The sequence below is a fragment of the Zea mays genome, chromosome 5 (assembly GCF_902167145.1).
Source record: "Zea mays cultivar B73 chromosome 5, Zm-B73-REFERENCE-NAM-5.0, whole genome shotgun sequence".
Classification (NCBI taxonomy): domain Eukaryota; kingdom Viridiplantae; phylum Streptophyta; class Magnoliopsida; order Poales; family Poaceae; genus Zea; species Zea mays.
This window is the reverse complement of record NC_050100.1, coordinates 98,089,055-98,161,143: the sequence shown is the minus strand read 5'-3', so window position 1 is coordinate 98,161,143 and position 72,089 is coordinate 98,089,055. Positions and strand designations below refer to the sequence as shown.

Sequence of the window (72,089 nt, the reverse complement as noted above, 5' to 3'; positions counted from 1 at the left end):
AATCCTTAATTCATTTTTCCCCGTCTCATGGACAAGGCATCCTCCCTGGATCCAAATCCATAGACCAACATAGATCCCGTTATCAAGATGAATACAATCAATTCCTGACCTCGCGTGAGTGCTAGAAAAATCACTCGACTTCTACCGAGATCCTGATTAGCAAGCAGCTACTCGACCTAGCATACTAGTATTCATCTCAAAAAGGAATCCTAAGTTCATGCAACTAGAGGTTTCAAGCAACTCCTACACTTAAGTGCACATTGCAAACCTACAAGCATTAAGTGTAGTAAAGTAGCATATAATAATACGGTTATGCATAAAACCGGGGCTTGCCTTCAATTGCTGGGGCTGCGGGGAGATCCTCAATAGCAGCCTCTGGAGCCTGCTCCTGGTCCTCCTCTTGGACAGGTCCTTGCTCGGGGATGAGCACGTACTCTCCGTCGGCAAGATTACAATCTAATGAATGCAAGGCGTAAGATATATGCATGATATGATATGTGCTTTTAAAATTTACCACTTTAAAGGTGTATGATCTTTTGAGTTGAAACAAGTTAACTTTACTTATGTAAAACCCTTAGTGGTATACTTGGTAAATTGGGTTAAACTTAGCTAAGGTAAGTAGTAGGTTTATTTTTGGGGTTCCACTGAATTCTTTTTAAGTCTTAGTGATAAGTGATAAGTTCTCAAGTTAGACTTATTGAGATGGGGTTTATTGCTTCTTTCCTTTTCTTTTATTCTTTTAATGTTTTGGAGTAGGTTTGAACTACAAGTTGCTTTTATAAAATTCCAAAAATTCTGCAAAAATTACAGTGGCTTGTTACTGGTGTATGATCCTCTGTCTCAAAATTTGGGGGTCAGAAAGTGAATGGTTTTCTCTGGACAAAATTACCAAATTTTTGGGCAGAAGGGGTACTTTGAACTACAACTATTATTTAACAGTGGGTAACTCTCTAAAACTTATTTTTTCTGGCTTTTAGGTGTTATAACATGACTTGATACAAATTTCTAGTCATTAATACCTTTTAATTCTTTTCCTATGGTTTTCTTAAGGTTTCTAGCCAAAGGGGTGCTTTCTACTACCACTATATTTGAAAAACATCAAACAACAGAGTTCTTATTTTCTTAGTTAGTATTTTGTGCAAGAGCAATCATTCTGAAGTTTGGCTTCTTTTTGCTTAAGGGAAAGGGTGGTTTGCATTATTTGAACTAAATGGTCTTTCTCTTTAATCACTAGCAAAAGGTATGAGTTTACTTCTTCTTCATGGGTTTGCATTTTTCTCTGGTAGATTGTCTCATCATGGACTTAGCTAATTTTTGGTTGCCCAATATCACATTATTTGTGGTTGTTCATGATTTAATTGGAAAATGCCTTATTATTACTTTGCATTTAATTTCCTTACTTAAAGAGTTGGGCTGGGGTGCTCTGTATTTTTGTAGTGGGGCTCTAGTGGTTATAAGTTCACTGGATTTTTGTTAACCATTTTGGTTATAGTTTTGCAATTCTAATAATTGATTTTCAGTCGATATAAGGCTAATTAAGGCATCTTAATTAAAAACTGGTTTAAATTAATGGTCTCTGTATTTTTCCTAGGTTCTCTGTTGCATAAGTAAACTAGGAAAAATATCATTAATCACTGCTCAACATTTTCTAATGCCTTTCTGATTTTCTCTAAGTTTTGGACAAAATAGCTTTAAATGAATAACTACATCATAATTTCCAATGTTGGGGTTCCTATTATTTTTAAACAGTGTCTAAATAAGGTATAAACATCTACAAATTTTCTTAAGCTCATCACAAAAGAAAAACTAATTTTCCTTAATTAAACAAGGTTTAGGGGGTTTCTATTTTTAATTTTAAACTCTAAAATTTAGAACAGAAAGCATATGGTTTATTATTTTTAAATGATAGTTCATAATATTCAGGAGTTAGCAAAATTGGTTTGACAACTTTTTATGAAGCATTCATCAAGTTATGGATTTTCTAAGTTCTCTGGTCATTTTAAAAAGAATAACAGAATTGATTAAATGGAAATCGACTTTGCACTGGGGTCCCTGGCGGTTTTTCTAAGTTTCCTTCGTGAATCCGTCCTTAGGTTACTATTCACATGAGTCGCTGACATTACAGAAAACCCCTCGGGTTCTACAGAACCTAACCCGAGGTCCTTCTTCTACCTTAAACAGTAGCCGCGGCGAAGAAAAGGGCGGAGGGGCTTACCGGCGGCGAGACTGTTCCGGTGAAGTGGTCGAGGACGAAGGGGAGGTCGCGAGGATCACAACGGTGTGCGGAACGCCGTCGGAGATGGCCGGAGTCGGTCGGTCCACGCGCGCAGGCGGGGATGCTCGTCGGCGGCGAGGAGACCGGCCTGGTCACGGCGAGATAGTTCAATCAACTAGGTCAGGGAGGTCCACGGGATGCCAGAGAAGTTATGAGCGAAAGGAATTGGGCGGAGACTCACTGGATAGCTCGGTCCACGCGCGGCGGCGGAAGACCGAAGTCCGGTGAGGTTGATCTCGGGCCTCCGGTGAAGTCCGGTCGGGTCCGAGGGCTTGGCAAGCTTCACGGGCTACTGGCGGAGCTAGCCGAAGCACTAGCTGGGCTTGAGGGTGGCTGGAGTGGGCTGGCCACGGCGGCCGAAGCTCTGGCGGCACTGGCGGGCGGAATTAAGCTCGCCGGAGCTAAGGGGAAGTGGCTGGCCGGAGAGGGTGAGTGCGGGGCGAAGAGAGGTGCGCCCGGGGAGGCTTTATAGGCGCGGGCGGGCACGGCCGAGGGCGTGGGCGCGCGGCGGACTTGACCAGACGCCGGGGTGAGCGCGCGCGCGGGTTGGGCGAGCTCTGGCGTGCCGACCAGGGTCGAACACGTGTGCCCGTGCGTTCTGCCCAAGTTCTGGCGCGTGTGGTCGCTCATCCGAGCCTGCTCTCGCCTGGGTCAGTGCACAAACCTCTTCTCCTCCCTACAAGCTACCATTCTTGTGTGGGGGTCATAGGATTTTGCCTACTGGTTGCAGAGATATGGAGCCAGGAAATCTGGTCTGTCTCCCTGCCCAAACCCGAGGCAAATCCCAGGTTTTGTCGTGTCTAGGGCTCGCGTCCCAATGCCATCTTCTGGCACACGACAGAGGGGTTAGTTAGACACAATTTTGTCAATGGGGCCATTAGGATTCGAGTTAGGGATCAAGGTGAACATCCCTGATCTTTGGCTCAAGGTCTGAATTTCAGAATTCTGAAATTCAGAATTCCCAATGAGTCCCCACAAAAGAAGTTTGATTTGGGGTTTTATTTGGATTATTTTGGCTAAGCTTTCTCAATCTTTCTTGTTGCTTAATAAATATTCTTTAACTTATATAATTGGCTCAACTCAAAATTTTAAACTTTTCATTCCCTTTTTCTTATTTTCTTGAATTTTGTTCATGGGGCTCACTTAGGGTTTTGAATTAGGGTTGCACATTCTTATCTTTCAAAAGTCTCAATTGTTTTGATCATGACACTTTTAAGTATATATATACTTGGTGAATTCTTTATTACTTAAGTTAATTTGATGCTCATGCTTACTTTGGTTCACATAAAATGATGGCTCTTGGTTTGGGTGTTTAAGAAAACCCTGAGTGACACTGGGGTGTCACAAGCAGCACCCTCAGCATCGACTCCACCTTCGGTGGAATCCGACCCGGCCTCGGACAGCAACACGGTCGGAGGATCTCCACCTCGAAGGAAGATGTTAGCACCGCACCTGGGCCATCGCCGCTAGGGTCTCCTCCAGGAACCCGGCCCGAGCGGACGGCTCGACCGGCCGCTCCGTAGCCTCATTTAGCTGACCCCTGAGGACATCAGCCCGGCTCATGGCCTCGGCAGCCCGACTCCAGGGTTGGTCCCGCTAGTGGACGACCTGGCTAGGTTCCAGCTGCTGCTGCTACGCCTCCTCGGCCTGGGAAGTCCCCTGCTCCTGGGCCGACGAAGTTTCTTCTCCAGCCGACTCCGCCTCTTTCAACGCTCACACCGCTGCCTCCGGCTCCGGCTCATCGTAGAGCGGCCGAGGGTTTTCCTTAACTGAGCAAGAGAAGCCTCGGGCGGCAAGGTCGATCGAGCTGAGGGACTCCTACGCCTCCGGGATACGGATATCTCACTCGTCACCTTCCGCACGAGGCAACTCACAATTGGTTAAGCGGTCCAGCTAGCCGACAGGCGAGTCCTGGTGCCCGAAATGAGGAAGAAACACAGTATTGCACTCAAATACCTAGATGTTCAGGCCCTAACAGCCACAATGAACAGGCACCGGCACTCAAGGTGCCATTACAAACGGAACTCTGGTTCCACTCCCGCGGGTATGAACAACCTCCACATCGGAGAGCCTGCGGGACGACTAGCTCCGGGTGGCCCGCCGCCGACCACTGCAGCAGCGACAACGACCTCCGCTCCGGGCGGCCAAACAGCAGCAGCGATGACCTCAGGGCAGACACTGCTGCGACAAGGCCCTCGCCCGCGTCCCCACTCGAGGGGCGAGGACAAGCTATCAAAGCCAAAGAGCCAGAGGTCGGTCCGCGGGTGGCGCTGATGGTCTCGTCGGCGGGGAAGCCTTCTCCGGCTGCCACCACCTCAGCACCGACGGCGGTAGCCACCTACCCACCGGCAGATCCCCACTCGAGTCCTCCCGGACGGGCGAGCACCGACCTCCGCATGGAGGCGTCGTGCCGGAGCGAGGGCAGGACAGCCCAAGAACACGAACGCCGCCCTAGCAGCGCGCGACGTCTTGGGCGGTCCCCGGTGCGCGCGGCGCAACAGCCGCCCGAACGGCGGGCAGATAGCCACACTCCACCCAGCGGTGGGAGGTGGCACCGGAAGCTGTGCTAGAGCCAGCTATGCCAGCGAACCAGGCATGCTGGAGCTGACGACGCTTGCGGCCGATCGGCCCCGCGTTGTCGAAGTCTGCCCCCTCCGCTAGGCCGGTGAGCGTCCTCTCCCCTGATTGCTGAAGGAGGAAGTGGCCCACCGGCCCGTACGGGAGGTAGAGCTCCGGCTCAGCTCACCCCCCGCCCTAGCAAGGATGATGAAGATCCTTGAAGCTGAGGGCGGGGCAGAGGCCGCAGCCCGGCTTGCTTCTCCCCACCATCGAACTGGTGGTCACTGTCTTGGTGACCATTGGTGAGGGGATGCAGCCGGGCTGCCTGATGAAAATCCTTGAAGCCGAGTGATGGCTGAAAGGTACCAACCTCCACGAGGTTGCGCTCCTCCCACAACGAGATGAAGGCAACGCAGGCGCTCCCCATCCGGGGGCTCGGAAGGCAGAAGGGCACGGTGCATGAGGAGAGTGCGAAGGTGTGGCTACCACCCGGGGGGTCGATCCTTTTTTAAAGGCGACTCTCCTCACTCGCGTCCTCAGGCGTCACGGACTAAGTCTTCACCAACGCGCTCCAAGGTCCTCCCCCTATGACACGGGGTTGGGTCCCACACGACATGCAAACTGGCCTAGGACAGAAGAAGCCAAACCGCCGCGCGCGGAGCGTGTAACCGCCCAGCGGTTACAAGCGCTCCTCCATCTTCGCCTAAACCAGCGGGTGAAAGGGCGGACCGCCATGCAGGCGGCATGCAACTGCACCACAGAGATGTACCCTTTTGACTTCAACGCATCCAGCGTGGAGGCCCAGGCCCACACGTCATGTAACTGGCGCGCCGGTTGCTACATGCGAAAAACTGCACCGCCACTTACGCCAATGTCGCGCCTCCTCGACTATGGAACCGGTGCCGTGACTCGAGGCAACCTTGTGCATGGCCCAACAGTGCCAACCAAGCACATCGGTCACAGGTCAGTCAGCCGCGGGAAAAGGCGCGATGGTCGATATGGCCAAAAGTGGGCTGCCAGTAATGGCGGCGGCAGGCAGGCGGAAGCAGCAGTCAAATCGTCTGCAGGCTCATGTCCCCTCCTGGGGCAGCAGGGGAGCCCTCTCCCACGGCGTGAAGACGACGTGCCCGTGTTCCGTCCCTCGAACGGCTCACACAACGGCTGCCCCGCGAACCACTCGTCCCGTCGCATTGACTCCGCGGCAGGGCAGGCGACACCTTTGGCAGGCAAAGCGGGCAACGCTTCACCTCCGCCATAATGACCACGTCAAAAAAGGTGCGCCACATCGTTCAATTTCGTATCCTTTTCCTCTTCCCCTTTCTCTCTCTTGCTACAGGGACCGGGAAAGGGGATACTCCAAAAGGGATCCTTCCCCGCGAAGGAAGCGGGCCCCGAGCCCTCCTACAGATCAGAGGTTCGAAGGCTAGCCCCTCGGAAGGGTTCGATAGCCGCCTCAGAGCACTCGGGCTCCGCGCCCACTACTGGTCAGAGGTTCGAAGGCTGGCCCCTCGGAAGGGTTCGATAGCCGCCTCAGGCCACTAGGGCTCCGCGCCCACTACTGATCAGGGGTTCGAAGGCTGGCCCCCCGAAGGGTTCGACAGCCGCCTCAGAACACGCAGAGCGAGGGATGACTCTAGGTACATCCGATACATGGCCGAGGCTCGGACTACGCTCCCGAGGTACCTTAGGACATTTCCGAGACCAGCAGGAGTGATTCTGTAATGGAATCCCATAGAGGGAGGCATCGAGCCCTCGGACCCTATCAAACGGGACCGGGTCCGGCAAATCACCTGCAGGTACTTTTGGAGCGCGCCTCTGGGCCACTAGTCGACCCTTATCGAATGGGGCTGCTCTCGCAAACCCGGCTCCGGCCAAACCGTTGACAGCGTCAACATACCAGCCCGAGAACTCGGAACCTGACCATGCACCCGGGCTACGATCAGATCGCATGAGGGAACAACCAGACCGGCCGAGGCGTCACGAAAGGCACTAAGACCTCGGAGGAATCAAACCACTCCTCCGAGGCCTCGGGGGCTACACCCGACAGGTGCGCTCGCGTGCACCCACCGGAACGAAATGCAACCGAGAAAGGTCGGTCCCCTTGCAAAAACGTGCGATAAAGCCTCCAAGCGAGTACCAACACTCCCTTCGAGGCTCGGGGGCTACTGTCGGGGACCATAATTAGGGGTACCCCCCAAGACTCCTAAACTCGGCTAGTAATCACCATCAGCACAAGCTGCAAAGGCCTGATGGGCGTGATTTAGGTCAAGGCTCCGTCCACTCAAGGGACACGATCTCGCTTCGTCCGAGCCCAGCCTCGGGCAGGAACAGTAGACCCAGTCGGATTTAGGCCTCGCCCGAGGGCCTCCTCAAGCAACGGGCGCACCTCCGACTCGTCCGAGGCCCAGCTCGGGCAGTCTTCGCAGTGAAGCAACCTTGGCAGGATCGCCACGCCAACCGACCATATCGCAGGAGCATTCAATGCAAGGATCACCTGACACATTATCTTGACGCGCGTTCCTCAGTCGACAGGGCCAAAATGACCACAGTCACTTCACCCCTCCACTGACTGACCTGACAGGAAAATAGCGCCGCCTGCCCTGCTCTGACTGTTGTGCCACTCGCCAGGGTGAGGCTGACAGCAGCCAAGTCCAGCCTCAGGCGCCATAGGAAGCTCCGCCTCGCCTGACCCCAGGGCTCGGACTCAACCTCGACCTCGGAAGACGGTCTCCGCCTCGCCCGACCCTAGGGCTCGGACTCAACCTCGACCTCGGAAGACGGTCTCCGCCTCGCCCGAACCCAGGGCTCAGACTCAGCCTCAACCTCGGAAGACGGTCTCCGCCTCGTCCGACCCCCGAGGCTCGGACTCAACCTCGACCTCGGAGGAGTCACCACCTCGCCCAGCCTTGGGCTCGGACCGACCACGCTACAGGGGGGACATCATTACCCTACCCCTAGCTAGCTCAGGCTACGGGGAACAAGACCAGTGTCCCATCTGGCTCGCCCTGGTAAATATGTAATGATGGCACCCCGCGTGCTCCATGACGACGGCGGTTCTCAGCCCCCTACGGAGGCAAGGAGACGTCAGCAAGGACCCGACAGCCCCGACAACTGTGCTTCTACAGGGCTCGAGCGCTCCTCCGACGGCCATGACATCACATGAACAGGGCACCAACACCTCTCCGACAGCCACGTCGGCATGTACATAGGGCTCTGGCTCCTCTCTGCTAGACACGTTAGCACATTGCTACACTCCCCATTGTACACCTAGACCCTCTCCTTACATCTATAAAAGGAAGGTCCAGGGCCCTCGTACGAGAGGGTGGCCGCGCGGGAGGACGGGCTGACGGGCAGTCTCTCTCTCTCCCTCTCCCTCACGAACGCTTGTAACCCCCTACTGCAAGCGCATCCGCCCTGGGCGCAGGACAACACGAGCCGCGGTTCCCCCTTTTTGTTCCCCCTTGTGTTCCATCTCGCGCCGACCCATCTGGGCTGGGACACGCAGTGACAATTTACTCGTCGGTCCAGGGACCCCCCTGGGGTCGAAACGCCGACACACCCGGTTTTGGAAGGGAAACCGAATGCGAACCATTTACGTGCCAGGATCAGAAGTCACGTACATAGGGATTACATAATTGGACATCATCACACAATGCTCGAATTAAATAACGGAAAGGTACTTAATTACATCAAGATGTCTGAGACATCCACAGAGTCTAATACATATCCATAGTGTTTGACATTAACATCAAAGTGCGGAGTAACGAAACGTAGAAGATAAGCCTACACAGGCAGCTGACTAGGGGTTTGCCACTAAAGTAAACTAGAACTCGTCGTTGTCCTGGAACTCCTCAAAGTCCTCCATGTTGCCAGCTTCACCTCCTAAGCACTGAGTACAGTGGGGACAACCTAGAATGGGATTGTTTGTAAAGCAAGGGTGAGTACACATCAACGTACTCAGCAAATGTCCCGTTTGGCTAAAGTGGACTAGCTGTATGTGGAGTTAAGGTTAAGCAGTTGCTTTTAGTTGGTCAAGTTTTATTATATAAATAGAACCAAATTTTAGTAATAAGCCTAGTTATTACCCAGAAGTACTCCCTCCAAGAGGAAATACCAGAGATCAGAATTTTAATCATCATTGCTAATCATCATCATAAAAGTAGTCAAAGTTCTTCTAATCAAAGAGGATCCCAAGGCTGCTCTTAACCGTGAGCACGGCTGATATACCAATTTTCTAACACTCTGCAGAGGTCGCACACTTTACCCACAAGCCGTGATTCCCTTGCTGCCCGAAGTTCTAGCCTCCCCATTTATCACTACCAAGGTGACCTAGCAGGGTCTCACTACGTAGCCTTTACAAAGATTTCCTAGAGGTCATAGCCGCCCGTTAGGTTTCTCCAGTTTGATAAACATAGTACATCTCCCCAAAGGAAGGGTGACTAACAAAACCAAATCAAAGAACCTCTGCAACCAGCCTCGGCAGAGCAAGTACTGTGCCTAGACCCCATTGATGGGCCTACGGTGAAGCCAACTACTCCTCTGGTTCCTCTAATTAATCAGCTAAGGGCATCCCATTCCACCCTCATGGTTTCACTATTATCCCGGGTTGTCACTCCCCAAATAGGTCCTACTTGGCGGGCCCCGTCTGTCATTGATTGTCGCTATTCTAGCGAAGGGAAGGTGTTTTTTCAGACCTTCGGCTTAAGGCCTTCGTTCATGTCACAGTCTAAATCCGTTGATATTACAAATTAATACTGCGAGGGGCTACTGTTGGGGGTCTTCGTCTTCCGAATGCCCTCAAAAACACGACTAACATGTTTCCCAAGTATAATATATGTACAGGAACCTTCGGACATGGGATGAAATCGTACATGATATGAAGAGCGTGGTTCGGGAGAAGGATGAACCGGTGCCGAAGCTACCCGTGAAAAAGCTTCGGCTTAGCGATGGAAAATGAAACCGACTTAAAGAGGAAAAGGTTGTCTAGTCCTCGATAGATTATCCCTAAGTCAATAGTAAATGTCAAGGGCATGAATGTAATTCTACACAGGCTATGTCCTGTGCCTATAAATAGATGAACAATGACACCATACTGTTCATGCTGACTTGTATTCACTCGCATGTCACGCCTGGATTTTTACCTTCTGTCAAGCCGAAGGTATAAATGTAATTCGATACTGTTTATGTTTATTCATGATAAGATAATAAAAATGTTCTGATAACGTCATATAATTATTCATGTTATTTCTCATATTTCATATGCTTCTACTTACTTTATTATATACTGAGATGATGAAGGTACATCCTTCATAACCTTCATTTGAAGACCATTATATCCTATGGGAGATAATGCTTCGAAGGACGAAGGTCTTTAACCATTAACATTTTGTGTTGCCTTGTTCTTAACTCATAGCATTTGAGAACAAGTCTCCAACCCTAACCATGATTAACCCAAAAAGGTAAACAAGGGTAAGGTAAATACAGACTAGTCAATCCTTAGGTTTCAATAATGTAATGCGGGATGTAAATTATAAAGTAAAGTAGGACATGATAGGTCTGAGGACACTTGCCTTCACCAGGTTGTTGCTCAGAGGGATCTTTGGCAACACACTCAGGAATCACGAGCTGCTCGTTGTCTAAGTAAAGCGAGCATACATTCAATACATTTGGAAGGTAAAAATGAACATCACATCAAACATGTACCAACATTGGAACACAACTCAAAAAGAGGTACCACTAAAATAAAGGAGTATAAGATCAAGTTGTAAAATGGACTAATCTTAATTGGGGATTGATTACTCTCTAAGTGTTGAAACATAACTCAAAAGGGTAAAGTAGTAATTTAAACAAGAAAGAGATTAAATCATAAGATGGACTAATCTCATTTAGGAATTTGATTATTCTTTAAGTGTTATCCATAATTACATAACCTAATTTTATTCATTTCATTGAGGCCTAAAAGTCAAACCAAAAATGAATTCATGTAATGCATGACACTAATCTCACAAGATTAAATATGTTTTAACTCCTAGGGCTTTCATTTTATTTATTTCATTAAATAAATATATTAACATATACTTTAATCCTATATTCTAAGTGTAAAATTAAAGTATACATATTACAGTTGGTCATATTTTATTTGAATAGAGAATAATTTTATGGACATTTTGCAATTTGAACCACTAAATTTGGAGTTCATATGAAAAAGATATGAAATAAACAATTTTTGAAGTTTGAAATATGAAATTAGGGCTAAATTTGTGATTAAATAGAAGTACAGGGGGTTAATTAAAACAAACCAGGGGCCTGCGTGCTAAAATAGAGGACGGCGGGTTGATTTCCTAAAACCAGGGGGCTCTTAAGCAAAACTCACATGCGAAGGGGTATGGGGTAAGCTTGGCCATCGGATTAGAGATCAGCGGCCCAGATTAGATCGCTCGGGCGCGGGCGCTCGGACGCGGCTGGCAAGTGGAGCCAGGGCGGGCTGACCAACCAGGCCCAAGGGCAGAGACGCGGGGGAGGGGGAAGAGAGAGGGGGGCAGTCAGATCTAGACCAGAGGGCTGGGATTAGATCCGCTCGGGTTAAGTCTAAACCACCTGATCTCGAACGGACGCCCGAGATCTAACGGTCACGGGCGGACATGGGCGCGATGACGCCGCTCGGTCTCGTGGCGAGAGCTCGCCGGAGACAAGGGGGCTGGCCACGGCGGTGCTCCCAGGGCTTGGGGACTATCCTAGCCGCGATCAGGGCGGTCTGGCGTGTTCAGCCATGGCCTTCACGCTGGCGCATGGGCACCAGAGAGCGTAGACCATGGCAAGGCGGGCTAAAGGCGGCGCGGGATAGCTCCGGCGAGCAATCGCGCGAGCAATAGAGCAGGAACGACCAAATTAAGGGTACGAGCGGGTTGCTCACCTTGAGGGGAAGCGCTGGAATCGCGAAGCAACGACAGAGGCGCAAGGACGCGACGGGGCGACGGCGGCGGGGCTCCGGCTGCACAAGGATCGCTCCGGTGAGCGCGGATCGGACAAAACAGAGAGGGAGAGGACACACCGAAGGGTGTCCCGAGCAGCTGACAGTAAGACGGAGCTCACCGTGGCACTGGACGAAGCGCGGACGCGACGGTGGCCGCAGAACAGGCAGCGGTCGACGACGAGCGGTGGCAGAGTTCTCTGCTTGCGTGGAGAGAGCGAGAGAGAGAGGGCGAGAGAGTCTAGCAGAGGGCTCAAATGAGAGAGGGGAGGTGGGCGAGCAGGGCGCGGGGCTCAAAATGGGCGCGGGCGCAGGGACGTGTTTGGAGAACGCGCGGTCATGGGCGCGGGCGCGGCGGGGAGATCGTGGGCGAGAGGTTAGGGACGGCTGACAGGTGGGAACGGCGGGAGAGAGAGAGAGAGAGGGCACGGGGAAAAGAACGGCGCCGACAGCTCGGCCCCACAGAGCATGTCACACCCGGATTCTAGGGGTCCAAAACCCGGGCGCGAACATAAACACCAGGGTGCTGGGACCAAGTCTCACACATATGATGCATAGTGGCACAGGATCGAATGTCACATCTTTACTATATAACAGGAGTTCTGTACAAAAATTAATTAAATAATTACATCATATGAGGAAACGATCCAGCAACCCAAAGTTGACTGGGAGACGACGGCCTAGACCTCTCACGAACTCATCACAGCATCCTCCATGCGCCTCATCCTGCGGTACCTGATCTTGACCTGTGGGGGGGTGTGAGACAGCAAGAGTGAGCTCACATACGTTCATCGCTCAACAAGTTGTGGGGAATAATGTGCATGAACTCGCCAAAGGTGGGAGCTCACGTGAAGTGTAAGGCTTACCAAAGAGGATGGTTAGAGCTGAGCATTGCTTTTAAAGTTGGTCAAAATTTTATTAGCAGTTACTAAGTATAAGTAAATACCAACCCAATTAAGTAGTAGAACAAAGTAACAACATCACCTGCAATGCAATGCATATGACAAATTGAATTTAAGTTCCATAATTTAATCATCAGAGAGTCCTGAGCTGCTCATGACCGTGAGCTCGACTAGTATACCAGTTTTACACTCTGCAGAGGTGGTACCCTTTACCCACAAGTCATGTTACCCATCTGCCAAGGGATCGCGACTTCCCATACACCTCTACCGAGGAGGCGAGGCAGGGTAACACTACGAGGCCTTTACAAAGTTCCACTAGCTTCAGAAAACCCGCTACAGTTTATGGGAAGCTCCAATGCAGGAATCCCTTGCAGGACCGCCATCGCAGCAAAATCCTCCCGAGGGCCTCCCTACACTGACCACTCCCCTACTGCCCTTGCCCCTTTCGGGTAAGGTAGTCCTCCACTAGCTTTCCTAATTAGTCAGCCAAGGGCGTCCATAAACCCTTGTGGTGGCACGTGTTTCTCAAGTTAAGCTCTATGTTCCAATTAACATTTAATGATCTTGTCATGAACATAATTGAAATAACAACATAACTGGAACATAGATATAATGAAATATTAACCCAAAACCATATAAAGCAGTAGCAGAACTACCCAAGTGATTCAGGGGTAAACAAGGTATTCAGGATAAACAAACTAGGGTGACCTATTGGGTCCCATCAAGATTAACCTATGCAGATCATTATGATTAATTAGAACATGAGTGGGTAAAAGAAGTGATCAAGGGCACAACTTGCCTTCAATGAGCTCCTGCTCAGCTACTTCTATCTGCTACTCACCAGAATCCTCAGGCACGGGCTCTTCTACTCGCCACAATACAAACAAGCACAATATGCAGGGAAAAATTAACATCACACCAAGCATGTGAACAAAATACACAGAAATATTCTACATATTAAAATAAAATCCTAGGAACAGGAATCGTAATTTTTGGAGTTATAGATTTTAAGTTATGGATTTTCAAAGGTTTTATGTGTTTAAAATAGATTAAGTGAGGAATTAAATTTCTTACTGTTTTAATGTCAAAACAGAGACTCTAAGTGCTAGAGAATAAAATTACAAAATTTTAGAAACTGGAATGGACTCATTTGGACTTAAAATGGATTTTCTATGAATTTATCAAGTTCTAGCACTTATTTATATAATAAAAACATATTTTCTAATTCCTTTATTCAGTTTGTCATGGCACTGGACTGGGCGTCAAATTAATAAAAGTCCAAGGGGCTCGGGACAAGAAACCCGAGACACAGCGCACAGTGAATATGGACGGCGGGTTGATACGCTAAAAACTGAGGGGTTCTTTTGTTAAATTGACTGGCTGAAATGGTATCTTGCAATCTCGGCCGCACGATCGCCAATGGACGCTACAGATTAGATCTAGCGGCCACGAACCGGTACGCCCTAATAACCGCACAATTCTAGATCTACGGTCCCGATTTAAAACAGGGGAACATGCCCTAGACGCGCACGATCCCGATCGGACGGCCACCGCTACGCCAACCCGAATCGGTACGCAGAGCCTAAATTGGACCGTTGATCCCGCGATCGACGGCACAGAACGCCCCGCACTCTCTCTTCGTTTCCCTCCTGGTGAACAGGCACGGCGGAGCACTCCGCCCGCGGTGGAGCCATCTCCGGCGAGAGCCACCAACGGCCCGAATGCCCAAATCCGATGCCCAGGACTATGCTTCACACGATAGAGGCGGACGCGAGTACAGGGAGGGAGTCCATACCGCAAATTGTCTCTGGGAGCCTTCTGGCCGCAGGGATAGGCGGAGGTGCGACAGCGGGATGACGACGGCGAGCAATTGCTCTGGCGCAGCGATGCCCAGCGCGAAATTGGTGGTTGCCGAGGTTTTCAGGTGCCCCGCCGCAGCCCTGGAACGCCCCGCGGGTGCCCGAGCGACGCTACCTACGAGTCGGACAGCGGCGGTCCGAAGTTCTCTCTCCCTTTCTACGAACACGATATGGGTGGTGGCGGCGGCGCGTTTCTGGGCAGGGAGGAGGTAGGAGGACTCGGGGGTGTCCAGGGGAGGCTTTATCCCCAGGTCAAGGCGGATATCAATGGATTCCCAAAATCCGCGGAGGTCTTCAACGATCCGACAATGGCGACCGCGACGCCCTATTTATACCCTAGCAGCGAAGACCGAGCACGGGTACGAGGAACGAGATTCCCGGCGAGTGACCCGGAACCGAATCCGAGCGGGCGAGCTCCGATTTTTTTGTTGCGCAGATGGCGGCGGCGATTTCGTTGCCGCGGACTTGGGGAAGGGGACGAGTCCGACAGGTCGGGCCCATGTGCCAGTGAGCGTGGAGGCTGGTCGGGCGGGCCCGCGTGGCAGGCGGAAGGTGCTGGGCTACGCGGAAGGGAAGTCCAAAGTGGGCCGACGAAAGATTTGGCCCAAAGCGCAGGTAATGTTCCTTTTCTTTATTCTTTTTCTTTTCTGTTTTTATTTCCAATTGAATTCTCTTTTAAATTTGAGTTTGAACTTTCTATCTCAAATAAAATGCACAATTGAAATCCAGCATGATTAAATATTCATTATATATATATTTATATTTATATATATGTTTTTTTTATTCATTCATTTATTATTCTACATAAGCAATTGTGTTTGAATATGTAGCACACATGTAATCATTTTAAGAAAATAGTTTATATTGTATGATCTCTAAAAAATGCTCTCACATTAATACATATAATATTAAATAAAGGCTAATGTATATAAGAATTTTTTTTATAGAACTTTTATTTAAGGAGATGTGACTTCAAATGTCATGGGGTTTCCAATGAAGAAAGAAAAAAAAGTTCTAATTCAAAATCTTTGAAATTTTTTTACTATATTCTCAAAATGAGTTTTTAGGGTGTTACAAATCCTACCCCCTTAACAGAAATCTCGTCCTCGAGATTTGTAAGAAAAGGGATGTAGCCCTTTTTTTCAACACATATGCACAAACAAAATCTCAACATGATGCATAATTTATTAGCAAAACATACGGTCAAATAGACCTTATTATTCCTTCTAAAATAATATCATATCATCTAAAGTAACATCTAGATCTTACAAACGGTAGTAATTTATATATATGTTTATGTAGCTTGGTGGAGCTGGTGGTGGCGGTGGAGGTTGTTGTTGTTGTCTCTCCGACCGCGCTTGCCTTATTTCTTGGCGGACCTGACGTATTTCCTCGCGTTCTTGTCTTATCTGATTTTGCATCTCGGTCACCAGGTCTGTTAATTGTTGTATTACCAGTCTTTGGGCAGCAACCACTGCATCGATTTCAATAGGTGGAGGATTTGGAGGATTCATTTCTGTTTGCTGTTGCGTGATAATCTTTCCTTTCCTGGTATTAACCATGAAAGTTAGAAGCATATGGTAATAGTTTTGCAAAGGAAATTATTCAATAAGCGGAATGAATAAGCTAGTAGCTGGTTATAATCTGAAGATTCTTTAGTAGGGCTTAATCTTTTGAGATTAGTTAGATCTAGTACGAAAGGGTAGAATCTTTTTCGAGATAAGATGGATCTATTAATATAGGAGAGTATCTTTTAAGATAAGAGAATCTATTAAGATAGGAAAGAATCTTTCAAGATAAGATTGATCTATTAAAATAGATACACTTTAATGGAGAGTAATCTAGACTGTTTAGTTATCTTATGAATCCTATTTATGCCTATATGTATATGCAGATGTAATTGTGGACATTACTCCACAACTCATCACACTCAATCAAAGATCCAAATCAGACAAGTATCATAAGAACAAACATTGCAGCACATAGATACCTATAAAAATAGTTTTGTTTTTGGTCCTTTGAGTAGGTCTCCTATTCCTAAAGATCACTTTAGGCACAGGATTTCAAAGTGTGAAATCCACATTTGTCTTTAGAATGAAAAGGTAAGAATAATCAGAGTAAGCGAAATTAGATGAGAAAAGATTAAGAAAAGTTTAGAGAAGAATCAGAGTAGCAGAGGTAAGTAGATAATGGTTGTCCAGTTCTATCTAGGTTTCGTCCTACAGTCAACATTCCTCTGATACCACTTCTGTCACACCCGGATTCTAGGGGTCCAAAACCCGGGCGCGAACATAAACACCAGGTGTGCTGGGACCAAGTCTCACACATATGATGCATAGTGGCACAGGATCGAATGTCACATCTTTACTATATAACAGGAGTTCTGTACAAAAATTAATTAAATAATTACATCATATGAGGAAACGATCCAGCAACCCAAAGTTGACTGGGAGACGACGGCCTAGACCTCTCACGAACTCATCACAGCATCCTCCATGCGCCTCATCCTGCGGTACCTGATCTTGACCTGTGGGGGGTGTGAGACAGCAAGAGTGAGCTCACATACGTTCATCGCTCAACAAGTTGTGGGGAATAATGTGCATGAACTCGCCAAAGGTGGGAGCTCACGTGAAGTGTAAGGCTTACCAAAGAGGATGGTTAGAGCTGAGCATTGCTTTTAAAGTTGGTCAAAATTTTATTAGCAGTTACTAAGTATAAGTAAATACCAACCCAATTAAGTAGTAGAACAAAGTAACAACATCACCTGCAATGCAATGCATATGACAAATTGAATTTAAGTTCCATAATTTAATCATCAGAGAGTCCTGAGCTGCTCATGACCGTGAGCTCGGCTAGTATACCAGTTTTACACTCTGCAGAGGTGGTACCCTTTACCCACAAGTCATGTTACCCATCTGCCAAGGGATCGCGACTTCCCATACACCTCTATCGAGGAGGCGAGGCAGGGTAACACTACGAGGCCTTTACAAAGTTCCACTAGCTTCAGAAAACCCGCTACAGTTTATGGGAAGCTCCAATGCAGGAATCCCTTGCAGGACCGCCATCGCAGCAAAATCCTCCCGAGGGCCTCCCTACACTGACCACTCCCCTACTGCCCTTGCCCCTTTCGGGTAAGGTAGTCCTCCACTAGCTTTCCTAATTAGTCAGCCAAGGGCGTCCATAAACCCTTGTGGTGGCACGTGTTTCTCAAGTTAAGCTCTATGTTCCAATTAACATTTAATGATCTTGTCATGAACATAATTGAAATAACAACATAACTGGAACATAGATATAATGAAATATTAACCCAAAACCATATAAAGCAGTAGCAGAACTACCCAAGTGATTCAGGGGTAAACAAGGTATTCAGGATAAACAAACTAGGGTGACCTATTGGGTCCCATCAAGATTAACCTATGCAGATCATTATGATTAATTAGAACATGAGTGGGTAAAAGAAGTTATCAAGGGCACAACTTGCCTTCAATGAGCTCCTGCTCAGCTACTTCTATCTGCTACTCACCAGAATCCTCAGGCACGGGCTCTTCTACTCGCCACAATACAAACAAGCACAATATGCAGGGAAAAATTAACATCACACCAAGCATGTGAACAAAATACACAGAAATATTCTACATATTAAAATAAAATCCTAGGAACAGGAATCGTAATTTTTGGAGTTATAGATTTTAAGTTATGGATTTTCAAAGGTTTTATGTGTTTAAAATAGATTAAGTGAGGAATTAAATTTCTTACTGTTTTAATGTCAAAACAGAGACTCTAAGTGCTAGATAATAAAATTACAAAATTTTAGAAACTGGAATGGACTCATTTGGACTTAAAATGGATTTTCTATGAATTTATCAAGTTCTAGCACTTATTTATATAATAAAAACATATTTTCTAATTCCTTTATTCAGTTTGTCATGGCACTGGACTGGGCGTCAAATTAATAAAAGTCCAAGGGGCTCGGGACAAGAAACCCGAGACACAGCGCACAGTGAATATGGACGGCGGGTTGATACGCTAAAAACTGAGGGGTTCTTTTGTTAAATTGACTGGCTGAAATGGTATCTTGCAATCTCGGCCGCACGATCGCCAATGGACGCTACAGATTAGATCTAGCGGCCACGAACCGGTACGCCCTAATAACCGCACAATTCTAGATCTACGGTCCCGATTTAAAACAGGGGAACATGCCCTAGACGCGCACGATCCCGATCGGACGGCCACCGCTACGCCAACCCGAATCGGTACGCAGAGCCTAAATTGGACCGTTGATCCCGCGATCGACGGCACAGAACGCCCCGCACTCTCTCTTCGTTTCCCTCCTGGTGAACAGGCACGGCGGAGCACTCCGCCCGCGGTGGAGCCATCTCCGGCGAGAGCCACCAACGGCCTGAATGCCCAAATCCGATGCCCAGGACTATGCTTCACACGATAGAGGCGGACGCGAGTACAGGGAGGGAGTCCATACCGCAAATTGTCTCTGGGAGCCTTCTGGCCGCAGGGATAGGCGGAGGTGCGACAGCGCGATGACGACGGCGAGCAATTGCTCTGGCGCAGCGATGCCCAGCGCGAAATTGGTGGTTGCCGAGGTTTTCAGGTGCCCCGCCGCAGCCCTGGAACGCCCCGCGGGTGCCCGAGCGACGCTACCTACGAGTCGGACGGCGGCGGTCCGAAGTTCTCTCTCCCTTTCTGCGAACACGATATGGGTGGTGGCGGCGGCGCGTTTCTGGGCAGGGAGGAGGTAGGAGGACTCGGGGGTGTCCAGGGGAGGCTTTATCCCCAGGTCAAGGCGGATATCAATGGATTCCCAAAATCCGCGGAGGTCTTCAACGATCCGACAATGGCGACCGCGATGCCCGATTTATACCCTAGCAGCGAAGACCGAGCATGGGTACGAGGAACGAGATTCCCGGCGAGTGACCCGGAACCGAATCCGAGCGGGCGAGCTCCGATTTTTTTGTTGCGCAGATGGCGGCGGCGATTTCGTTGCCGCGGACTTGGGGAAGGGGACGAGTCCGACAGGTCGGGCCCATGTGCCAGTGAGCGTGGAGGCTGGTCGGGCGGGCCCGCGTGGCAGGCGGAAGGTGCTGGGCTACGCGGAAGGGAAGTCCAAAGTGGGCCGACGAAAGATTTGGCCCAAAGCGCAGGTAATGTTCCTTTTCTTTATTCTTTTTCTTTTCTGTTTTTATTTCCAATTGAATTCTCTTTTAAATTTGAGTTTGAACTTTCTATCTCAAATAAAATGCACAATTGAAATCCAGCATGATTAAATATTCATTATATATATATATATTTATATTTATATATATGTTTTTTTTATTCATTCATTTATTATTCTACATAAGCAATTGTGTTTGAATATGTAGCACACATGTAATCATTTTAAGAAAATAGTTTATATTGTATGATCTCTAAAAAAAATGCTCTCACATTAATACATATAATATTAAATAAAGGCTAATGTATATAAGAATTTTTTTTATAGAACTTTTATTTAAGGAGATGTGACTTCAAATGTCATGGGGTTTCCAATGAAGAAAGAAAAAAAAAGTTCTAATTCAAAATCTTTGAAATTTTTTTACTATATTCTCAAAATGAGTTTTTAGGGTGTTACAGAGCAGCGAGAGAGTGAGCGCACTCAGGTTGGCGCCGACAGGCGGGGCCTGCCTGTCAGGCACCGAGGATGAGCGGGCGCGGGCGCGCGCGCGTGCTGGGCTTATTGGGCTGGTTTGGGCCAAAATGGCCTTTTCCTTTTTCCTGGAATTTCTATTGCCTTTTCTATTTATTTTCTCTAGGGTTTTTAATTCAAATTCAAATCAAGTTTCAAATTCAAACCAAATCAAATACGTGCAAAAATTCAAAGAGTATTTAGGCTCAATATGATGCAACATTCCATGACTCATGTTTTGGGCAAAATAAAATAAATAATCCTTCACTAATTCCACTAACCCTAATTAAAAGAAAAGAGAGGGAGAAAACTAGAGAGAGTGAAACTAGAGTGAGATAGAGAAGAGTAACACCTGAATTTGGATGATCATAAGAAAGAAATTTTATACCCCCAAATTCAGGGTGTTACAACCCCTCGCCTGACCGCCATCGCAGCAAAATCAACCCAAGGGCCTCCCTAAACTGACCACTCCCCTACTGCCCTTGCCCCTTTCGGGTAAGTTAGTCCTCCATTAGCTTTCTTAATTAGTCAGCCAAGGGCGTCCCATACCACCCTTGTGGTAGCACTATTTTCCCAGGTGGTTCTCCATGTTCCCATTAACATAATGATCTTATCATGAACAGTAAATAACAACTGATAATAAAAGTATAATCAAGAATAATGTGTATCTCTATACCCAAAACCACATAAAGCAATAGCAGGTACTACCCAAAAATTCAGTGGTAAACAAAGTATAAAGATAGTCAAACTAGGGTAACCTACTGGGTCACATCAAAATTAACCTATGCATATCATTATGATTAATAAGAACATGATTGGGTAAAAAGAAGTGATCAAGGGCACAACTTGCTTGGGACTTGAGATTCCAGGTACCAACTTGCTCTTCAGGTAACTCGTAACCTCGCGCTAGTCGTAGCAATACAAACAAACATGGTATAGGCAAAATTAACATCACACCAAACATAAGATCAAACTACATAATAATAATCTACGCGTTGCTACGAGATCATGGGATCGAGAACCACCAAGATCGGAGTTACGGTTAAAGAGGTATAGTTTTCAGAAGACCCACGTGATTAAGTAATTAAAACTAGGTCTTGTTTTGATTCTATAAACATAATCTAAGGAAATAATTAATTCAACTTTAATTTTAATTATAACTTGACTAGAGATCATATTTTATCCAAATTATAATTATGGACATGCTAGTTTTGATTAGAAGAGTTAATCTAGTAGTCATAGGTTAAATAAATACCTAACTTTAAAATTATGTGATATTTAATGTTGTTACTACACATTAATTATTTATACAAAGCTAACATGGCTTGAACGGACCAAATCAGAATTAAAACAAAGAAGTTATGGATTTTCGAAGTTTTAAGTGTTGGATTAAAAGAAACTAAGTGCATAATTTTTTAATCCCAGTTTCATAACAAAATAAGGTTACCAGATAATAAACAATATCAATATGAATTTATTGCAACTGGAATGGATCAATTTAAAGCTAAAATGGATTTTCTATGAATTAAATAAGTTTCTGGATTTATTTTTATATTAAAATTCATTTTCTGATTTAATTATGAATATATTTATTAATTCTGGACTGTGGACACAATTTCTAGAAAGCCCAGGGGTTGTTTTATAAAATTCAGGACTCAATTGTATTTAGTTTAACACTAGGAGGGGACTGTGGATTTATTCCCAATAAGCCGAGGGGCTCATTTGCAAATGCACTGCGGCAAAGAGGTATCTTGAAGTCTCGGTCGTTGGATCACCACTGGACGATCGGGATTAGAACTTATATCGCCGCTGTTGGGGACTTGTTCTCAAATGCTATGAATTAAGAACAAGGCAACATAAAATGTTAAATATCAAAGCCCTTCGTCCTTCGAAGCATTATTTCCCTTCGGATATAATGAATTTCGGACGAAGGTTATGAAGGTCACAGCTTCATAATCATAATAAAAGATGAGAGAGATTTATACACAAAACACGGAAAATAACATGATTACTTTAAACATTATTATTATTTCCTTTTATTATATTACTTGTGTAAACAACGACAAATTACAAATGTACCTTCGGCTTGAAGGAGAGTAAGGGTACAAGCGTGATGCTAAAGCGAATGCCCAGTCCGCGTGAGCAGTACGGGAGTACTATTCATCTATTTATAGGCACGGGACGCAGCCCGTGTAAAATTACATTAATACCCTTTACATTTATCAATAACTCTATAGTAATTCTTCGAGGTCTAATTTGGCTTTTCATCTTTAAGTCGGTTCCCTTTTTCTGATGTCATGCCGAAGCTTTTCTGCATATAGCTTCGTGATCGTCTCATCCTTCGTCATGATCGCCTTCCATCCCAGTCAAGCTTCGTCTTGACCATGCTCTTGTATACCCGTAACCTGATTCCGAAGATGCCTGCTCGCATACTTGGAAAACATTGTCAAATCATGTTTTTGAGGACCTTCGGAAGCCGAAGGCCCCCAACAGCTACGAACCGGTACACACTGCGGGTCGTTGGATTTAAATTCTCTGGTCAGGATTTTAAAATATCGCGATCGAACTCCACTCGCCGATCCAACGATCTACGACCCAGACCTGTTCTAGCCGAAAGGGTACGCGAGATTTAATCTGTGCCGTCTATTACTGAATCCACGGCCAGTACGCCTTCTTCTTCCTCCCGAGGTTGGATGCAGCGGCGCTGGATGCAACAGAGCGGGGAGGCGTTTGCACAGGTTGTCTCACCTTACGACGAAGCTCGAAGGAGGTGGTCGTGAGCGCGGTTCGGTGAAGCAAAGCTCCTGCGTGTTCGTCGACGTGGGACAGTGCCCTGGTCTGTGGTGGTCGGCCACCGTTCATCTTCCAGCTCACGGCAAACAACAGGAGCTGCGGCACCACCGCGCCGCGGCAGTGGTCACGCCGGAGCACGCCAAATCGGTGCCCCGATGCTCCCCACACGCATCAAGGCTGCGATTCACAATGAGGAGGGTGATTCAAATATGATGGAGATACTCACCGCAACTAGAGGGCAATGGAGGGAGCTGGCCATGGAGGACAGTGGGTTCACGGTGGAGGACTTCCTCCGGTGAAGAAATCCCAAGCCCCGGGCGCCGGTTCAACGCGGCGAGGCCACAACACACTTCTCCACGTACAGGTGGAGCTTCACGGCACGACACTGGGGCCGCGACAACGATGAGCCCGTAAGGCCATGGCGCAGCTCACCCGACTGTGCATCCGTTTACAGCGATTCTCGGATATGTGAGGGGGAAACGAGGGGCATAGTTAAATAGGCTCGTGCAGGAAGCCAGTCGGCACCGATTGGGCGCCCAGGTTGTTACGGAATCCCGGGAATTCCATAGCCGGACCTGGGTGCGGCAGCGGTGAATTCGGGATCCGGTATGGGGAGGGGAGGAAAGAGATGACAACATAGGCCCAGTGACAGCGAAAGCAGAGCGAACCAACGCGCGTGGAAGGAAGGATGGAGCGCGGGCCTAGGCAGTAGTCCTCCACACGCGGGCAGCCATGAGACTGACATTTGCGGTCCACATGGCAGAGAAGTAAAGTAGGGCGCATAAGTGAGCTGGCGGGGTAGGGTGGGAGTTGGGCCGAGGGAAAAACGAAACCAGGGGGCGCGGTGGAGAGAAGGAAAAGAGGTGATGGGCCGGGGCTAGAATTTGGCCCAAACCGAGGCTACGCCCTATATCCTTTTCATTTTATTTTCTATTCCCCTTTCCCCTATTTTTGGATTCCAAACTAAATTTGAATTCATGTTTGAACTTTGAATTCACAATTCTCACCTGAATAACCCTTTTACTTCTTGTAATTTATTTATTTATTACTTATTCTCCTTCCTATTATTTAATTCTAGCAATGACTTCAATACAATTTCCTTTCTCATTCCTATTTTATGTTTTCATTTAAAATTGGAGGTCTAATTTAGGTCTTCCATAAAATGCACTACCAAAAATTATCATCAAGAGATCAACCTTTCTTTATCTATTTATTGGTCCTTAAATTTAGTATTCTCAATTGACTATGAAGAGGAAATGCCCTACTAAATTCTAAGGGTTTCAAAAATTTTAGAACCACTATCATATCCATTCTTATTTCTTTATTATTTTATGATATTTTTTTCTTCTACCAATATTGGGCTTTACAACGATGAGGGGGCGAGCGGTGCCTAACTCCACTAGGGGGTAATGGCGGGAAGGAGGAGGGAGGACGGCGGCCAGCGGTGATCGCGCTGAAGTTGTGCACGGGTGAGGGAGTGGGTGGCTGACTGGCGGGGTCAGGCTGTCGGCGGTGCACGGGCGCGAGAGAGTGAGGGAGAGCGTGCGCTAGCAAGTGGATTCGGGCGGCAACGAGAGAGAGGGGGAGCGTGCGGGGGGATGGGTCGAGATGGGCCAAGGAGAGCACGCGGGGATGGGCCGGCACGGGCGTGGGCCAAGGCCACCCTGCCGAGGGGGAGAGTTCTCTCTTTTTTTTCTTAATTCCCTTCTCATATATACATATTATATATATATAAGAGATTTTCTAGGTGCAGAAATGAAATGCTAGGTGAGACTACATGTGTGAAGTGCTTCTAGCAAACATAGTTTATGCATATGAGAAAAAAATGCTTATGAGGCTTAGGGCTAAAGGGGGTGTTGGTCACTTGTTCTCAAATGCTGTGAATTAAGAACAAGGCAAAACAATTGTTAAGTATTAAGGACCATCGTCCTTCGAAACATTACCTCCTCTCGAATATAATGATCATTACACAAAGGTTATGAAGGACATGCCTTCATCATTTCATGGATAAATATGACGATAATGAATGTAATTCATTAGTTCATTCACATTTGTATTTCATAACATACACATGAACATTAACAAAGTTGTTATTACATTGATACCTTTGGCTTGTTCGAAGGTGCTGATGCGAGAGTGATTACAGTCCAGCGTGAACAGTACAGTGCTACTGTTCGTCTATTTATAGGCACAGGACGCAGCCCGGGTAAAAGTACATTTATGTCTCTGACCCTTACTTATGACCATAACATAAATCATTAAGGATAGCTGATCTTTTTTCCTTCCGGTTAGCATCATATTTGGCCTTCATCACCATTTTAAGCCGAAGCTATTACTGTTCGGCTATAGTTTCAGCGTTTACTTTTATCGTCTTTGGATTATATCTTCACCTCGTATGCCTTTGCCATGGGAGAAAACTTCCGTCCTGAAGTCGAAGCTCACTGTAATAATCCATATCATGCAGAAAACATATGGTTAGTCATGTTTTTGAAGACCTTCGGAAAAGAAAGGCCTCCAACAAGGGGTTAAAAAGTTTAGGGTTTCTAACCTTGAAGCCAATGCATTGACATAGTAACAGACTCTAAAGCTTGTTAATGAGCTTGTTAAAAGGATGTGGTAGACTAGTCATGGCAGGGCGTCGGATGTTCTAGTACAATAAATATTATAGTTTCTACCATCAATGTTTTCTCAAAATTGTTGTCTTAGAGGTTTAAAGACCTCACTTTTGACTTTTTTCCTAAACCATGATTTGTATATGTATTTGGTTTAATAAAATCATAGGTCATGATAACCTAATTTTCTAAGCAGCCCCTAAAGCTAGGTAGTATCCTAAATGCTGGTACCGACATGTGAAACAAGGTACCAGCTATGAATCAAAATTACAGCAACTGAACAACCATGACGTTGTGAAACAAAAAAAAGGGCGGTAAAGCTAAGTAGTACCGGCACCAGCTGGTACCTTGCTTTACTTGTGTTTATAACGGGGTTTTTAATTATAAACATTAAGGGCTAGTTTGTGAACACCGTTTTCCCAATAGATTTCAATTTTTGCAAGGGCTACTTTGGAAACCTCAAATCCATTTCAAGATTAGAGAGGATTAAGGTGGAAATAAACTAATTTTCTCTCCAATCCCTTTAAATCATGAAGGGGATTTAGGTTTTCCAAACTAACCTAAAGGAAAATTGGAATCCCTTGATAAAACGATGTTCCCAAACTAACCCTAACACTATATTTACATACTGATTGAAAAGACCGAACAAAACTAACTGTATAAACAGTTACTAGTGGAACAGACCGAATCTATTAATCTTAACTAGTCTATGTCTAACTTTATATGAGCTAAATAACCTAATTAGTGTTAATTCTCATCAACTGTCGCCTTTTGTGTAATTGATTTTTAAATTAGTTCATATTTGGTCCCTCTACTCTAAATATAGTGCTAGTTTTTAGTAGTAGCATGTTGGATGAAACACGTCTAGAACTAGAACTGACTCACGTGAACCACATATCAGTGCCATTTTGCAAAAAATGATGCTGACTTATACCGGTTAAATCCCACGTGCTAAATAACTTGGCCTTCCTTCTCCTTTAATAATTTCAAGGTTACATCACGAATTGACCCTTGACCTGGGCAATCATTGCATGATCTCACCAATTTTACCGTCGCTTGCTCGTGCCACCGTTGCTGCAAATAAACCTTCCCATTGCTTACAAAAACCCATGCTTCATCTCGCTGCTTGATCATGATTTCGATCAGGCGGCGGCACTGCTTTGGGGTGGCGAGCTGGCGGTAGGAGACGATCAAAAGGGGTTACGGTGCAGCGCATGGCCATGGTCGTCAGGCGTGACGTGGACGGCGGCGAGCCGGAGGGTGAGCAGTCCGACGAGCGACGGGCCAGCTCAAACGGCGGCGTGCCGGGCCGGCTCAGTCGCGTCGGATTCCGGTGATGCCGTCATTAACTCTACTCTAGGGCGCCTTCTCTGTGACTGTGAGGAGACTCTGGAGCCAGACAAAAGACGGCCATGGCTGCTTGCGTCGCCCAGGAAAAAAGGATCAGAAAGAAGTGAGCGGCCGCACGCCACCCCGTAGCCCATACAACGGCCTTCCTCCGGGCCTCGCCCTTTTCGCACGTCAGCGTCTTGCTTTCTTTAATGCCGTTTTAATGGCCACCTGTCGTGTAAGTGTAACACAAGTGTCGAATAGGAAATTCACGAGCTGTCAAAAACCACATGAGGTTTGTTTTTGACCCGCGACCGCGAGCTTGCTAACGCAAGGTTTCAGTTCTCGCCGAAACGAAACAAAATGACGGTGCCGCGCTTGCGCTGTCATTTTTTTGTTTTCGACGGCCAGGCTGAAACTGTATGGCTGAGGATGTCACTGAGCTTCTTGTTTCCTAGTGAAAATGGTAGAGAGCAGTTACTTGTTCACGTGAGAGAAGAAACTAAAGAGAAAATAAATTAGCCTTTCTGCCTTTGTGACTGTTTTGAACTTTTGATATATATATCCAGCCTTCCGCATGCTATATTTGAATCTCAATAAACGGTGCTAGGGGGGTTTTAGCAAAAGTACTTCAATGTTCAATACTGTCTTAATAGACGTCCTTCTCTAACATCAAGGAGTACATTGCGTACGGGCCCTATTTATTTCGGTTTTTGGCTGTTAGAATCGGCTTTTGGCAGCCAAATATTTTGTTTTTCAGATTGCTTACATGAGAATCGCGTCTGTAAAAATCGTCTAAATCAACGTTAATATAAAATCCTAAATTGTGCAGAGCCCTCCACCTTTCTTAACACACAACACAGGTCTCAGGATATTCAAATCCATATAAGAGCTAGATTATTCAGTAGTCCAGATTCCGACCAAAACTCTTTAGGATGCTATCACAAACAAACATGTCCATATTCTTTCGTGATTTTAACGTATCGTTTTCGTGCCCTCTAACCAAAACACTCCCAAACTTGTTTTCGCTTTTCGAAAGGAGGCTCGAAATTATGAAACTAAATTTTAGGAATAAAGACACAATTGCGACACAAAAATAACCTTTTTTTACCCAACTTCACACCACCATATGTAGGTCTTCGTGCTACCGGATTTGCCAACACCTATAAAATTTATGTCAGGTTGTCACGGCTTTACTATTATCGCGTCTAACTTCAAACACATCTGGAGATGCATTGATCTCGCGCGCGGCTTGAAAATTTAGTTATTAGGTTGGTAAAAGACTAGGTTAGGTAAGAAATTTGAAAACAAAAATCCATGGGAGATGTTTTTACGTAGAAGAATAGTGAGAATTTGAGAAACTTTATTTCCTAAGAAACAAAGAAAGTTTTGGTGAAATAATTGAAACGAAAAATTCGAGAAACTAGAAGCCCGATAATGCCCTTCTCCTCTACCAACTACCAGCGCAGTCACTCGCCTCTGCACACGTCGCTGATGCTCGTCTTCCTTCCTTCCCATCCTTTATAAGGCCCGGCCGCGGCTCTGCTCGCCTCTCCTCCCTTCCCTCCCGTACCGTATCAGTCTCCCGGATTCTCTCCGGTTCGTGGGAGGGCCAAAGCTTCGAGTTAGGAAAACCCTACCGCTGTGGGAGTAGCCTCCGGCGATGGCTGCGGCGGCGATCCTGCCGGAGCTGGCGACGCAGGTGCTCATCCCGGTCGCGGCGGCCGTGGGCATCGCGTTCGCGGTGGTGCAGTGGGTGCTGGTCTCCAAGGTGCGGGTCACCCCCGAGCGCCGCGCGGACGGCGGGGCCGTGAAGAGCGGGCCCAGCGACTACCTCATCGAGGAGGAGGAGGGACTCAACGACCACAACGTCGTCGTCAAGTGCGCCGAGATCCAGACCGCCATCTCTGAAGGTGAGAGGCTGAGCGCTGGCTCTGTGTTTGGCTGGTTGCATATACTCGCGCGCGTTTTAATTTCGCTCCACTCTTTGTTTGAAGTTGGTACGCGGGGGTGCTTCGATTATTTGGGTTGGATGCTGTTGGAAATGATCGAAACCTTACGTGCTTTGCTTATTGGCTTAGGCACGACCGCACGAGTTGGTGCTCTGGATTTGATTTTCGAGGAAAAGGATCGTGGGAAATAATTCTGTTCTTGCAACATAGTACTGTATATGTTTATATTTTGTATGTTTTGTATTTTATAAAAAATAAACGATTCTATTTAACGATGGTCTCCCAATCACCTCTGTTACGGAATCAACTTTGATTTTTATCGGATGTCTTGCTTGCTAGTTGCTATGTGACGAGACGGTTGGAGGAAACAATCATTTATTGCGGCTTATGTGTTGCCTTGCTCGGTGATGTGAGAACGTCGTGCGTACGCAAGTTTCATGTTTGGACATGAGACTTTTAATCAGTTCCTAGCTTTAATAAAGGAGGAGACAGCTTGTTTGCAAACGACAAGCAAAGGCGCTACTCTTTTCACGGTCTTTTTTTTTTCTTGTTGGTTTTTTTTCGGGCGGGATGGGGGTACCCGTACCCGAATAACTCAGAGAGTTGCTAAACCATAGATGTCTGATTTTTGCTTTATTTTCAGATGGCAAACAACATCTATCTAATCTACAACTATCAGAACTTAGACTTAAATCTTAGAACCGAATACCTTCTCTCTTATTGCTAGTTTATCTTTGCTAGTTTATCTTCACTTACGGAAATGTGAATAACTTAATATTGCATTAGTGTTCCAACCTTCCAGGCTATGGATCTACGGACGGCCTTAAACTAGCTGTTGTCTCTACTTTATGCAGCAGAGATTACACTAAGCTTTTGTAGTTAATTGAACCCTAATCCTTGGGGCACAGCTAATTCTGGTCCACCTAGATATCCTTTTAGAGGTATCTTTTGGGAATGTGTGGGCGTGGTCAAAATTGGTCGTAATAGTTTGGTCGTATGGTCAGAAGCTGCCTGTGGGGTAACAGATGAGGGGATAAGTCCCAGCGGTCTGAGAAGTACACAGGAGTGGCCAGTGGGGTTGCAGATAAAGAGATAAGTTCTCGCAGCACGTGGTCCTCGCTACTCAATCTTCACTGCAGCTGATATTAACTGTAGTCGGTCCAGACTTCATCTTGTGGGATCCACATGGTCTACATCCTGCCGCGCTTTGGTAATTTCATAATTCATTGAATTCCTTGCATGTGCACATGTGCGGGGAAGTACTGATGCAGATGAATTGTTGCACTTTGTATTGTGTTCCAGTAAGGGGGTGTTTGGTTTGTAGGGACTATTTTTTAGTCCCTACATTTTATTCTACTTTAGTTACAAAATTATCAAATATAGAAACTAAAACTCTATTTTAGTTTCTATATTTGTCAATTTATATACTAAGATGGAACAAAATGAAGGGACTAAACATTGGTCCCTAGAAACCAAACACACTCTAACATTTCAGACCTAATTGTTGATGTACTCGTGGTAGTTCTTATCTAATCTAATAATACGAAGATAACGATAAATATGTGGTAGCTATCTTTCTGAATTAACGATTGGATGATATCTCATATTCATCGTTGATGATACCTGGGAGCAATAATCGTGTAGGTCAGTCAAATGTGACCTTTTCTGTGAAGGTGATTGTGTGTTTGGTTTTACTGTTTACACAACGGGCAAGAGACAGATCATGTAGTTTCTGTAGCTTTAGCAGTGAAACTTAGTGAGCTATTTTCTCCCTAATTACCGAACTATTTTGACATTCACTAGTTGCTGCCTTATTTGCTAAGAGTTCATTTAAAATAAGCTGACTTAGTATAGGCATTTTTAAAGCTTGTTGAGTTGGATTTGGTTAGTTCTCAATTTCCCGTTGCAGCACCAATTGCCTACGGCATGTTGTAGTTGCCGGTTTAGTCTTGATGGATAAGTTTTCAATGGACCTCGTGGTTTTCATTTAAGTTAGCACTGAATTAATTTGCTCTTAAGGCAGCTATCAGTCTGTCACTGTTTACCATTTATCTGTAGTTCTCTGTTCCAGTTGGTTTGATGTTGACTCATGTACCTGTGCTGTTCTGACCGTGACAACATTAAAAGGTGGAAAACTGCTATTATCTACCGCTAGAATCTTAATTTGGCTTGTTTTTTCAGGATGCGTAATAAAGGTACATAAATTGAGCAACTTATACCCAGTCTACCTAAAATGGGTTTGATTGATCAAATCCATGCATGCAAGTGATGAAGTGAAGGATTGCGATGCTCCTCCGTTCCAAATTATAAGATATTCTAACTTTATTGGAGAGTCAAAACATCTCAAGTTTGACCAAAATTATTACAGAGAGAATTACAAAGATTTATGGCATTAAATAAGTAAAATATGAAAATAGAATTAATGAAGAATCTAACAATGTAACAAAGGTACATAAATTAAGCAACTTATACCCAGTCTACCTAAAATGGGTTTGATCAAATCCATGCATGCAAGTGATGAAGTGAAGGACTGCGATGCTCCTCCGTTCCAAATTATAAGATATTCTAACTTTATTGGAGAGTCAAAACATCTCAAGTTTGACCAAAATTATTACAGAGAGAATTACAAAGATCTATGGTATTAAATAGGTAAAACATGAAAATAGAATTAATGAAGAATCTAACAATACTTATTTAGTATCATAAATATTATTACTTTATTATATAAATTTAGTTAAACTTGAGATGTTTTGACTCTTAAAAAAAGTCAGAATGACTTATAATTTAGGACAGAGGGACTGAGGGAGTATAAAACTTATCTTCTTCATATAGGATCAAAGAGCTGTTCCCATTTAGGCCTGTTTCATAGTGAGCGCAGCAATTCTTTCACAAGGTAATATTGTCATGCACATAGAAGTAGAGGGTTTGCCATTGTAGGATTTTGCACTCCATTGTGCCACTGACGTGGTGAACGAGTGGCAATCCTCAAGCGCCAGAATGGGGTGGCAAATACTCGAACTTGCTTTATTTTAGAGGTGTTTGGGGTTCAGTATCATCAGCCTTGAATTTTTTGTTACTTCAGAGTCGATGTTGTTCTGTAGCATGCTTTGCTCATTTCAATTTTTTATTTAGCAAACCTTAATACACTGTCTGCCACTACTGAACAACTTTGCCATCCTTTTCCTTACTTCGTTGTGAACAGGAGCTACATCTTTCCTTTTCACTGAGTACAAGTATGTTGGATTATTCATGGGCATCTTTGCAATCCTTATATTCCTCTTCCTTGGGTCTGTCGAGGGATTCAGCACGAAGAGTCAACCTTGCCACTATATCAAGGACCAGACTTGCAAGCCTGCCCTTGCTAATGCCATCTTCAGTACTATAGCTTTTGTGCTTGGTGCAGTCACCTCACTAGTTTCCGGCTTTCTTGGAATGAAGATCGCAACTTATGCGAATGCCCGGACAACTTTAGAGGCCAGAAAGGGTGTCGGAAAGGCATTTATTACTGCCTTCCGAGCTGGTGCAGTAATGGGCTTCCTGCTTGCTGCCAGCGGTCTTTTGGTTCTTTACATTGCTATCAATTTGTTTGGAATTTATTACGGTGATGACTGGGAAGGTCTTTTTGAAGCTATTACTGGTTATGGCCTTGGTGGTTCTTCTATGGCTCTTTTCGGCCGCGTTGGTGGTGGTATTTATACCAAGGCTGCTGATGTTGGTGCTGACCTTGTGGGGAAGGTAGAAAGAAACATTCCTGAGGACGATCCAAGAAACCCAGCTGTAAGAATTTATTCACTTGAATTGTTAAAGCTTCCAGTTCTTAAGTGCTATCTTGCTACACTGCAACTGCATAGTGTTCATACTTTTTTTCTCGAACAACGCAATAGAGCAACGTGTCATTTTATTAAGAAAGAATAAAATTATGAGTCCTTACAAGGACCAATCTGAGTACAAGGACCAATTTGCTTTCGGTCATAGCTTATAGCTAGCATTCTGCTTGCCATAGTACTAGATTGGCATCTGCACCATGGTGTAAGAATGATATCTTGATGTACTTGCAGGTTATTGCTGACAATGTTGGTGATAATGTTGGAGATATTGCTGGAATGGGATCAGATCTCTTTGGCTCATATGCTGAATCATCATGTGCTGCTCTTGTTGTGGCCTCTATCTCGTCTTTTGGAATCAACCATGAATTTACTCCGATGGTGTACCCTCTTCTCGTCAGTTCTGTTGGTATTATAGCATGTCTCATAACAACGCTGTTTGCAACTGATTTCTTCGAGATAAAGGCTGTGGATGAAATAGAGCCTGCTCTCAAGAAACAGCTCATAATTTCCACAATTGTGATGACCATTGGCATTGCACTAATCAGTTGGCTTGGTCTTCCATACACTTTCACTATTTTCAACTTTGGAGTCCAGAAGACAGTGCAAAGCTGGTATGCAAAAATTTTGATTGGCCATTGAAGTTTTTAGTATAAAGTTCGTATTACAATATTTGTGTTAAATTTATCAGGCACCTGTTCTTATGTGTAGTTGGTGTTTGCGCTGGCTAATTGTTGGTTTTGATACTAAGTAATTCATATTTCAGTCTCATTCTAATTTAAATTTATCAGGCAATTGTTCTTGTGTGTGGCGGTTGGTCTCTGGGCTGGCCTAGTCATTGGTTTTGTTACTGAGTACTACACAAGCAATGCCTACAGGTATCTAGAATCTTTTTTTTCTTGCTAGTGAGTATGATGGTAGCATTTCTTGTTTGCTTCCAATGTATGACATATTTGTCGTTTTGTGTTCCAGCCCTGTACAAGATGTTGCTGATTCCTGCAGAACTGGAGCAGCTACTAATGTCATTTTTGGGCTTGCTTTGGGTTACAAATCAGTCATTATCCCAATTTTTGCTATTGCGTTTAGTATCTTCCTCAGCTTCAGCCTTGCTGCCATGTATGGTGTTGCTGTGGCTGCTCTTGGAATGCTGAGCACCATTGCCACAGGTCTTGCTATTGATGCATATGGCCCTATCAGTGATAATGCTGGAGGAATAGCTGAAATGGCTGGGATGAGCCATAGGATTCGTGAGAGAACTGATGCTCTAGATGCTGCAGGAAATACCACGGCTGCAATTGGGAAGGTAGACATGTGCTTGTCTTATCAGAATTTCATGTGATTGCACAGCGAACTAATGATATTTCAAGTTTTCTGCTTTTTCCATTTGCAAATGCCAGTTAGGATTCATACATAGTTGTAATCTTGCATGTGCTTTCATTTAAGAGCTTGGACGCCCCTATAAACTTTAGTATTTTCTATTTAGATCATTTTATACCACCTTCAATGCAATTGGTTTTGCTAGAGAAAAAATCTCATGGTTTTGTATTTGCAGGGTTTTGCCATTGGCTCTGCAGCCTTGGTTTCCCTTGCACTATTTGGTGCGTTTGTAAGCCGGGCTGCTATCTCCACTGTTGATGTTCTGACTCCTAAAGTATTCATCGGGCTTATTGTCGGTGCTATGCTCCCGTACTGGTTCTCGGCAATGACCATGAAGAGTGTGGGCAGTGCTGCGCTCAAGATGGTGGAGGAAGTTCGTCGGCAGTTCAACAACATCCCTGGGCTCATGGAAGGCACCACAAAGCCTGACTACGCAACTTGTGTCAAGATCTCAACGGATGCATCCATCAAGGAGATGATCCCCCCAGGTGCTCTTGTTATGCTCACACCACTGATCGTTGGGATTCTATTTGGGGTTGAGACCCTCTCTGGAGTCCTTGCTGGTGCCCTTGTCTCTGGTGTTCAGGTTGGTGGGAGTTCCTCGCAAATTTCGATATGATACTTGCACCCGAGTTTTTCCTTATTACATTTCACCATTTTCAGATTGCCATTTCTGCATCCAACACTGGTGGTGCCTGGGACAACGCCAAGAAGTACATTGAGGTAAAGTTACACGCAGACTTTACTGGGCCTTGTTTTCCCTGCCTGAACCTGCATAACACCTTCTCTAAAAAGGCTTTTTTTAAGGGAAAAAATTATTTATAACATTTTGATCTTTGGTTTGCTCAGGCTGGAGTTTCAGAGCATGCCAGGACCCTTGGCCCAAAAGGTTCTGACCCTCACAAGGCGGCTGTCATTGGTGACACCATTGGAGATCCTCTCAAGGACACGTCTGGCCCTTCCCTCAACATCCTCATCAAGCTTATGGCGGTTGAATCCCTTGTCTTCGCCCCCTTCTTCGCCGCCCATGGTGGCATTCTCTTCAAATGGCTCTAAGCCAGCGAGAGACGCAGGATAAAGGCCGTAGTTTTGCAAGGCGAGTAGAGCAGTATGTCAGTAATACAGCATCTATGGCATGTGCTTTTGCTCGTCCAGTTCATGAGCCCCGTTGTGTATTTGGTTTCCGTTTTCTTGGTTGGAGTTTTTAGTTCCAAGGTCCGATCATGTTTTGATCCCATAAATTCTCTTCCAGCCTTCGAGCAACTGAGTCCATCTTCCTAAGTCATCAGCCCCAGCGAGACATTGAAGCATGGGGAAACTTAAACAGTATGGTGATGATTAATCTCAGCATTTTTTTTCTTGCAGCAATCAATATGGACTTTGCTTAAAATTTCGTTGTCTTTTCAAAACGATATGCAAGCAAAATGGAAGTGATGTTCTTTGAAACTTTGTTTCAATGCTATAGCAAAGGTTTGCATTTTACAAAGTTCGGTTTAGTGACGACCATTTAGATGACATAGATTATGCTTTTCGTATTTTGGTAGCTTCTCGTGCGGACGCGCGGTCATGCCTAGCATGCCGAAGACCTTGTCATATAGTGAAAGGAATTGCGGTAGCAATTAGTTCATTTTTCCCTAATCCCCTCCAATCACTTTCTCACCAAACAAACTCCAAAGGTCGTCACCGAAGGGGACGTTCCTCCCGGAATACTTTGGCAAATTCTGCTCTGTCCTTGCAACCAAGCATAACATACAAGTGACCGAAATAGACAAGCAAAGTATATCAGAACATTGTCAAATTGCAAGTTGCAACAAAACTGAAGCAAACACAATGTAGAAACCATTCGGAGCATCACAGGGGTTGGTAGCAATCTGAGATACATGATTAAAGGAATGGTTTAATAGTACATGCACAATTAAATGTTTCTTTTTGTTTCCAAGCTAGGCTATGAATTGTCCACGATCAAGCTAAAACCCCCTACCCACTAAACAGGAGACTGCTAGGCAGGGGCGAACAGGGAGCATTCCTGCATGTAAGCAACCAGCCAACCAAATCACAGCCATCTATCATTTCCTCTTCTTAGTAGGTGGTTGGGGGACATCATCGTCATCATCCTCTTCCTCTTCTTCCTCCTCATCTTCCTCATTGTCACCATCCCCATCATCATCGTCGTCATCATCCTCCTCTTCATCCTCTCCACCATCATCATCGTCGTCACTTCCTCCTTCACCGTTGGCTGCAGGATCGTTATCATCGTCGTCGTCATCTTCCTCCTCATTCCCATTGTCATCTGATCCCTCATCACCACCATCATCTTCTTGGTTTTCAGCATCCTCATCGTCTCCCTCCTCATCATTATCATCATCAGACTCTCCATCATCCTTGTTCTCGAAATCAGTTGCATTTTTGTTTTTGCTCAGAATCCTTGTGGAGAAGGAAACAAACAATCCTCAGCTTTGGGAGACGAAAAGAAATGCCCATGGCAATAATGATGTGGTACATGTTTTGACATTATGCACCAGTGGGCATTACCTATTAATCAAATTCTGATCTCCACCAGATGTAAAGATTTCATTATGAAGAATCTGCACAAGAAAGTCAAAACAGTACACAGTATTAGCTAAGACGAGGTATATTTCCAATTAAAAGTGCACGAACAATGCAACAATGGTTATTCCCGGGCTTTAAAGGACATAAGACACGTATGAGGAAGAAAATAAATGGTAGATCCTTGCAATTTCATCATTAGCACAAAAGACATTCAAACACGTCATATCAGTTGGCTTGATACAAACACCGCTAGGTAGACTGTAAACATCAAGCTCTTGGGCAAGAAAACACATAGCATTTTCAGACCAAACTACCAAACCAAACACCTCCGACAAACCTGCTTTTATTGATCTTGAAGGCAAAAGAGGTTCACTGGTTAAACCTCAGAGGAGCACATCAAATAGTACCAATTCATCTCTAAACTGAGTAACCGCAAAAGTCTGTTATCCAAGCAATACAATTAACAAGTTTGTCACGCATGCTTGCCTCAGCTTATTTTGTAATGGTGAGTTACATTACCCCGACATGCCAGGATAAAGGCATATCCTGTATTGGCTAAATATCCAATAATACAGCATGGATACACAGTGGATATGTATCAGTGAAGTATCTATAAAAAATAAATTACCAACAATTAGGATACTCTTTACTGGTACGCTAGACTCGTCTGATACGGCCCAGCCAACCAACAGCTTGTTGGATAACTCCCAGACTCCCCACGCCTGCTGCATCCCTCCTCCCATAACCCTACACAGGCCATAGCCACCACAACACCCCCTACACCCATGCTTGATAACTCCTCCATGGTCAAGCGAAGGCAAAGGCAAGGTCCTCCACCCAACTGTGTAGTTCCTGTGGAGGCAAGGCCGGCGAAATCCTCGTGGCCGAGCAGTGTCACATCATGCTACTGCAGAAGGTAGAGTAACGGTTGTGCTCATGCTAGACAGCCATGGTGCAAGACAACCATAGTAGGGGCCACAAGTGTCAGACATGTCATAGGGTCAGTTGCTTCACATAGGCCATGGCAAGGCCTCCTACATCCTCTGGCGGCTGTCTCTCCGCCCACTGAGCCATGCCACACTGCTGCTCCAAGCAAAGGGAGGCAAGGCAACCAGAGTGCTGCATATTGCTTGGTGGTCAGCAGTTACACTGCCTCAGTGAGCTTCCCCACTTTCCTCTTTCTCTGGCCCATTTTTTTATTAATTTCTCTCGGAATATTGATATTATACAGCTGCAGCATTGTGATATAATTAATTGAATAATCAAATCCTCCTTTAAATTGAGGGCTTCAACTTCAGCACTAAGCACCTATACATTCTTAATCAGATTTTGAGGACTGAATGGGGATGCTTGGGAGGCATGTCTGTGGGGCGTTCGCTAGATGGAAATAAGGATAGGATGAGCAAACAACACAATGGCCAGAATGCAAGGCTTGGCTGCTAGTGCTTTTAGATTTTTAATATGTTTTATTATTTATTTATTTATTAAAAATACTTAATGTGTCCAAAAGAACAGTCCTTTTTTTGGAAAATGTCATATCTGTACAAATAGCCATATCCATGTTGCATTGATGGCACGAGCATACAAAAGATAATTACGGCAAACAAAACAAAAGATAATTACGGTAAACGAAACAAAAGATACCAGATTCCTTAGGACCACCAGGGAATAATCATACAATAAAAAAACACGACCTGCAAGAGGTAAGACAGCCTACCCAAGCATTTTGCTAAGACCTTCTCAAGCAGGTAAAAAAAAACCAAACTCCTGCCCCAACAGTACACAGCAACACCATAGCACTTGTGAGAACGACCACATGACCTAGATCAGACCTTACATCTGTGCTTTGACGTGAGATAGACAAAATTATTTTAACCCCAGCCTAAAATTCGTTCTATGGGGAGTCAAACCTAGGATCTGAGTGCTACTAGAGCGATCTAACCAAACCAGCTAGAGGCCCATTCGCAATAATAATCACACATAACGCTCTAACTTCATACCCCCCCCCCAACCCTCGCACCCCACACAGGGGGAAAAATGCCCCTCACATATCAAGATCTACTGACCTTACAGAATACAGCAACACAGCTACTGCACAGAGATATATTGTAATTCTGTAACAAGATTTATTGTAAGGCGTGAGGAAAGAAGAAACTTTTACCATGGCAAGGAGCCCAAGTAACCTTGGCACCTCCAAGGCAGCCTGCACGATTATAAACGAGGCCAAATCAGCGGCCTTGTCCCCGCCATGTTTGTTGCACCCAAACAGCGCCTCCATACTCAAAGCAGCTAGGATTTCTACAAGCAGACAGAAATTCAGTACACGAATAATAGAAAACAGAAAAAAGATGGCAGAAAATTGGAAGTTTTGGAGCTAAAGCGAAATCTACGGTAGAACCTACGGTCAGGATCAGGGGCGGACCAAGTAAGGACATGAGTGTACTCATATACACCCAAAAAATGGCATAAAAATAGAAGTTAGTATGCACGTATACACTGGGGCCGTATAAACTTAGTAGATCAGATCCGAATACAAGTAGCTTAAGTTAGGGTTCGGGTGTTCGGTTTCGTACGGCAGGAAGGGAAGAGAAGGGGTGGGGATACCTGGTGCTCGTCGCCGCCGAATGAGCCGGCGAAGTAAGGGGACTGACAATGACCTGAGAACCTGGCGTAGGGCGGCAGCGGCGGCGGTTACCCAGTAGCCGCACGAGGAGAAAGCGCGACGGGAAGAGAGCAACAGCGGAGAGAGGAGTTGCCGTATGCGTTACCCGTCGAGGTTTTGGGCCCGTTGCAGGATTGGGCCCCATATTGATCCGACGCCGGCCCGACACGCTAAGGTAGAGGCCCATTAATATCTTTTTTTCTTTTTTAAGAACTTGTTATTTAAAAAAGATACTTTGTATTAAAACATTTTTAGTAAAAACTCTTTTATGGATGCACCACCGTCATCTTCAGGCAGTGGAATGTATCTTTTTTCTCAAAATATATTATAAATGTAATCCATAAAAACACGACTCAATCTAGCATGCTAGGTTCGAATCAAGTTATTCATCCATGTAATTCCCGTCGGCCAAGAACCGACGAGAATTACTAATTTCTATCGGTTTAGGGTTAATTCCTGTCGATTATTGGCTGAAGAGAATACCTAGACAAGGTTTAATTAATTCCTATGAACGATCGATGTTAAATTAATTAATCCACATCAGCTTATTATAGCCTACAGGGGTTAGCTAATTCCCGTCAGCTAGATAATTCTCGTCGGCCATATTCCCACGAGGATCATAGATAGGGGCGGATTTAGGCCCTAGGCCACCCAGTCCATGGCTCGGGGCCTAGCCCATGTAACTAGAATAGGCCCATCAATTTTCATTAGGCCTTTCTCTTGTTTCCTACCCCCTCACTTTCTTCGTTTCTCAGTTTCTCCCATACTCCAGCCCGTGCCTGACGACCTTGAAGCCCCGCCGCCACTTGCCAAATCTCTAAATGTTAGGACGACATGTTGTCGGTGGCCCGTCGTCGGTGTAGGATCTAGGACACCAACTAGGAGTGAATAGATGGTTTTAACTAAAATAAAAATACTAGAGAATTTAATCAATATGACAAGGATATAAATTATTTAGCTACAACAAGTAAGCAATTTATGAGGAACAACTATGGCAATGCTAGAAATGAGAGGCACTACACAAATTACTAACTACTTGCAAAGTAATAAGTAATGAGTGAAGAGAATGACACTGAATTTTATCTTGTGGTACCGGGGATGATCACCTCTAATCCATGTTGAGGTGGACTTCAAACTCTCACTTGCTCCTCTATCAAGACACAACTTGATGTTTGAGCCAAGTGGACAAGAAATCACTCAATACCTCGATTCCACTAGCGTCGTCTTCGCCGCTCCGGCGAGGTAGGCGCGAACCCTTCACAATCAACACCGTGACTGCTCCACAATCTTCACGGAGAGCTCGATGGAGACAACACCCGAGCCGTCCAGCAGGCGACAACCTCCTAGAGTAACAAGCCGATGATGCTTGCGCGGTGTACCACCTAGTGCCTCAAGAATCACCAAAATGATGCAAATGCACTAGGAGCTCGCAATCTCTCACTAGAATGCAATCCCAAGCAAAGAGTGCAAGAGAATAAGTTAGAGGATCACAAATGAGCTCAATGTGTGCTAGGAATGGCCAAGAGAGTCCTCACACACGAGCTTCACTTCTATTTATAGTCCTCCATTCTTTTTCTAGCCATTATGTGCAAGTAGCACATCTTCTGTGTATACGCAGACGGTCCCCGCCCTATGGTCAGACAGTCTGTCGTACCAATAATGGCTATATTTACCATTTGAAATTTGTCGGACGGTCCGCCACCAGGGAGTCAGTACTGTCTGGGCTCAAACCCTGGACAGTCTGTAGTACATTCGACCAAAAACACACAGTTTCTGCCTAAAACTGTTTTGGCACATGCGGACGGTCCACCGACACTGGTCGGACGGTCCGCACAAGCATACATGGACTTGTGCAAATTTAGACCCTCTCTAGTCTGGACTGCAGACGGTCCGACCCCAAGCCCAGATGGTCTGCAGTACAAATATTTTGGACCACTCCAAAATGAACATATTCCGGACCTCTCTAAGTGGAACATGGACGGTCTGGCCTCCTGGCCCGAACGGTCCGCCGACTACCGAACATAACCACTTTTCAAACACGCTTTTGAAAAGATTTTAACTCTCAAAATTGGAAGCGTTTTTAGTCCTCATGCAAATGCAACTACTAGATGCTATATGAGGCACTAAGTTTTACACATACCAAAGTAATTGACCCCTCTTTATAGCACGACTATCTAGCCTACTAATCTAGTCAATTTCTTCTCTAAAACATCTTGTGACCAACAAAAGAAAAACCTATCTTCATCGACGTGATGAGAGATGACTATGTGGTGGGTGACGAGGTCAAAACAGCGATATTCCTTATGGTCAAGGGAGTAACCGAGGAAGAGGCAGCAAGTGGAGCGAGGAGATAGCTTATGGGGAGCATGGCAGAAGTTTTGGGATAGCATGCACAGTCGAACACGTGAAGGTGGTCGTATGAGGGGGTTGTGCCATACAGGGCAAAGTGGGGAGTGGGTGTCTCACCGCCTTCTAGGGGAGGTGGTTGAGGAGATGAGTGGAGGTGTGCAGGGCCTCTGCCCAGTAGCTGGCAAGGAGAGACGCCTGGAAGAGAAGGCAGTGGATCATGTTGGTGGTGGTTAGAATGATGTGTTTGACCCAGTCGTTCTGGGGAAAGGTGTAGGGGCACAAGAGGCGCAACTGGACGCCATGGGTGAGGAAGAAGGATCGAGAGGTGGTGTTGTCAAACTTGTGACAATTATCACACTAGAGGACACGAACCGAGCGATAGATTTGGGTGGAGACCCAGGCAAAGAAGTGGGTGAGGGTGGTGAACGTGTCGGACTTCAGCCAGAGGGAAAGTCCAAAGAAAGTGGGAGTAGTCGTCCAAAATGACCAGGTAGTATTTATAACTAGAGAGGCTGAGGACACGAGATGTCCAGAGATCATATTGGACAAGATCAAAGGCTTGAACAACCCTGGACGTGTAAGTGGAAAAAGGAAGACGAGAGTTGCGACCGAGCCGACAAGCATGACAGAGGCACTTAGAGGAGCCCCGGGTATAGGAGATGTCAGAGCGGCTAGAAAGCTGGGACATCACGGCAGGTCTAGGACGCCTAAGACGACGATGCCAGATGGCAGAGCTGGTTGTAGTAGCAAGAGCATGTGATGAGGCTACGCTGGTGGGGGAAGTGGAGGGAAAGTGAAGAGAGTAGAGGGGGCCAGAGCTATCACAGCGAGCGAGAACAACACGTGTGGGACTCCATAGAACAGTGGTTGTCACTTGTGAAGCTGAAAGTCGCCTTGAGGGGGTGGATAGGCGAAACCTAAAAATTATAAACTTTGAACACGAACTTTTCCCGGAGTTAGAGTTAGAATGAGTAATAATGAAATCGAAGTGCGAAAGAGAGTTCTTGCTATGAGTTGCTCAATCAACGAGGATTACTTCGGGAGCTAACTCAAAGAGATTACAAGCAAGAGAACATTAGAGAAAGAGGCAAGGAGGAATCAAATCATGAAGTAATTATCAACATAAATGAACACAACGATTTGTTTCCCGAGGTTCGGTTCCAAAAAACTTACTCCCCATTGAGGAGGCCACATAGGACGGGTCTCTTTCAACCCTTTCCCTCTCTCAAGCGGTCACTCAGACCGGTTGAGTGCTTCTTCTTAATCTCTAGGGTCACTTAGATCCCACAAGGATCACCACACAATTAGGTGTCTCTTGCTAGCTTTACAAATCACTTGAGAGTTTATAAGAAGATGAAGAAAGCATGACTAAGAAAGCCAAGCAACAAGAGCAACAAGAAAATCACAAGATCACACTTGTGACGGAACCTCCCAAGGTATTAGGCCCACCTACAGTTGTCCTTGTCCTAAGGACCTTGGACAACCTTGTAGATGCACATAATCACTCGATAAGTTCGGTAACTGTATCCTCATCATTTCGCCCAAGAGCGCTTCACCCGTCACATAGATATTACATCTAATCGGAGGAAAGGATAAACAGAAGCAGAATACAATAACTTAATTTAAATTCATAAATATATAGAGAGAGTATTATTATTACAATACCAGGGTATTAAGAGTGCATAAAGTATTATTACAAACCAGGGAGGCAAAACACCCTCCCGCACAAAAGTTTATTGTTTTCAAGGTGGGAGGCAAACATCCTCCCGCGACCAACTTCACTGCTAGGGCTCTTCCTTGGGTACCACCTTTGAACAGAAACAACTGAAAGTCGCCTAGAGGGGGGGTGAATAGGGCGAAACTGAAATTTACAAATATAAACACAACTACAAGCCGGGTTAGCGTTAGAAATGTAATCGAGTCCGAGAGAGGGCGTGAAAACAAATCGCAAGCAAATAATGAAGTGAGACACGAGGATTTGTTTTACCGAGGTTCGGTTCTCTCAAACCTACTCCCCGTTGAGGAGGCCACAAAGGCTGGGTCTCTTTCAACCCTTTCCCTCTCTCAAACGGTCCCTCGGACCGAGTGAGCTTTTCTTCTTCTCAATCAAACGGGAACAAAAACTTCCCCACAAGGGCCACCACACAATTGGTGCCTCTTGCCTTGGTTACAATTGAGTTTTGATCACAAGAACAAGTGAGAAAGAAAGAAAGCGATCCAAGCGCAAGAGCTCAAAAGAACACGGCAAATCTCTCTCGCTAGTCACTAAAGGCTTGAGTGGAATTGGAGAGGATTTGATCTCTTTTGGTGTGTCTAGAATTGAATGCAAGAGCTCTTGTAGTAGTTGAGAGGTGGAAAACTTGGATGCAATGAATGGTGGAGTGGTTGGGGTATTTATAGCCCCAACCACCAAACTTGACCGTTGGCAGGGTTGTCTGTTCGATGGCGCACCGGACAGTCCGGTGCACACCGGACAGTCCGGTTCCCCCTGCCACGTCATCACTGCCGTTGGATTCTGACCGTTGGAGCTTCTGACATGTGGGCCCTCCAGGGTGTCCGGTGCACACCGGACATCTACTGTTCCTTGTCCGGTGTGCCAGTATGGGCAAGCCTGCCATCTGCGCGCGCTGCGCGCGCATTTATTGCACCGCAGAGAGCCGTTGGCGCGGAGGTAGCCGTTGCTCCGGAGTCGCACCGGACAGTCCGGTGCACACCGGACAGTCCGGTGATTTTTAGCGGACTAGCCGTTGGCGATTCCCAAAGCTGGCGAGTTCCTGAGGCCGCTCCTCCTTGGCGCACCGGACACTGTCCGGTGTACACCGGACAGTCCGGTGAATTATAGCGCGAGTGCCTCTGGAAATTCCCGAAGGTGGCGAGTTTGAGTCTGAGTCCCCTGGTGCACCGGACATGTCCGGTGGCACACCGGACAGTCCGGTGCACCAGACCAGGGGTGCCTTTGGTTGCCCCTTTGCTCCTTTGTTGAATCCAAAACTTGGTCTTTTTATTTGCTGAGTGTGAACCTTTTACACCTGAATAATCTATACACTTGGGCAAACTAGTTAGTCCAATTATTCGTGTTGGTCAATTCAACCACCAAAATTAATTAGGGACTAGGTGTAAGCCTAATTCCCTTTCAATCTCCCCCTTTTTGGTGATTGATGCCAACACAAACCAAAGCAAATATAGAAGTGCATAATTGAACTAGTTTGCATAATGTAAGTGTAAAGGTTGCTTGCAATTGAGCCAATATAAATACTTACAAGATATGTATGGATTGTTTCTTTCTTATATAACATTTTGGACCACGTTTGCACCACATGTTTTGTTTTTGCAAACTCTTTTGTAAATCCTTTTTTTAAAGTTCTTTTGCAAATGGTCAAAGGTAAATGAATAGGATTTGCAAAGCATTTTCGAGATTTGAAATTTTCTCCCCCTGTTTCAAATGCTTTTCCTTTGACTTAACAAAACTCCCCCTAAAGGAGATCCACCTCTTAGTGTTCAAGAGGGTTTTGATATACATTTTTGAAAAACTAATTTTCTCTTCCTTTTGAACACAATAGGATACCAATTGAAAAATACTCTTGGAAAGCACTAAATTTTGAAATTGGTGGTGGTGCGGTCCTTTTGCTTTGGGCTCTTACTTTCTCCCCCTTTGGCATTAATCGCCAAAAACGGAATCATTAGAGCCCATTAAGTACTATCTTCCCCTTTGGTCATAAGTGAATGAGTTAAGATTATACCAAAGACGAAGTCCGGTCCTTTTGCTTAGGGCTTGTACTCTCTCCCCCAAAGACAAGGTCCTTTTCTTGGAGCGATGGCGAAGGATGAGTTACGGAGTGGAAGCCTTTGTTTTCGCCGAAGACTCCAATTCCCTTTCAATATACCTATGACTTGGTGTGAAATGGACTTGAAAAACACATTAGTCATAGCATATAAAGGTATATAAATGAGCTATGTGTGCAATCTAGCAAAAGAAATTGCGCGAATCAAGAATATTGAGCTCATGCCTAAGTTTGGTAAAAGTTTGTTCATCAAGAGGCTTGGTAAAGATATCGGCTAATTGATCTTTAGTGTTAATATAAGAAATCTCGATATCTCCCTTTTGTTGGTGATCCCTAAGAAAATGATACCGAATGGCTATGTGCTTAGTGCGGCTATGCTCGACGGGATTGTCGGCCATTTTGATTGCACTCTCATTATCACATAGCAAAGGGACTTTGGTTAATTTGTAACCATAGTCCCGCAGGGTTTGCCTCATCCAAAGCAATTGCGCGCAACAATGACCTGCGGCAATGTACTCGGCTTCGGTGGTGGAAAGAGCGACCGAATTTTGCTTCTTTGAAGCCCAAGACACCAAGGATCTTCCCAAGAACTGGCAAGTCCCCGATGTGCTCTTCCTATTAATCTTACACCCTGCCCAATCAGCATCCGAATAACCAATTAAATCAAAAGTGGATCCCCGAGGGTACCAAAGGCCAAACTTAGGTGTATAAGCCAAATATCTCAAGATTCGTTTTACGGCCGTAAGGTGTGATTCCTTAGGGTCGGATTGGAATCTTGCACACATGCAAACGGAAAGCATAATGTCCGGTCGAGATGCACATAAATAAAGCAATGAACCAATCATCGACCGGTATACCTTTTGATCCACGGACTTACCTCCCGTGTCGAGGTCGAGATGCCCATTGGTTCCCATGGGTGTCTTGATGGGCTTGGCATCCTTCATCCCAAACTTGTTTAGAATGTCTTGAGTGTACTTCGTTTGGCTGATGAAGGTGCCCTCTTGGAGTTGCTTTACTTGGAATCCTAAGAAATACTTCAACTCCCCCATCATAGACATCTCGAATTTCTGTGTCATGATCCTACTAAATTCCTCACAAGTAGATTCGTTAGTAGACCCAAATATGATATCATCAACATAAATTTGGCATACAAACAAATCATTGTCAAGAGTTTTAGTGAAGAGTGTAGGATCGGCCTTGCCGACTTTGAAGCCATTAGCGATAAGGAAATCTCTAAGGCATTCATACCATGCTCTTGGGGCTTGCTTGAGCCCATAAAGCGCCTTAGAGAGCTTATAGACATGGTTAGGATACTCACTGTCTTCAAAGCCGGGAGGTTGCTCAACATAGACCTCTTCCTTGATTGGTCCGTTGAGGAAGGCACTTTTCACGTCCATTTGATAAAGCTTAAAGCCATGGTAAGTAGCATAGGCCAATAATATGCGAATTGATTCAAGCCTAGCTACGGGTGCATAGGTTTCACCGAAATCCAAACCTTCGACTTGGGAGTATCCCTTGGCCACAAGTCGTGCTTTGTTCCTTGTCACCACACCATGCTCATCTTGCTTGTTGCGGAAAACCCATTTGGTTCCTACAACATTTTGGTTAGGACGTGGAACCAAATGCCATACCTCATTTCTAGTGAAGTTGTTGAGCTCCTCTTGCATCGCCACCACCCAATCCGAATTTTGGAGAGCTTCCTCTACCCTGTGTGGCTCAATAGAGGAAACAAAAGAATAATGTTCACAAAAATGAGCAACCCGAGATCTAGTAGTTACCCCCTTATGAATGTCACCGAGGATGGTGTCGACGGGGTGATCTCGTTGAATTGCTTGGTGGACTCTTGGGTGTGGCGGCCTTGGTTCTTCCTCATCCTCCTTTTCTTGATTATTTGCATCTCCCCCTTGATTATTGCTATTATCTTGAGGTGGCTCATTTGCTTGATCTTCTACTTCATCAACTTGAGTCTCATCCTCATTTTGAGTTGGTGGAGATGCTTGCGTGGTGGAGGATGGTTGATCTTGTGCACTTGGAGGCTCTTCGGATTCCTTAGGACACACATCCCTAATGGACATGTTCCTTAGTGCTATGCATGGAGCCTGTTCATCACCTATCTCATCAAGATCAACTTGCTCTACTTGAGAGCCGTTAGTTTCATCAAACACAACGTCACATGAGACTTCAACTAGTCCAGTGGACTTGTTAAAGACCCTATATGCCCTTGTGTTTGAGTCATAACCAAGTAAAAAGCCATCTACAGTTTTAGGAGCAAATTTAGATTTTCTACTTCTTTTAACAAGAATAAAGCATTTGCTACCAAAAACTCTAAAGTATGAAATGTTGGGCTTTTTACCGGTTAGGAGTTCATATGATGTCTTCTTGAGGATTCGGTGAAGATATAACCGGTTGATGGCGTAGCAGGCGGTGTTGACCGCTTCGGCCCAAAACCGGTCCGGAGTCTTGTACTCATCAAGCATGGTCCTTGCCATGTCCAAAAGAGTTCGATTCTTCCTCTCCACTACACCATTTTGTTGTGGCGTGTAGGGAGAAGAGAACTCATGCTTGATGCCCTCCTCCTCAAGGAAGCCTTCGATTTGAGAATTCTTGAACTCCGTCCCGTTGTCGCTTCTTATTTTCTTGATCCTTAAGCCAAACTCATTTTGAGCCCGTCTCAAGAATCCTTTTAAGGTCTCTTGGGTTTGAGATTTTTCCTGTAAAAAGAACACCCAAGTGAAGCGAGAATAATCATCCACTATTACAAGACAATACTTACTTCCGCCGATGCTTATGTAAGCAATCGGGCCGAATAAATCCATGTGGAGTAGCTCAAGCGGCCTGTCGGTCGTCATGATGTTCTTGTGTGGATGATGGGTGCCAACTTGCTTCCCGGCTTGGCATGCGCTACAAATCCTGTCTTTCTCAAAATGAACATTTGTTAGTCCTAAAATGTGCTCTCCCTTTAGAAGCTTATGAAGATTCTTCATCCCAACATGGGCTAGTCGGCGGTGCCAGAGCCAACCCATGTTAGTCTTAGCAATCAAGCAAGTGTCGAGTTCAGCTCTATCAAAATCCACCAAGTATAGCTGACCCTCTAACACTCCCTTAAATGCTATTGAATCATCACTTCTTCTAAAGACAGTGACACCTATATCAGTGAATAGACAGTTGTAGCCCATTTGACATAATTGAGATACGGAAAGCAAATTGTAATCTAATGAATCAACAAGAAAAACATTGGAAATAGTATGGTCAGGTGATATAGCAATTTTACCCAATCCTTTGACCAAACCTTGATTTCCATCCCCGAATGTGATAGCTCGTTGGGGATCTTGGTTTTTCTCATATGAGGAGAACATCTTTTTCTCCCCTGTCATGTGGTTTGTGCACCCGCTGTCGAGTATCCAACTTGAGTCCCCGGATGCATAAACCTATAAAACAAGTTTAGTTCTTGACTTTAGGTACCCAAACGGTTTTGGGTCCTTTGGCATTAGACACAAGAACTTTGGGTACCCAAACACAAGTCTTTGTCCCCTTGTGTTTGCCCCCAACAAACTTGGCAACGACCTTGCCGGATTTGTTAGTCAAAACATAGGATGCATCAAAAGTTTTAAATGAAATAGCATGATCATTTGATGCATTAGGAGTTTTCTTTCTAGGCAACTTAGCACGGGTTGGTTGCCTGGAACTAGATGTCTCTCCCTTATACATAAAAGCATGATTAGGGCCAGAGTGAGACTTCCTAGAATGAATTTTCCTAATTTTGTCCTCGGGATAACCGGCAGGGTATAAAATGTAACCCTCGTTATCCTGAGGCATGGGAGCCTTGCCCTTAACAAAATTTGACAATCTTTTAGGAGGGGCACTAAGTTTGACATTGTCTCCCCTTTGGTAGCCAATGCCATCCTTAATGCCAGGGCGTCTCCCATTATAAAGCATGCTACGAGCAAATTTAAATTTCTCATTCTCTAGGTTGTGCTCGGCAATTTTAGCATCTAGTTTTGCTATATGATCATTTTGTTGTTTAATTAAAGCCATATGATCATGAATAGCATCAATATCAACATTTCTACATCTAGCACAAATAGATACATGCTCAACAATAGATGTAGAGGGTTTGCAAGATTTTAATTCTACAACCTTAGCATGCAACATATCATTTTTAGTTCTAAGGTCGGAAATTGTAACATTGCAAACATCTAGTTCTTTAGCCTTAGTAATCAACTTTTCATTTTCTACTCTAAGGCTAGCAAGCGATACATTCAATTCATCAATCTTAGCAAGCAAATCAACATTATCATTTCTAAGATTGGGAATTGAAACATCACAAACATGTGAATCAACCTTAGCATTCAAACTAGCATTTTCATTCCTAAGGTTGTCAATCATCTCACGGCAAGTGCTTAGCTCACTAGACAATTTTTCACATTTTTCAACTTGTAGAGCGTAAGCATTTTTAACCTTAACATGTTTCTTGTTTTCTTTAATTAGATAATCCTCTTGGGAGTCCAAAAGGTCATCCTTTTCATGAATAGCACTAATCAATTCATTTAATTTTTCTTTTTGCTCCATGTTAAGATTGGCAAAGAGAACACGCAAGTTATCCTCCTCATCACTATTATTATCATCACTAGAAGACTCATATTTAGTGGAGGAGTTAGATTTAACCTTCTTTCGTTTGCCGTCCTTTGCCATGAGACACTTGTGGCCGACATTGGGGAAGAGGAGTCCCTTGGTGACGGCGATGTTGGCGGCGTCCTCGTCGTCGGAGGAGTCGCTTGAGCTTTCGTCGGAGTCCCACTCCCGACAAACATGTGCATCACCGCCCTTCTTCTTGTAGTACCTCTTCTTCTCCTTTCTCCTCCCCTTCTTGTCGTCACCTCGGTCACTGTCACTAGATATAGGACATTTAGCAATAAAATGACCGGGCTTACCACACTTGTAGCAAACCTTCTTGGAGCGGGACTTGTAATCCTTCCCCCTCCTTTGCTTGAGGATTTGGCGGAAGCTCTTGATGACGAGCGCCATTTCCTCATTGTCGAGCTTGGAGGCGTCTATTGGTTGTCGACTTGGTGTAGACTCCTCCTTCTTTTCCTCCGTTGCCTTGAATGCAACGGGTTGAGCTTCGGATGTGGTGGCATCATCAAGCTCGTTGATCTTCCTCGAGCCTTCGATCATGCACTCAAAACTTACAAAATTCCCGATAACTTCCTCGGGGGTCATTTTAGTATATCTAGGATTACCACGAATTAATTGAACTTGAGTAGGGTTAAGGAAAATAAGAGATCTTAGAATAACCTTAACCACTTCGTGGTCGTCCCACTTTACGCTCCCGAGGTTGCGCACTTGGTTCACCAAGGTCTTGAGCCGATTGTACATGTGTTGTGGCTCCTCCCCTTTGCGAAGCCGGAACCGACCGAGCTCCCCCTCGATCGTTTCCCGCTTGGTGATCTTAGTGAGCTCGTCTCCCTCGTGCGCGGTTTTGAGCACGTCCCAAATCTCCTTGGCGCTCTTCAACCCTTGTACTTTGTTATACTCCTCTCTACTTAGAGAGGCGAGGAGTATTGTTGTTGCTTGAGAGTTGAAGTGCTCGATTTGGGCCACCTCATCCTCATCATAGTTCTCATCCCCTACCGAAGGTACCTGTGCACCAAACTCAACAACATCCCATATACTTTTGTGGAGCGAGGTTAGATGAAATCGCATTAAATCGCTCCACCTAGCGTAATCTTCACCATCAAAAGTTGGTGGTTTGCCTAATGGGACGGAAAGTAAAGGTGTATGTTTGGAAATGCGAGGGTAGTGTAGGGGGATCTTACTATACTTCTTGCGCTCTTGGCGCTTAGAAGTGACGGAGGGCGCATCGGAGTCAGAGGTCGATGTTGATGAAGTGTCGGTCTCGTAGTAGACCACTTTCCTCATCCTCTTGTGCTTGTCGCTTTTCCGATGCGGCTTGTGGGAAGAAGATTTTTCCTTCTTCTCTTTGTGGTGAGAAGAGGAAGACTTTTTCTCCTTCCGTTTGGAGGAGTCCTTCTTCTTCTCCTTCCTCTTGGTGCGGGATTCTTCCGATGAAGTGCTCCCGTGGCTTGTAGTGGGCTTTTCGCCGGTCTCCATCTCCTTCTTGGCGTGATCTCCCGACATCACTTCGAGCGGTTAGGCTCTAATGAAGCACCGGGCTTTGATACCAATTGAAAGTCGCCTAGAGGGGGGGTGAATAGGGCGAAACTGAAATTTACAAATATAAACACAACTACAAGCCGGGTTAGCGTTAGAAATGTAATCGAGTCCGAGAGAGGGCGTGAAAACAAATCGCAAGCAAATAATGAAGTGAGACACGAGGATTTGTTTTACCGAGGTTCGGTTCTCTCAAACCTACTCCCCGTTGAGGAGGCCACAAAGGCTGGGTCTCTTTCAACCCTTTCCCTCTCTCAAACGGTCCCTCGGACCGAGTGAGCTTTTCTTCTTCTCAATCAAACGGGAACAAAAACTTCCCCACAAGGACCACCACACAATTGGTGCCTCTTGCCTTGGTTACAATTGAGTTTTGATCACAAGAACAAGTGAGAAAGAAAGAAAGCGATCCAAGCGCAAGAGCTCAAAAGAACACGGCAAATCTCTCTCGCTAGTCACTAAAGGCTTGAGTGGAATTGGAGAGGATTTGATCTCTTTTGGTGTGTCTAGAATTGAATGCAAGAGCTCTTGTAGTAGTTGAGAGGTGGAAAACTTGGATGCAATGAATGGTGGGGTGGTTGGGGTATTTATAGCCCCAACCACCAAACTTGACCGTTGGCAGGGTTGTCTGTTCGATGGCGCACCGGACAGTCCGGTGCACACCGGACAGTCCGGTGCCCCCTGCCACGTCATCACTGCCGTTGGATTCTGACCGTTGGAGCTTCTGACATGTGGGCCCTCCAGGGTGTCCGGTGCACACCGGACATCTACTGTTCCTTGTCCGGTGTGCCAGTATGGGCAAGCCTGCCATCTGCGCGCGCTGCGCGCGCATTTATTGCACCGCAGAGAGCCGTTGGCGCGGAGGTAGCCGTTGCTCCGGAGTCGCACCGGACAGTCCGGTGCACACCGGACAGTCCGGTGATTTTTAGCGGACTAGCCGTTGGCGATTCCCGAAGCTGGCGAGTTCCTGAGGCCGCTCCTCCTTGGCGCACCGGACACTGTCCGGTGTACACCGGACAGTCCGGTGAATTATAGCGCGAGTGCCTCTGGAAATTCCCGAAGGTGGCGAGTTTGAGTCTGAGTCCCCTGGTGCACCGGACATGTCCGGTGGCACACCGGACAGTCCGGTGCACCAGACCAGGGGTGCCTTTGGTTGCCCCTTTGCTCCTTTGTTGAATCCAAAACTTGGTCTTTTTATTTGCTGAGTGTGAACCATTTACACCTGAATAATCTATACACTTGGGCAAACTAGTTAGTCCAATTATTCGTGTTGGTCAATTCAACCACCAAAATTAATTAGGGACTAGGTGTAAGCCTAATTCCCTTTCAACAACAAAACTCCGCTGTTTCCTCACCTACAACAACATGGGTTCGAAAACCCTGAGTACAGAGTGTACTTTTGCAAGTCTTACCTGATAACAGAAAAAGACTCTCAAGGATATGCTGGCTTGAGGGAGTCAAGGTAAGGCTAATCAAGTATCAATGACTCTGTTTGCAGAAATGCTTACTAATAGTGGATCCTTAAAAATCCAGTTTTATTGTCAGGCTAAGTAAAGTTACCTGCATTTATTGTTCTTTTTATCCTAGTTCAAGCACTTGGCCTATACTAGCCGTCTTTTGTCACCCCCTTTTACTTTGCTGGATTGCTACATGTAGGGCAGTGACCAAGTCTTCATATCCGAGAAGTAGCGGCGATCTAAATCGATTAATACCCAGCTGGGGATCTCCAACCACACGACATATGTAGCACTTAACCCTTGCATATGTCAACTCGCCACCGGGTTTCTCAAGACCAGACCGGGTTCACGCCAACCGAGAGCACAGATACACCACCGTCCAGCCTCTTGCCACGGAGGGTACACACTACTCTCGCTATCTCTCCACTCCCATTGCGTGTTGGCCTTTCTGGTATTGGTCTGCCCGAGGCAAAGCTTACCCATGATGAGGCATGTGGCTAGTTAAAATATCCTCAATCAGCAAGCCTACATCGGTACGGTCCTTAATCGACTCAGACGAAGGCACTACACCAAGACTTCCTTCTCATGCAAGCCACCCGCCTAGTCTCGTATTTATCATTTTCAATCCCAAAGTTCGGTACCTGGCAGAGGTACATCTTTTCCGATGTTGAACCCATCATGGCCATGATGGATCCAGCATCAAATCTTTTTCTTTTGAAAACTCCCCTTCCCACATGAAGCATCATCTTTGTTTAAAACAAATCATTTTGTTTTCTAATGCAAAACTAAGCATCAGAAAACTTTTAAGCAAAACAGGTATCAAGGAAGGGTAAACAGTTCCAAGGAAGGAAATGCAGCAATAGTTTATCACTCAACTCCTATCACCTAATGCATCATTTCAAGTGATAAAGAGTTTATAACAACAAGGAAAAGGGTAAATGCACTGGGCTTGCCTTGTGTTGTAGGGGATTCGGCATCTGTTCCACAAATGTCAAAGTCAAAACTGTCCCCGATAGGTGGATTTTTAGTCGGTGGTGCAACTTCCTCTTCAACTACTTCTTCTTCGTTTTCTAAACATAACAATATATACACATAAATGCCCATGTGATGCTATGATCATGCAGTTATGATGGAACATAGTAAGTTATATCTTGAATATAACTTTCATTCACGGTACTCCGGAGTCACTAGGGTTTTCTGAGTTAGTGCCCTATTAGGATTAGGCCAGTTTTACCTTAGGAAGCTAGGGTTTTGGGATCAAACAAAGACCAAAACATACTAAACTTTGCCCAAGGGTTCTATTTATCAAATTAAGCTTACCCAAAAAGTTTTATGATTTTTGGAGCTATCAAGTAATTTCTAAAATTCCAAAAGACTAGGTTTAGGCCTTCTTAAATGTTAAATAATTCATGGTTGGGACTAAAAATCTTGGAATTATTTTTATTAAATACTAAAAGAATTTAGGAGTCTAGTAAAATTGGTCCCATGATTTTATTATTTTTCTAGAATTTTCTATAAATTTCCTAAGTCTGGTAGAAAAAGAAAAAGGAAAGGAATGAATAGTAACGGGCTCAAACCAGCCCGAGCCGGCCCACGAACGGGGAACGCGCCTGCGCTAGCGGCTTTGCACAAAGGTCCCTGTCGATTTGAACAACCCAAAAAGAGGTCTTGGCACTATTCCGGTTTCACTGACATTTGTGTAAAACCCCTTCTACTTCTATTTCTTCACAGCGTTAAGTCCACGACATGAACGACGGTGAGCACGCCCTCCGGCGAGCTTATACCGGTCGGGATGCGCAATGACTGACGCCCTATTTTGCTTGACACCTATTCCTACCCCTAGCGACCCTAAGCCCTCCGTTAATTGCACAAATCCGACCCGGAGCTTGTCTGCCCACGACGACGACGAACGCTAAGGACAAACCGAGGTGTTCTCGGTGATTGGGTGCGGTCTAGCTCAATTGATCGGGTCGACAAGCATGCCAAGCATGCCTGAGTGCTAAAACAAGGGTGAGGAGGGCGAGAATGGACCTAGAGACGACGGTCCACGGCGCGATGGCTCACGGCGACGCGGAGAACCAAATTGGGGGAAGAAAGGAATTGGGGCGCTACGGTGGCTAATCGGAGGCGAGGGCTGGTGCTCTGGCTTCGTAACAACCTAGCGGAGCTAACGGTGCACTCAATTTATAGCCTCCAGGAGCGGTGGCTCCGAATTTGGGACGAAGAAGGCTGGCGACCGGAGAGAGGGGTGAGTCACCAGCGCGGACTATCGTGGCTTTCACCGAGGCAACGTCTCAGGTGATGGACAAACTACCTAAGGCGGTTTACTGCGACGTGGTAACGCCAGTGACTACATGGCGCACGGGCGGCAAGCGGCCAACGCCGGCAAGGATCATCTCGGTCGGCCGCAGAGCAAGTGGGTACGGTGGCCAATCTAGTGACCAGGTCTGAGCTTATCCTGGCGCCAAGATCTTTTACTCCCCGCGGTTAAGTACCCTACCCTAGTATTAAGTACACCTTAAGTCACATCATCACAACTTGTTTTGAAATTTTACCTAGTTAATGCATTCTAAGTGTAACAAACAACATGAAATGTAACACCTCAGGTGTTACCATGGCTAGGGCACACCTATGCACTAATGACTATGATCACATGTGGAAGAAACTTAAGGAGCAAAAATGTAAGGGCCTTGGAAGCTAGGTTTTAACCAAGAGATGTGGATGACCAAAAGCATTACCCAAGTTGTGTGCACTTATCACTTTGGACAAGGGGGGGGGGAGTAAACCCTAGACCTCTCTTGAATCCTATCTTCTAAGCACCTTGGCTAAAGGGGAGAGTTTAAGCAAAGGTGCAAGTCATGACCAAACCTTTGGCACAAAGTTAAGTAACTTATTAACCTACAATTATAGAGAGGAAACATTGCTAAAAGACCCTTTAAGAAACCCCAAAATCCAATCCCTAAGTAGAGAGAGAGCTAGAGCTCTCTAATTCTCCCTAAGTCAAAAACTACACCTAATCTAAAGATCCACCGTGTTCACCTTGAAGATGGCACCAAAACCACCTAAGTTCTATACCAAAAATGTGGCATACCACCTAGGGCAGCCCCCTGGAAAAAAGTTGACACCGATCCCTTGACGTTTGACATGCCTTGGCATCATTTTTGTCGTGAGGTGGGCAGGGGGACATACCTGATTTGGCGTCCAAAGATCTCCCTACCTAGGGCATATCTGCCATGGTGACTCACGGATGAGAGACAGCCCTAGGTGCCAGAAAAAGACTCGCGTCGGATTTTTGCCAAGATTCGCACGCTTGCGACTTGGGCGAGCTGTGGAACACGGGCAGAAGAAAACCTCCACGTGTTCGACGCGCTCTGCGCACGCCAGAGCACGCCCGCGCCCGACCCCGCGCCACGCCGAGCCGCGCCAGTGTTCCCCGTGTGCGCCTGCGCCTATAAAGCCCACTCAGGCGTCGACCATACCCCTCCGCACGCGCTCAACCTCACCGGAGCTCAAACTCACCGGCGTTTGCCCGTGCACGGCGTGTCCGCGGCCACCCGAGCCCCTGCCACCGTAGACCGGCCAACCAAGCCTTTCCCAGCCCCGTCCGACCCTCGGAGAGGACTGAGCACACCTCGGTGAAGCTCCCCGAGCGAGGAATCGAAGTCTGCTTCGCCGGAGAGGCTAGTCCACGGTCGCCGGACTCCCTTCGACCGCCGGCAAGCGTAGACCGGGTAAGCCACTGCGCCATTTTTCGATTCAATGCACAGATAGCCTCTACATCACCTCGTGAAGCTCACTGTGCCATTGGATTGGACTAGATCGCCGTGATTTGGCCGGCACACTCGCCGCCGACGAGGACACCCGCCTGCGCACGTGGACCGAGTGATTCCGGCCGTCCCCGCCGTCGAGCCGTACATCGTTGTGACCGTCAGAGCCTCCCCGAGCCAACCCCGCCCCTCGCCGGACCTCTCTCGCCGCCGGTAAGCCGCGCCGCCCTTTTCTTTCCCGCGGGTACTGTTTACATTAGGGGAAGGACCTCGGGGAAGAAGAAGGAAAGGTCAGGAGGATTTTTGAACTGTCAATGACTTAGGGGAATAGTGGCGCAGGGGTAGATTTGAGTGGGTTGATTTGGATTAAACCCAGGGTCCTCGGTGCAAAGTAGTTTTCCAGGAAACCTTTATTTAAATCTGATTTAAATTTTGACAGAACTTGAATAATTCATAACTTCTGTTTTATTCATCCAAATTTAGTTAAACCAATTTTGTCAGACTTTAAATAATGTAAACTACTTAGGAAAAATATAAAACCCTTATGTACTATAGAAAACTTTAGGGTTCTGATTTAATTATTGTTTTGGCCAAAAGCTAAATAATAGGAAGAAAAATAGTTGCACTATTTGACTAGGGTTATAAAAATTTGGAGAAGTTTATGTCCACCTACTGACCTGTTTAAAAATGCTAAACCTCTCTGTCCACCCCATTAAGTTAGTTTTTGCCATTTATTTTACAATGTGCTTAAGGTTAAGAAAAATAGAAAAGGTGATTCAAATAATGAACCAGGGGGTACTTTTATTTTTGTTAGGGTACTTATTTAAAGTAGTTCACTAGAAAAATCTATGATACTCTGGTTTAGTATAAAATAAATAGGATACCTTTTATTTTAAGAAAACAAGGAAAGCTTAGAAAAACCCTACAAAAATAACCCCAAGATGAAAACATCCTAACCCTTGGGATAGTTAATGTTTTGTTATTAAGAACTTAGGAAAAATATGAAATCTGCTGTTTGACATTTTTCAAATAACAATGTAGTAGAAAGTGCTTTTTTGGCATTAAACTTTAGAAAATCATAACTAACTAACAACCCCTTAGCTTTCTGTGATCTTTGGCACAGAAGCTTATTATTACTATTAGATACCAACAAAAATAACCTTTAGGACAGAACCCACCCCTAATTAAGAGTTGTAGTGCAAAGTGGCCCATTTACACCACTCTTGTTATTTTTGTCTAGAGCCTAGCCTATTTCAATTGAACCTCAAAGTCCTAGGATAAGCTATATTGACCAAAGGCAAGCCACTGTAATTTTTACAAAATGTTTGGAAAAAGTTAAACCAATGTTGTAGTTCAAACCTACACTAGAAACCATAAATAGAAAATAAAGAAAGGAAAATGAATAATGGAAATTAGTGTCATCCTAAAACCCTTTATAAATTGTCCACTAAAATATGTAAAGGAAATACCAATCCACTATGCTTATCCTTAACAAAACTTAAACCTAGAGTGATAATCATAAACCACTAAAAGCCACGTATGACCAAGAAACCCTAAGTTACTCATTAACTTAGTTTTTCTTCCTTTAGCATAATGTTATTAAATCCTGCATAATCATGACATACATGTTTATTGCATTTCGATAGACTATAACCTCGCTGACGGAGAGTACGTCCTCGTGCCGGAGCAAGGAGCTGCTTAGGAGGTAGCCCCGGATCCAGCACCAGAGCCTGCACCAGAGGATCTGCCTGCCACAGCCTTGGAAGGCAAGCCCCGGTTTATGCATAACCTGTTATTTATGCTATTTTAATATACTTAATGATTGTAGGATTGATTGTGCACTTAGGTGTAGGAGTTGTTTGAAACCCTAGTTGCATGATCTCAGGAATCCTGTTGAGATGAATACTAGTATGCTAGGTCGAGTAGCTGCTTTATTAATTAGGATCTCGGTAGAAGTCGAGTGATTTTTCTAGCACTCACGCGAGGTCAGGAAATTGGTTGTACCCACTTCCATATCATAATGATGCTAGTCTGGGGACAACAATCCATGGGGATTGGTTGTCTACGAGATGAAATGGGAATAAGGATTAACGTGCGGATACCTGTGTCAAGCGTTTGAATGTACTAAACACATACTGAAAAATATGGTAAATCGGTAAGCCTAGTACTTGAGTGAACCTGCCCGCAGACTTTACCCCTCACGTGACCTGAGACGTGGTCTCCCATTCCGGTTATGGTGGGTACAAGTGCGGTCACTGCACGACGGCAGTCGGGGTCAGTGAGGCATTGTACGCCAAGGCGGTGAGCCCTGATCTGTTGCCAGGGGATCCATGGGGACGGTTGATGTGTGTGGGGACGGAGTGCCTCGCCACGTCGTGTGTTTAGGTTTACCTTGCAAGGATAAAACTCGATTCGAATCGTCTGCTTCTCGCAGCTAATGAGACTGCTTGATCCATTGTACTGCATTGAGTAACAAGTGGAAATATGATGAGTTGATATAAGATGTTGATTGCTAAAAATGTTTGCTACTATGTATGAATAGATAGTACACATTTAGCCTTAAGAGAGTCACACTTAAATTGGCAAAGTTAAAACTTGACTCAGAAACTCAGCTAGTGCTTTTGGCAACCCAACCCCACAGCCAAACAGCTGCATGTCTAGAGGTAGAGGAGTAGACTCCTCACACCGGGTAAGTCTAGCTGAGTATTAGTATACTCAGCCTTGCTTGTGGCATAATTTTTACAGGTTCTCTGGAGGACATGGTTGCTGGAGTGACTTGGCCGTCCATCTTGCCACCAGGTTGGACTGTCGAGTGGGACTCTACCTCGGCTGAGGAGGAGCATGAGGAGTGATGGGACAGGCTTCCCCATCTCCCTGTTTATGTACCGTTAGTTTTATTCTGTTGCACTTCGAACAATGATGGCTACTTTTGCAAAACTCTGATGATGATGTAATAATTTAATACTCCTTAATGTATGGTTCTATGCTTTATTGTATTTGCTCTGTGACTCACCTTCGAGTGAGATTGTGGTACTTGATCCTGTCAGTGGCCTCGTCGGACTAGATCCGAGGGATTGACGGGTTATTCCCATTTAAGTGTGGTCTAGCCTCTAAGGCGGGACATAGGCACTTAAGTCGGAATAATTCGGGCAGTTCCGCCACAGCTGGTATCGGAGCTTGTTCCACCACAGAGGAATCAATAAAATATAAATATCATCCTTTTCCGAAGTAAAACTTGATAGAAACAATGTTGGATAGATCGTAGGACGATCAGGATAGACCTAGGACGTGAAGCCTTAGGATGATAGAAGGGTAGCTAGGTGGCTAAGTGTTTAAGCCCTACGGGCTACTATAAGGGATGGGAGTTCTTCCCTATTCCCTTTTTATTGATGTGAGGTCATTTAGGACGAGCATGCATGCATTCTTAATTAAGCAAATGGATAATTGAGTAAAGACTTAAATACAAAATGATGACCAACTAAGTACCCCAATACCATTTTTATTGTTGGAGAGAAGTTGTGTCTTATTTTTCTTGTTCTTTTTATAATTCTTTTTCTTTTACTTACGCTTAACCATACACAGATGACTTCCCACGGATCCTCAGACGACGGGAATGCACTGTCCCACACTGACGGGCTTGCACGAGAGGGCTTTCCCCGCATTTTGTGGGAGGTACTTCAGGGGGCCGGATACACGACACCTCCTCAGTACGCGGTGCAACAGTTCGAGAAGCACCAAGTGCCCCGCTGTAGGGTGAGGATGACCTTGGAGCCTCATCCCCTGCAGCCAGGCTGGTGTTCACTAGACTCTAAGTCCTTTGGATACCAGGCTGAGGACACGATTGAAGCAATTGCTCTGCACGGGTTGACCACTTTCTGCGGATTCCACCCCTTGGAGCTGTCTACCCACCCCATTGGCTTGTTCCCCGTGGAAAGGGAAGACGACCCAATGTGGAAGGATCGGGTGGAGCATGCCAAGGATATCTGGGCTATCTACCCAGGTCAGACTGCTCACTTGACAGTACGGTGCATGAATGCCCTGTACCGGTTGCAAGTGATGCGTGGTGAGGCAATGTCTCATCTGATGGCACTATTGGAGGCAACAAAGATCACCTTGGACAACAGAGAAGAGCTTGTGGTTGATTTGTCCACTGAGATGGTGGAAAAGGACTTGCAGGTGGAGCAGCTATCCAATGAGATCCAAGAGCTGGAGGAATTAGTGGGTACCAGGGAGAACACCATCGAGGTTCTCGAGGATCAGCTCATTAACACCCAGCAGCAGCTTGCCGAGGCTAATGAGCACCTGGATATGCATCACCAGGAGATCCAGGATATGGAGGCCAATGAGGACGTCGACATCGAGGGAGGAGAGGAGCCTGCCTCCAGCTTGGACACTGCTGGCTCAGGGAGACCACCTTCCCTCGAGTCGAGTGTTGCCTCGTTCGCTCACTAGGTATCAGGGATAGAGTTAGAAGTCGGTGATGGTAGGACTCCTCACAGCTAGCTTAGCTTTTGCACCCTTGGGGTACTAGGCTAGGTGGAGTTGAGTCTTTTTGGGACCATTGATGTAATCGTGATGAACTCTTTTGGAAGCATGGTTGATGGATGCTGTTAGTTTTTAAGTTGGGAAGGAAAGTTATGCCTTTTGGAATCCTTTTTGTTTATGTCGAAATCTATCAATTCACCTTTGACTCCTTCACCGTAATTAAACCTTAAACTTGAAGATATGGTATTAAGTATATATGTGATTTTTCAGATGGCCGGGAGACAGCGTCGTGGCCAGAATGAGCGCGTTCCTCCACCACCGCCACCGCCTCCCACTCTGCAGGAGCTAATGGCTCAGCAGAATGAGATCTTGAGGCAGCTAGCTCGGCGTCAGCCACCACCTCAGCACTATGGTGGTGGAGATCATCAGCGTCACCCCACGGCAGCTACCTACCAGGAGTTCCTTAGTACCCAGCCACCATTATTCACCAGGGCAGAGGACCCACTTGATGCAGATGTGTGGTTGAGAGTAGTGAAATCCAAATTCGCGCTACTCCATGGAATTTGCTCAGAGGTCACTAAGGTCAGGTTCACCACCCAACAGCTTCACGGACCCGCAAGGACTTGGTGGGACCATTTTCTTGCTATGCAGCCAGAGGACCGAGAGGTGGAATGGGGAGAGTTCAAGGCAGGTTTCAGGGGACACCACATACCAGCCGGGATTATGGACCGAAAGCTCAACAAGTTTCTGGCACTCACTCAGGGCAATAGGACAGTATTGCAGTACGCTCAGGCTTTTAATGACCTGTGCCAGTATGCTGGATATCATGCAGATACGGACGAGAAGAAGAGAGACAGGAGGGGGCTCAGCACTAAGCTCCGTGACCGTCTCAACACCGTCAGGGCCAACAGCTACAATGAGTTGGTCAACATGGCCATCTCCCAGGAGGACTGTATCACAGCTCGTCAGGCAGAAAATAAGAGGAAGACCCCTGTGGCAGGACCCTCAGCTCAGCCACAGCGCTTCAGGATTGTGTCTGACACTCATAACAGGGGACCTCAGCAGCAGCAAGGGCGATGGGTGATCCGACCACAGCAGCAGCAGCAGCAGGCACCCAACCGCACCCAGTTTCCAGCTCAGAGGAACAATCAGCAGCAACAGCAGTATCGCCAGGCAAATGACAACAGGTGTTTCACATGCGGCAACACCGGACATTATGCCAAGAATTGCCCCAGGAACCAGCAGAGGTAGGGGTAGACTGTTAATCAGAATCAAGGCAAGGGACAAAAGGTGCAAGTGAGGCAAGGCAGGCTGAACTTCACCACCATGGCTGATATTCCAGAGGGGGCACCCGCCATGACTTGTATCTTTACAGTTTTGAATTATCCTGCTATTATTCTTTGTGATTTCGGTGCATCGCACAGCTTTATCAGTGCCAAATTTAGTGCCAAGTGTCAATTGCCTTTTCACCACACCAATGGGGGTATCACAATTTCGACGCCAGGAGTCAGGGTTCCACCTATCAAGTCAACAGACATGTGCCCATAAAGTTTGGTAGACTAATAATTAAAACCACCCTCCTCATTTTGGGTTTGGATAGCGTGGATATTATATTGGGAACTGACTGGTTAACCAGGCACCAAGCAGTTATTGATATTGCAGCTAGGGCCATTGAGGTGCACTCACCAACTTGTGGTGAAACTACACTATATTTGCCCGACCAGGGATGCACCCGTTCTTGTGCCTTCGTTATGATAGAATCCCCAGTGGAAAAGATCCCAGTGGTCTGTGACTACCCAGATGTTTTTCCGGATGAATTGCCCGGGATGCCACCTGACCGAGACATTGAGTTCGCCATTGAATTGCAACCCGGGACTGCTCCTATCTCCAAGAGACCTTATAGGATGCCTCCCGCGGAATTGGCAGAATTGAAAAAACAACTGCAGGAGTTGTTGGACAAGGGGTTTATTCGCCCAAGTACTTCACCTTGGGGATGTCCTGCCTTATTCGTGAAGAAAATGGATGAGAGTTTGAGAATGTGTGTTGACTACCGCCCTCTCAATGCGGTGACCATCAAGAACAAATACCCACTGCCCCGCATTGATGTTTTGTTCGATCAGTTGGTGGGAGCCAAGGTATTCTCCAAAATAGACCTTCGCTCGGGTTACCATCAGATCAAGATCTGTGCCAGTGATATTCCCAAGACGACTTTCTCAACCAGATATGGGCTCTATGAATTTTTGGTGATGTCTTTTGGGCTGACCAATGCCCTGGCTTATTTTATGTACTTGATGAACTCAGTATTCATGCCAGAGCTAGACAAATTCATGGTCGTTTTCATTGACGATATTCTGGTGTATTCCAAGAATGAAGCCGAGCACACCAAGCATTTGCATACTATACTTCAGAGGCTGCGTGATCATCAGTTGTATGCCAAGTTGTCTAAATGTGAATTCTGGATGAAGGAAATTAAATTCTTGGGTCACACAATTTCTCAGGATGGGATATCAGTTGATCCTGAGAAGGTACAAGAGGTAATGGATTGGAAACCCCCGACTACAGTGAGGCAGATTCGGAGTTTTCTAGGATTGGCAGGGTATTATCGACGATTTATTCCGGATTTCTCTAGAATTGCCAAACCAATGACTGAACTGTTAAAGAAGGGAGCCAAATATGATTGGAGCCAGAAGTGCGAAGATGCTTTTCATACACTAAGGCAGCACTTGACAACAGCCCCAGTGCTGGCTCAACCTGATAACACCAAGCCATTTGAAGTTTATTGTGATGCTTCCGGTACAGGATTGGGATGTGTCTTGATGCAAGATAACAGAGTAATTGCTTATGCCTCCCGAGCACTCAGACCCCATGAGCAGAACTACCCTACACATGATCTGGAGTTGGCAGTTGTGGTTCATGCTCTTAAGATATGGAGACACTACTTGATGGGAGCTCACTATAACATTTACACTGATCACAAGAGCCTCAAATACATTTTCACTCAGGCAGATTTGAACATGAGGCAGAGGAGATGGTTAGAATTAATCAAGGACTATGATTTGGAGGTGCATTACCATCCGGGCAAGGCCAATGTTGTGGCAGATGCATTGAGCAGAAAGGCCTAGTGCAATTGTATGAGCATGGATGCAAGAGTTACCACCCTGTGTGATGAGTTGTGCAAGCTGAACCTAGAAGTTGTTTCTTCGGGTGATTTAAATTATATCTCAGTAGAGCCCACATTGCAAGAGCAAATAGTCAGGGCCTAGATTGAAGACAAGGGTGTTCAGGTTATCAAAGAAATGATCAAGCAGAAGGCAGGGAAATACAAGTGCTTCCGTCAGGACAGCAAGGGAATTCTATGGTTTGGAGATCGATTGGTTGTTCCCAAGGACCCTGAGCTCAGAAAGAAGGTATTGGATGAAGCTCACCTTTCCAAATTCTCCATGCACCCTGGTAGCAACAAAATGTATCATGATCTCAGATCTTTATATTGGTGGACCAGAATGAAAAGGGAGATTGCCAAGTACATATCCGAGTGTGACACCTGCCAGAGGATCAAAGCTAGTCGTTTGAAGGCAGCAGGTCCTTTGCAACCCCTTCCCATACCATCTTGGAAATGGGAGGACATTTGCATGGACTTTATCGTAGGATTGCCCAATACTTCCAGGCACCATGATTCCATTTGGGTTATTGTGGACAGATTGACCAAGACTGCTCATTTCTTACCAGTGCATACCACCCACAAGACAGAGAAGTATGCGGAAATTTATGTTGATCAAATAGTGCGATTGCATGGTATTCCGAAGACCATTGTGTCTGACAGAGGAGCACTGTTCGTGGCACACTTTTGGGAGCAGCTGCAAAAATCACTTGGGACCCAGGTAATACGAAGCTCAGCATACCATCCCCAAACCGATGGCCAGACAGAAAGGGTAAACCAGATTTTGGAAGACATGTTGCGGGCATGTGCACTACACTACGGAAAGGATTGGGACAAGTGTCTTTCTTTGGCAGAGTTTTCTTATAATAACAGCTATCAGTCCAGTCTAAAGATGGCACCTTTTGAAGCCTTATATGGGAGAAGGTGTAGGACCCCGCTGAATTGGTCTCAAGCAGGAGAAAGGGAAATATTTGGGCCAGATTTGGTACTTGAGGCAGAGGAAAAGGTCAGAGTTATTACAAAGAACTTAGAAGCTGCTCAGGCCAGGCAAAAGAGCTACCATGACAAGAGGCGGAAGCCTCTACAATTTGAAGTAGGAGATCATGTTTATCTTAAGGTGTCACCCACCAAGGGTGTCCAGAGATTCGGGATCAAGGGCAAGTTAGCTCCTCGCTACATTGGACCCTACAGGATCAAAGCGAGTTGTGGACCCGTAGCCTATCAATTGGAATTGCCACCTCACATGTCAGCAATTCACAATGTATTTCATGTGTCTCAGCTGCGGAAATGTGTTCGCCTACCTACCAAAGTGCTACCTGAACCAGACATTGAGATAGAACCAGACTTGTCCTATCAAGAGTACCCCGTCAAGGTATTGGATCAGAAAGAAAGGTCAACGCGGACAAAGTCAATCAGAATGTATAAGGTTCTGTGGAGTCACCATTCAGTAGAAGAAGCTACATGGGAGGCTGAGGATTTTCTACGCTCTCGCTTCCCCGACTTTCTGCCCAAGGGAGTCGGTACGTAACCCCAAAACCCCACCCCACCTGCCCTTTGAATATAATTATAAGAAAAAACTTAGATAACAAGGGTAGTCTAGATTGTGGTTTTAACTTAAAAAGGACTTCCTTCTGAAGTTGCAAAGAGAATGACATTCGAAGAGCAGTTAACAAGAGAAACTTGAGTATAAGAAAGAGTAGCACACCAGCGTGCCTTCGTAGCACCCCTCTAGAGGACTCTGCCTAAATTCTCGGGACGAGATTCCTTTAAGGGGGAGGGCTGTAACACCTCAGGTGTTACCATGGCTAGAGCACACCTATGCACTAATGACTATGATCACATGTGGAAGAAACTTAAGGAGCAAAAGTGTAAGGGCCTTGGAAGCTAGGTTTTAACCAAGAGATGTGGATGACCAAAAGCATTACCCAAGTTGTGTGCACTTATCACTTTGGACAAGGGGGGGAGTAAACCCTAGACCTCTCTTGAATCCTATCTTCTAAGCACCTTGGCTAAAGGGGAGAGTTTAAGCAAAGGTGCAAGTCATGACCAAACCTTTGGCACAAAGTTAAGTAACTTATTAACCTACAATTATAGAGAGGAAACATTGCTAAAAGACCCCTTAAGAAACCCCAAAATCCAATCCCTAAGTAGAGAGAGAGCTAGAGCTCTCTAATTCTCCCTAAGTCAAAAACTACACCTAATCTAAAGATCCACCGTGTTCACCTTGAAGATGGCACCAAAACCACCTAAGTTCTATACCAAAAATGTGGCATACCACCTAGGGCACCCTCTGGAAAAAAGTTGACACCGATCCCTTGACGTTTGACATGCCTTGGCATCATTTTTGTCGCGAGGTGGGCAGGGAGACATACTTGATTTGGCGTCCAAAGATCTCCCTACCTAGGGCATATCTGCCATGGCGACTCACGGATGAGAGACAGCCCTAGGTGCCAGCAAAAGACTCGCGCTGGATTTTTTCCAAGATTCGCATGCTTGCGACATGGGCGAGCTGTGGAACACGGGCAGAAGAAAACCTCCACGTGTTCGACGCGCTCTGCGCACGCCAGAGCACGCCCACGCCCGACCCCGCGCCACGCCGAGCCGCGCCAGTGTTCCCCGTGTGCGCCGCCGCCTATAAAGCCCACTCAGGCGTCGACCATACCCCTCCGCACGCGCTCAACCTCACCGGAGCTCAAACTCACCGGCGTTTGCCCGTGCACGGCGTGTCCACGGCCACCCGAGCCCCTGCCACCGTAGACCGGCCAACCAAGCCTTTCCCAGCCCCGTCCGACCCTTGGAGAGGATTGAGCACACCTCGGTGAAGCTCCCCGAGCAAGGAATCAAAGTCTGCTTCGCCGGAGAGGCTAGTCCACGGTCGCCGGACTCCCTCCGACCACCGGCAAGCGTAGACCGAGTAAGCCATTGCGCCATTTTTCGATTCAATGCACAGATAGCCTCTACATCACCTCGTGAAGCTCACCGTGCCATTGGATTGGACTAGATCGCCGTGATTTGGCCAGCACACCCGCCGGCGACGAGGACACCCGCCTGCGCACGTGGACCGAGCGATTCTAGCCATCCCCGTCATCGAGCCGTACATCGTTGTGACCGTCAGAGCCTCCCCGAGCCAACCCCGCCCCTCGCCGGACCTCTCTCGCCGCCGGTAAGCCGCGCTACCCTTTTCTTTCCCGCGGGTACTGTTTACATTAGGGGAAGGACCTCGGGGAAGAAGAAGGAAAGGTCAGGGGGATTTTTGAACTGTCAGTGACTCAGGGGAATAGTGGCACAGGGGTAGATTTGAGTGGGTTGATTTGGATTAAACCCAGGGTCCTCGGTGCAAAGTAGTTTTCCAGGAAACCTTTATTTAAATATGATTTAAATTTTGACAGAACTTGAATAATCCATAACTTCTGTTTTATTCATCCAAATTTAGTCAAACCAATTTTGTCAGACTTTAAATAATGTAATCTACTTAGGAAAAATATAAAACCTTTATGTACTACAGAAAACTTTAGGGTTCTGATTTAATTATTGTTTTGGCCAAAAGATAAATAATAGGAAGAAAAATAGTTGCACTATTTGACTAGGGTTAGAAAAATCTGGAGAAGTTTACGTCCACCTACTGACCTGTTTAAAAATGCTAAACCTCTCTGTCCACCCCATTAAGTTAGTTTTTGCCATTTATTTTACAATGTGCTTAAGGTTAAGAAAAATAGAAAAGGTGATTCAAATAATGAACTAGGGGGTACTCCTATTTTTGTTAGGGTACTTATTTAAAGTAGTTCACTAGAAAAATCTATGATACCCTGGTTTAGCATAAAATAAATAGGATACCTTTTATTTTAAGAAAACATGGAAAACTTATAAAAACCCTACAAAAATAACCCCAAGGTAAAAACACCCCAACCCTTGGGATAGTTAATGTTTTGTTATTAAGAACTTAGGAAAAATATGAAATCTGCTGTTTGACATTTTTCAAATAACAATGTAGTAGAAAGTGCCTTTTTGGCATTAAACTTTAGAAAATCATAACTAAATAACCACCCCTTAGCTTTCTGTGATCTTCGGCACAGAAGCTTATTATTACTATTAGATACCAACAAAAATAACCTTTAGGACAGAACCCACCCCTAATTAAGAGTTGTAGTGCAAAGTGGCCCATTTACACCACTCTTGTTATTTTTGTCTAGAGCCGAGCCTATTTCAATTGAACCTCAATGTCCTAGGATAAGCTATATTGACCAAAGGCAAGCCACTGTAATTTTTACAAAATTTTTGGAAAAAGTTAAACCAATGTTGTAGTTCAAACCTACACTAGAAACCATAAATAGAAAATAAAGAAAGGAAAATGAATAATGGAAATTAGTGTCATCCTAAAACCCTTTATAAATTGTCCACTAAAATATGTAAAGGAAATACCAATCCACTATGCTTATCCTTAACAAAACTTAAACCTAGAGTGATAATCATAAACCACTAAAAGCCACGTATGACCAAGAAACCCTAAGTTACTCATTAACTTAGTTTTTCTTCGTTTAGCATAATGTTATTAAATCCTGCATAATCATGACATACATGTTCATTGCATTTCGATAGACTGTAACCTCGCTGACGGAGAGTACGTCCTCGTGCCAGAGCAAGGAGCTGCTCAGGAGGTAGCCCCGGATCCAGCACCAGAGCCTGCACCAGAGGATCTGCCTGCCATAGCCTTGGAAGGCAAGCCCCGGTTTATGCATAACCTGTTATTTATGCTATTTTAATATACTTAATGATTGTAGGATTGATTGTGCACTTAGGTGTAGGCGTTGTTTGAAACCCTAGTTGCATGATCTCAGGAATCCTGTTGAGATGAATACTAGTATGCTAGGTCGAGTAGCTGCTTTATTAATTAGGATCTCGGTAGAAGTCGAGTGATTTTTCTAGCATTCGCGCGAGGTCAAGAAATTGGTTGTACCCACTTCCATATCATAATGAGGCTAGTCTGGGGACAACAATCCATGGGGATTGGTTGTCTACGAGATGAAATGGGAATAAGGATTAACGTGCGGATACCTGTGTCAAGCGTTTGAATGTACTAAACACATACCGAGAAATATGGTAAATCGGTAAGCCTAGTACTTGAGTGAACATGCCCGCAGACTTTACCCCTCACGCGACCTGAGACGTGGTCTGCCATTCCGGTTATGGTGGGTACAAGTGCGGTCACTGCACGACGGCAGTCGGGGTCAGTGAGGCATTGTACGCCAAGGCGGTGAGCCCTGATCTGTTGCCAGGGGATCGATGGGGACGGTTGATGTGTGTGGGGACAGAGTGCCTCGCCACGTCGTGTGTTTAGGTTTACCTTGCAAGGATAAAACTCGATTCGAATCGTCTGCTTCTCGCAGCTAATGAGACTGCTTGATCCATTGTACTGCATTGAGTAACAAGTGGAAATATGATGAGTTGATATAAGATATTGATTGCTAAAAATGTTTGCTACTATGTATGAATAGATAGTACACATTTAGCCTTAAGAGAGTCACACTTAAATTGGCAAAGTTAAAACTTGACTCAGAAACTCAGCTAGTGCTTTTGGCAACCCAACCCCACAGCCAAACAACTGCATGTTTAGAGGTAGAGGAGTAGACTCCTCACACCGGGTAAGTCTAGCTGAGTATTAGTATACTCAGCCTTGCTTGTGGCATAATTTTTACAGGTTCTCTGGAGGACATGGTTGCTGGAGTGACTTGGCCGTCCATCTTGCCACCGGGTTGGACTGTCGAGTGGGACCCTACCTCGGCTGAGGAGGAGCATGAGGAGTGATGGGACATGCTTCCCCATCTCCCTGTTTATGTACCGTTAGTTTTATTCTGCTGCACTTCGAACAATGATGGCTACTTTTGCAAAACTCTGATGATGATGTAATAATTTAATACTCCTTAATGTATGGTTCTATGCTTTATTGTATTTGCTCTGTGACTCACCTTCGAGTGAGATTGTGGTACTTGATCCTGTCAGTGGCCTCGTCGGACTAGATCCGAGGGATTGACGGGTTATTCCCATTTAAGTGTGGTCTAGCCTCTAAGGCGGGACATAGGCACTTAAGTCGGAATAATTCGGGCAGTTCCGCCACATGAAATGTCAATGCAAATGATGTGATGCTCAAGTTTGTGCCAGTAACACCAGGGGTGTTACATCCTTCCCACCATAAAAGAATCTCGTCCCGAGATTTAAGGTCCTAGGGTAAGTAGTGGAAAAGGAAACACGTCACATCTTTATTTCCTTATTTGTCTTACAGGGTAGGGAGTGGTATGGGGTTTATTCCAAATTACAATCAAATGTACATATCTTACAAGTTACATGAAGCTAAAAACCTAGGAAAAGTTTTCTCCAAAAAGTCTCGAGTCTCCTAGGTAGCTTCATCTTAAGTGTGCTGGTTCCATTGTACCTTATAGAATTGAAGAGTCCTTTTTCGGGTGATCCTGACCTTCTGATCCAAAACTCGAATGGGATGTTCTGAATAAGTCAAATCTGGTTCCAAAGCAACATCCACTACATCGATGGTTCGATCCGGAATTCGAAGGCACTTCTTTAATTGTGATACATGGAACACATTATATACCGCAGATAATGCTTCAGACAGTTGAAGTCTGTATGCCACTGGTCCGTATCGTTCAAGAATAAGAAACGGGCCAATATATCGGGGTGCCAATTTTCCTTTTACCCCGAATCGGTTAACACCCTTCATTGGTGATACCTTCAAGTATACATGATCGTTAACTTGAAAGACCAAAGGCTGGCGTCGCTTATCCGCATAATTCTTCTATCGAGCTTGTGCCTCTTTCAAGTTGTGCATTATCCATTGAACTTTTTATTATGTCTCCTTGACCATGTCAGGCCTGAAAAACCATCGTTCTCCTGGTTCAGACCAATTTAAGGGTGTACAGCACTGTCACCCGTACAATGCTTCAAATGATGCTATCTTAATGCTTGCTTGATAGCTATTGTTATATGAAAACTCTGCCAATGGCAGACAATCATCCCATTTCTGTGGAAACTCCAGGACACATGCCCGCAACATATCTTCAAGTATCTGGTTTACTCTCTCAGTTTGTCCACTTGTTTGAGGATGATATGCCAAATTGTGAAGCAACTTAGTACCCAGGGACTTGTGCAACTCTTCCCAAAATTTAGATACAAATTGCGGTCCGCGGTCCGACACTATTGTTTTTGGAACTCCATGTAGACTGAGAATACGAGCAATATAAAGTTCCACATATGTGGCCACTGTATACTTTACTTTGATGGGAAGAAAGTGGGCAATCTTTGTAAGCCGATCAATTATGAACCAAATAGAGTCAAAGCCTTTGGATGTCTTGGGCAATCCCACAATGAAATCCATACTAATATCTTCCCATTTCCAAGTTGGGATGGGCAAGGATTGTAATGGTCCAGCGGTCTTCATATGCACTGCCTTGACACGTCTACAGGTGTCACATCTTGCCACATAGCGTGCAATTTCAATCTTCATTTTTGTCCACCAATAGTGTTGCTTTAAGTCTTTATACATCTTAGTACTTCTAGGGTGAATGGAATATCGACTA

The 72,089-nt window shown here is 45.6% G+C and overlaps 2 protein-coding genes and 1 long non-coding RNA gene across 3 annotated transcripts; 2 read left to right on the top strand and 1 right to left on the bottom strand.

The window, feature by feature from the left end:
- Window positions 1-28,542: 28,542 nt before the first annotated feature.
- LOC542328 (vacuolar proton pump homolog 1) lies at window positions 28,543-35,596 on the top strand. The gene is made up of 8 exons (NM_001111910.2): window positions 28,543-28,889; window positions 32,131-32,705; window positions 32,987-33,366; window positions 33,544-33,630; window positions 33,725-34,055; window positions 34,305-34,715; window positions 34,793-34,852; window positions 34,979-35,596. Exons 1-8 carry the CDS (start codon window positions 28,640-28,642, stop codon window positions 35,183-35,185), a joined length of 2,301 nt encoding a protein of 766 aa, NP_001105380.2. The 5' UTR covers window positions 28,543-28,639; the 3' UTR covers window positions 35,186-35,596.
- A 393-nt stretch (window positions 35,597-35,989) lies between these two features.
- Window positions 35,990-39,443, bottom strand: LOC100282923 (nucleolin). The gene is made up of 4 exons (NM_001155828.1): window positions 39,284-39,443; window positions 38,841-38,977; window positions 36,662-36,714; window positions 35,990-36,553 (listed from the first exon to the last, which is right to left on the bottom strand). Exons 2-4 carry the CDS (start codon window positions 38,955-38,957, stop codon window positions 36,196-36,198), a joined length of 528 nt encoding a protein of 175 aa, NP_001149300.1. The 5' UTR covers window positions 38,958-38,977; window positions 39,284-39,443; the 3' UTR covers window positions 35,990-36,195.
- On the top strand, window positions 37,501-58,553 carry LOC118472041 (uncharacterized). The gene is made up of 3 exons (XR_004849538.1): window positions 37,501-37,595; window positions 37,698-37,836; window positions 58,511-58,553. It is a non-coding gene; the product is annotated as an uncharacterized lncRNA (long non-coding RNA).
- The last annotated feature ends 13,536 nt before the right edge of the window (window positions 58,554-72,089 follow it).

Excerpts from the sequence above, each read along its gene's own strand:
- LOC542328 (NM_001111910.2), top strand. The coding sequence starts at position 28,640 with ATGGCTGCGGCGGCGATCCTGCCGGAGCTGGCGACGCAGGTGCTCATC. Across the intron at positions 33,631-33,724 it reads TACACAAGCAATGCCTACAG|CCCTGTACAAGATGTTGCTG; the intron begins GTATCTAGAATC and ends TTTGTGTTCCAG. Across the intron at positions 34,716-34,792 it reads CCCTTGTCTCTGGTGTTCAG|ATTGCCATTTCTGCATCCAA; the intron begins GTTGGTGGGAGT and ends CACCATTTTCAG.
- LOC100282923 (NM_001155828.1), bottom strand. The coding sequence starts at position 38,957 with ATGGAGGCGCTGTTTGGGTGCAACAAACATGGCGGGGACAAGGCCGCT. Across the intron at positions 36,715-38,840 it reads TACTTGGGCTCCTTGCCATG|ATTCTTCATAATGAAATCTT; the intron begins GTAAAAGTTTCT and ends TTTCTTGTGCAG. Across the intron at positions 36,554-36,661 it reads GATCAGAATTTGATTAATAG|GATTCTGAGCAAAAACAAAA; the intron begins GTAATGCCCACT and ends CTTCTCCACAAG.